Source organism: Maylandia zebra, linkage group LG23 (assembly GCF_041146795.1).
Source record: "Maylandia zebra isolate NMK-2024a linkage group LG23, Mzebra_GT3a, whole genome shotgun sequence".
NCBI lineage: Eukaryota > Metazoa > Chordata > Actinopteri > Cichliformes > Cichlidae > Maylandia > Maylandia zebra.
Window position 1 is genome coordinate 9,560,815 of NC_135188.1, and position 52,046 is coordinate 9,612,860.

A 52,046-nucleotide genomic window follows, 5' to 3' on the forward strand; every position below is an offset into this window, starting at 1 on the left:
GTGAAATATTTATTAATATGAATTAGCAGGCCTCATTGTCAATAGATATACCATGCTAGCAAAGCTAAACATTCAATAATGACTTAGCATTCCACCCTCTCAGCCAACTCCCCCCCCCCCCCCCCCAAAAAAAACCCCCCCAAAACACAAAAATGCTAAAAATACGACTTTCAACCTGAAGTTAACAAAGAGGCGACACTTTGGTGATAAATTCCAACTTCAGTATAGTCAGTGTTTTCGCTAATTAGCAAATGCTAATCTGCTAGCACGACAAGCTAAAATAGCTAATAGTTATTGGATATGATCGCTTTTTAACCTTTAATCTCTAACTATAGTCTTTTCACTTGCAATAACACACTGGATACTACATGTCATTATGTGTTTGAACGAGTTAAAGTATAAAAAGTGTCTGCAAGAGCCAGATATCCAGCAAACTCATGTCCAAACAGAATGGGTCTTTATTCAGGAAGTGAAAGAAAGGAAAAGAGATTGTAATCAACACCCCATTTAAATACAAAAACAAAAATAAAAATAAACATGATATTCATTTTGCATATCAAAGAACCATTCAGTAATAATTACAATCCAAACATCTCATAAACGACTTTTGTGAAGCTATACACACAAACTCTGATTTAGAAATTAGTCACTTTAACAATAAAATTACAAATATTTAGCTTTAAAAATAATTAAACTCAAAATAATATTTTAGCAATTAGCATCTTTAAATTATATATAGTGTTTTTCACATAAAAATACAAAATAATACCAATGACATTTAAATATGAAAAATTATTCCAAGAACCTGCTACTATCAAATAAAAGAAAATGTGGGAAAAAACAAGATGAAAAGAAATAGAAATATGCATGAAAAAGTCTCTCCTTTTGTTAGCAAAACACTATCCAAAATAACTACAATCATTTACATCAGTACAAAGATATCTGGATTTAAAAATACTTGCAATGAAAAAACGGGGTATCTTTTTCTGACAGTAAAAAATGACACTGTGGATCAGAAATTTGCAAAATATGCAATGAAAAAAATAAATCTGCATTAAAAAGGTTTACACTGTAGTTCTTACTTTTATACAAACATTAGAAACAGTATTGCACATCACAACACAGATTCGAGGTTAGTCAGCCTTTCAAAATGTGTTATATTCAAGTTTCAGAGCATCTACGAGGACAGGCAGCTGGGGCCTCGATGCAACAGGGGAGAATCTCAAGTGTCTTCCCAGAATATAATAAAACCTTCATGTTTCCTTCCATTAAATCAAACGTGTCATGTGTATCAAAATAAGAATCAGCTGTATATCAAAAACTTTGATGTTACTAATGATGTGATTCTTTGTCAACCAAAACTTTTGGACATAATTAGGGGTAAATAAAATCGAAATATCAGTCCTATTTAAATAGAAAAATACAATCAAAATCAACTCATTTTTTCGTCTACAAAAATAGTGAAATAAATATGATTTTTACAAAAGCAAGGACACATACAGAACCAAGTAACAGTGTTTAACATAGAAAATAGAAGCTCACAAAAACAGCACGAGTCAAGTGTTACAGGTGACGATATTCAAACATTATCAGACGCCATGAGAACCAAAGCCACGAGGAGGAAGAGGGGCCAGAGCGGGAGCCCAGTCTTTAGCTTTCACCTCCCATCAGGTTGCAGGCCGCGACGCCTTTCCGACTCCCGCTCCTCGTAACACCCGGACCATTTTAGAATATATTAGAAAACATTTGCTTTTTGCTCTACTCACACAAAACATAGCTAACTTAAGACCACTGCTCCACGCTACACTTTAAATAAGTCATTATGGGGAAAAAATATGATAAATTCTACCTATAAATAGGTGAAAACTTTCATAATTCGCTTCTAAACACAAGGGGTGAAGGAGACGGAAAACGAGCAGGGATACAGAAAAGTAGTGCATAATGTATATTATATATTAAAAAAAAAAAAAAAAAACAACATATTGAAGGGCCAGTGATGAGTAAATTGTTCACACAAACAATTTCAATTACACAACTCAACTAGTCTCAGTTCCATTAAGGTTTTGTAACAGTACACAGTTGACGCCTGAACACTGATACCGAGGAGCACACACACAGGGGCATGAGACACTAAAACCACGACAACACGAGAGCGACACACTTGTACAGTACCAAACAGACGGCTGGGCGACCGTCCTCACAAAAAAGATTGTCCCTAAAGAGTTTTTCAAGGGTCGAGGAGGAAATTAAACAAACAATAAAAAGAAAAAGATCATCTTTAGCGAAGACCACGCGTCACTGTCTTCATCGTGGACAAGTGTGGTGAGGAGATGTGGAGATGCTTCATCTTCCGGTAACTGCGTCAGTGTTTCCTTGGATTTATGGAGCTGCAGCCACACAGCATGGAAGCCTGACTGTTACATTACAAAATAAGCAGTTTAGTGTGTTTGAACAATGCTCAATAACACGGAGCACGCCAAACTGACAAAGTCTTTCATTTGCGTCTGGTCTGCTGGTGAAGCTACACCAGATTAGCCTTTGGAACCACACAAAGATATGGATAGGAAGAGTGAAGGTGGAGTCATTCTTCTCTACGAAATCTGTTGATAGCTAAACTAGAGCCTCAGTCTACACTAACAACAGTCACACAGCACATGGACGACACACAAACACAAACCACTGAACACCACTCTGCTTCTCAATGGCATTTTTTTGTTGTTTTTTTTTTGCTATACAAGCCACCACGTGACAACGTGATGGCATCCACTAAGTCTACAGTAGAACCAATATCACTTTTTGTATTGTTAGTATGTAAACAGATCAAACAACAGAGAAACATCAAAGCATGCAAGTTTAAATATGTTTTTTTAACTCATTTATCTTAGTCTGATTTTTTTTCCCCTCTTAGGCATTTGTACTTGATGATCATGCTACTCATTATAGAATTGTTACGTCTTGTCTGCATTTATTATTTCAGTGGTTTGTTTTTTCCTGACATATATCCAGCATGCTATTTGTGTAGCTAAGCCTATTGTCATTATATGCACTCTTAAATCTTTCTATGGCAATGGGGGCCAGAAGTGTTCGAGTGCATACTGCATTTCGTTTTACATGATTCAGGTTTATAAATGGCATTAAATATAATACCTACACATCTATTCATATATATGTATATATAGCAGCAAAGCTTCTGAAATAGCTCGGTCAGTATAAATGTTGAATACAGTTGCAGAAAAGCAGATTTTGTATTTTGAGGTATCACTCTACGGGTCAGTATGAGCGCAAAAATAACCCTAGTGTCTTCTTTTTTTTACATTTCAATAAACTCTCTAACAAGAAGAAAGAGCCCATGGCAAAGTTAAAAACAAACAAACAACGGTTTGCTTTGTGGCAGAAAATGTGTCAATTTTAAGCTTCCTATATTTTTTTCTACCTTTGGTTAATGACCCGGGGCAGGCGTCAACATTATAGAATCGAGGTTTTCCCAGAAATAAGTGTGCACTGAACGCACCGTGGGGTGGCTAGCAGCAGACAGACAGACAAGCTGCCCCCATGCAAAAACATTCCCGTATCTACGTTAAATCTCACATACAAAAATAATGATAATAAAAAAAGCTACAAAAATCAATCTCTTTTTTTGTTTTTTAAATCTCCTCTTAGAAAAGATGAAAGTACCACAAAAGAGTTGTAGAGTTGTCAGAGCCTGAGATGTGCGGGGGGTTTTGGTGAAAAACTGAGGCTTGTGGTGTTTGGCTGCTACAAAAGATATATAGATATATAGTATATACTGTATAGTGTTATGTACTTGATTATACTGATAGCTTAGGAAGCAGGAGAGGCTGAGCGATGCTCTTTTTCCTGTTAGCCAGTGTTTAATTTCCCTTTCCCCTAACTGTGTTACCATGAAATTGGGGGTCGCAATCTCTAATTCCAGCGGAAGTGAATCTGGCGAGGGCGGTCGGCGCCTTCTTTAACCAGAGGCTTGTGAAACTCCCGTCCGGCACGGGAGTGGATGTTAGCCCAGCAGAACTCGCAGTAGTACTGAAGACAGGTGACGTTAGCACAGAAAAAAGGAGCAAATTTCCCTCCACAACGAGCACCCTGGCACTCATCACAGAGCTGATCATCCAGGACGTAGGGCTTCACCTCCACCTGCACATTAACGAGACATAATGTCAGCTGTAACGAAGGAAACAAGCTTAACGAAGCACAGGCAGAGAGAAAACCTTATTTAACCAGCCCTAACAAGCGTTTGCTTATCATAACAACAAGCCCCTTCTTCTCTGTAGGGATGCTGATAACACACAAAAAGATGCAAATACACACACACTTGCACGCGCGAATGGCATAAATTACACATCACCATGACAACTATGTCATATACCATGAATCCTACTGATTCCTAAAGTCTGAAAAGTTTAATTTACGGTAATAAAATATCTCGAAGCCTTTTATTTGTGATCGTTAGTAAAATTTTGAGATTCTGCTTATAAATAAAATATTTAGTGAAATATGTATCATACTGTAGATTCCTACCATCTTTTGTTCCTTTATGGAATTAGTATGTTATCTTATGTTCTTGCATACAATGTCACAACCCACAAATGTGCAACATTAAAGCTAGAGAAGTTTGGCTGATTATGTCTACATTGTAACAAGTGGGAAAACCTGTTTATTTCTCCTAAACGGTGCTACATTTCTAAGTAACATACATTTGAGGGTGGGGCAGCAGCGTTGAGAATGTGGGTTGTGCCCATGAAAAACTTGCTAAATCTTCTCTGCCAATGCCAAACACCTTAATCTACTGAAGTTCGATTGGTTTCATTTATTTGAGTGAATGATTGCTGATTGTAGAATGGGTTGGTGTTTCCACATGCTACAGGGGCCTCTGTTTGTTAAATTAGCACATTTTTAAATTGCCAACATGTTTTATTTCTTTAGTTTTTAATCATCCAATCCAATAAATGAGAAGAAACAAGAGCCAGTAGCAGAAAAAACTGTTTGCCATTGACAGATGCAAAATACCAGCAACACTGAACAGTGAAACAAAGTGCTTCACTGACCACTACACTGAGCACAGAGGTTTCTATAAACCAAATGACCACATTCCTTTGATAGTGTGCTGCTTTTCTTGAGGTTTCAAAAAGTGTTACATTTAATTACAAAAAAAATTCTGAAACCCTGATATACACTAAAAAGTCGAAGACGGGGGAAATATTAATGAAAGGAGGGTGGTCATACCCTCTTATCAATGTCAGCATGCTGCAGCTGGACGAATCTCGCGCTGATGGCAGCGATGTAACTCTGTTGGTTTGAGAAAGCCACTCGTCCTGCCCCCTTTGGGTATTTGAGCTCTGGATCTGTATCAATTCCTGCGTAGCACACTCCACCATAGAGGCGATCCATAATCATGGCCAACTCGACTAGTAAAAAAATGAACAGAGGACAAAAAGATGAATTTAAATATGTGAAAAAACAGATACAAGATGTGGATTTGAGAACAGAAGAGAAGCTATCAGAAGCTTATTTTTAGTCCAAGTTATCATTGCACGCATAGCTTGAATTCATCTCTATTAAGATGCAATACTAGTCGTAGAGAAACAAGTTGGCTATATTTACTTGCTCTCAGAGGACGAGGGACGCCGCCCACAAAGATGGTCTTGCGGGGATCAAGAGGCTGAGATCCATCCATCACAAAATCGCTGTCGCTCAGGTTCCAAGGACGAATTTGCACCTGGTGTCAAAGTCTAACAAGATTAGATCACCTTTCCCCCCTATAGGAAAATTGTGCCCATATAGCTTCTTTTCACAGCGAGCTGGTACTGCTGTGCCACAGAGTATATTTAAAGATGGATATTGCTATATTTTCTGCTGCTTTAACCACATGTGCCTGCAATCAAATCAGTCCCTCGCTCTGGCTGTTAGACACAATGAAGTCATTTTAAGGTACTTCCATGTTGGCATCACTATTCAGACACAAAAGCTACACCCATCTTTTAAATTATTATTATTTAAGTGTTTAAAGATTTAAAAGCAATTTTTGAAAAACTCACAGGTTTGTCCTTGATGGTGGGGCTGGAGACACACAGGTAAAGCTTCCCATCCTCCTCCATACAGGCTTCAATCAGAGCCTGCACCGAGCTCTCTTCCTGGAACAGCAGGAATGCATAGCCTAGGAAACGTATATAAAAAGCTTCAGTGTACATGCATATAAGAACAAGAGAGGGTATAACAAAGGTGCTCACCTTGGTTTGTCACTATTCAAATGACATTCACTTATTTGCATCATATCATAATACCGTGCAGGCTCAATGTAAATACTGGTAACCAGCCATAAATAGGTGAGCTTGATGCTTTTGCTAATACCTTTAGGCGGAAAGTAGGATTTACTCTCTGCTTTGTGTGGCCAGTCCACCACAAGGTGACCAAAGCGGCGGAAGCTTGAGGTTATTTCATCTAAGGGAATTTGACATGTGACACGTAAGTAGGGAGATAAATCATAGAATTTTTTTTTTTAAAGGACTGGCAGTACAACACAATCATGAAATCATTTCTTTACTCACCTTCGTCTATGTCAGGAGGCAAACCTCCCACAAACACCTTACGAGAGAAGCGCTCGATGCGTTCCCCGTTTTGGTGAGGGTAACAGTTGGGAGAGCCAAGGACTCCTGGGACACCCTGGTTGCCATGGCCATCATCAAGGAGATTGTCATCAATAGGGAAGAGAGAGGAGCGGCCTGGTGGACAAAAAAAGGCAGGCAAGGCTACAGCAAATGTCAAGCATGCTATTAAACATTCACAAGCAGAAACCCTCACGAACATGTTTCCAATCCCAGTCACATTTCCTCTCCTTGAGGCAATGTTACATCTCTGCTATGACAGGGACGTACTGAGATGAGAGGCTTTCTATAAAATAATGTTTCTGCTTTTATTGCACTTTATTGCTGAGTGGATGTGAGGCCAAGCACCAGCTTAAAGTGAGGATTATGTACAATTTGTTTTTTTACAGATCCGAGACTGGGACACGCAATCATGTGTGCTCCACCCAGAGCAGCGTGGCAGATAAAGCGTGTGTGGAAAGGCAGGCCGAGTGGAGCGAAGCTGTTAACATAATGGCTAAGCACTATGGAGTCCCAAAGTGTTCAAATATATACCAGACGACACAAGTTATTTTAAAAGAATAAATAATGAATTAAGTTATTCATTATATAGCAAATATAAATGAAATGAGGGGATTTCTTTAGCACATTCTTTGCATTATATTAGATAAAATGTGAATTATTGGACCAAAGTCTTTAGCCAGCAAAGGAAAGAAATCAAATTAATCTGATTCAACTAGCAGCTGCTTCTGTCAGAGCATAAGGACAGACGCAGCTTACAAGCCAAAAAAGTGAAGCCATCACAGAAGTGGCTTAAAAGAGGATTCTTTTTATGAGCCACCAGGGGGCGACTCGTGGTTGCAAAATCAAAAAACAACAAACAAAAAAAACAACAACCCTCACTTCCCTTTATTTGTGGTCTCAGTAGAACACTTTCCTGCAGGATTTATGGGCTCAGCTGCTAGTTTAAGGTCATACTGAAGAAAATATCAAGACCTTATTGTAAATTACATATTGATTATTCAGGATAATAATTTATCATTGACAAGTCGTTACCCTGTTAGCTTGCCATTTCACAGTCGAGCACATCTGGTTCAGAAACACCAAGATGTAGATGGTTAAAATACTGAGCTCGGAGGTCCATAACAGAACTTCTCAAACAAACAGGTGGTGTCGGGGTTTTGGAATAAAATCACTGTTATTATGAACATGAATGATATAATAATATTTTAGAAGATTAGTATATTTTAATAATTTATTATTTTTAGAAACCAATGGGATGTTTCTACAGGGTTTTGGACTTCTGCAGAAAATAAGCTCTGTGGGAAATAAAGGTTCTCTTTAAAGGTTTGCGCGGCTCCTCGTTATAGGTGCCGAGTGATTTCAAGATAATCTTCACATATTCAATCCATTTTCACAGTTTTTTTTAAGTGTGGATACATTTGGCAGAAGTAAAAACACATATTTTGAGGTATAAATAAGCTGCACCCTAGCAGCATGACTTCAGCCTGACTATCACTAACCTCCTTTGTTTGCTACCAAAACTTGAGATACAGTTTCAAAATTCACAAGTGGGGAACAAAACGTGAAAATATCTAAAGTTTGTGTAAAACACAGACCTTATTTTAAGCACACAGTCAAAAATCTATACAAAGTGCTACATGCTAACCTATTTTATTTATACTTTGGGTTTCCATAGAGCAGAGGCTATAAACACCACCAAACATGAAACCCTAAACTTAATGTATGTCTGGATACTGAAACAACACATTTTTCTTTGTATATTTTTTTAATAGTCAATCAGAAATTTGATGAGCAAAATTCTGTGTTCCCAAATTTAAAAGCAGAAAACAGTGAAGTCTAAGTCCAGACTTAAGGCCTCAGTTTGGTATCTATTTAAGCAATAACACATGCCACAAGGAAAAAGCCACAAGTAAAGAGACACGCTAGAGAAAGCTGAATTTACCTCGACGCCTCCCATAGCTCCTGGCTGCATGTAGAAAAGTACAAGAGTGCAAGTTTCAGCTATGAAACATTTCTCAGAGGGCATTTGTAACTGTAGACTTTAATCTGCTGATCCAACCCAACCAGCTTTTATTCAAGTCACCGACTAATGAGCTAAACTGAGATACTTTTAAAAAAGGACTTAAATCCTCCTGAAACCCAAAACAAAAATTATTATTTTTTCCAAACTTCCAAAATGCTGTGGCAAGGAAGCCTGAGGGGCTGCATCTGTCATATACTTGATGAAAGCAATACACAGAAAGCCCAGAAGCCTATAAATGACATTTACACAAATGTTGTTATTTTGCACAAAAAGGTTTTAAATGCGATCAAAAACCAGAAAAAGGAAAACTGTTTAAAGGCCAAAGCCCTAAATATGCTCTGGCAGGGACAAGAAATCTAATTACACACAGCAGCATAGATGGCGTTGAAAAGGGGACAAAAATTATTTTCTGATTATTGAGTCTCAGGAGGAAATGGCAACCAGAACTTATTAAAAACACTCATAATTACTCCCAAATGTTGTCTGACCCCGATTTATGTCTCGCTAATACTGTTACAAAACACGGTTTTATTTTTTTGACAACTGGATGTGTCTCCAAATGTGAAGCTAAAAAAACAAAAACACAGGGACTATTCAGGGCAACAATTATTCTAATTAACACAAGAAAATTTAATTGGAGGCAACCTGGAACAACCTTTGTCATTCAAGTACTACACAAAACGAGCACAGTAAATTTTCAGTTATACCACATAGCCACTTTAATGCCAACAAAACAGTTGAACAGCTGGTTAAAAAAACTGAACCCATTTAACGGGTACTGTCAGATACTCTGCAGCAGATGCAGCAGAGGTGACACTGCGTGGCCTTATTGCACCACAGTGAGTGCGTCTAATGAGGCTAAAGAGTAATGGTGGGAGCATCATGAGAGCTGCAGACACAGGAGGATGGTGCTAGGAGATAATTACCATTGAGCATGAGTAGGCCGTCAGCCCCGGGGTTAGGGCATCCCACACGGCCTGATGTGAGAAACAGACACACACACGCAGAAAACACACACACAAATAGGAATGAGACATAGAGCAGATGGAGAAGACAGGGCAAAGCCAATGCATGTACATGGGAATAACCACACAAAAATGCACGCACACACATAAACAGAAAAAACAACTGTCTTTTCACATGTCTAAGTTGAGCACAAACAGGAGCAAATGTTTTTTTCCCCCATAAATGACCACATACTGTTTCAGCTTTCCGACCAAACTACAGTGGAATTACTTGTTTTATTTAAGGCGATAACAACGTCCATTTAAAAAAAAAACAAACAAACATTTTAATGCAAAGACCTAGCAAGTTCTGAGCTGAACAAGACAATTTCTCCCCTTTTTTTTTTTTACATTCTGCTTTGGAAACGATTGAGGAAAAAAAACACTTGTTATAGTAACCCAATTTCCCATCATATTTAGTTTTACAGTGGTTTCTCAATCGTACTAATGAATCAAAAATCACAAATACCAAATTCTAGATCACAGCATTCATTGTGAAATGTCAGATAAATTAAGTCACTAATAAGATACAAATATATTAAAAATGTGTTGCCTTATGAGAAGCTACATTTGGAGCCGTTATCCAGAATGCTGTGTTGTGTTAACCATGTCAGTGCTATAAATGGCAGAGCGGACCCCTGCAACCCCCCCTTCCATCTCACCTCTCTTAGCTGTCATATGCAGCGTGTGAAAGTGTGATCACATCTAAAATTAGAGTAGACCCCCCCAACCCCCCACGCTTTGCTGTGCACACTGGCCCGTGTCCTCTCCATCTGCTCCGGCAGGAAAAACAAGAAACTCGCCCAAGAAAGGAGGGCGCAGGTTGAGTAATAATCTTAGCCAACTGCAAATGAGAAAATCCACACAGGAAATTTTATACGTGTTTGCAAACCTCAACTGTTTGTCTTTTAACCAGTGATGAGTTTTTCTTCTTTGTAATATTTTAAAGTGAGAGTGTTTTTGGCTTGTCAGGCTGTAAAAGAGCTACGAGCAGCCGTCAGTAGGAGCTGTTATTTGACACTGCTCCTCTGATGTCCAGCAGTTGAGCACAGGAGGCCAGGACAGTGTCGATCTACGATAAATTCTCTGCTTGGTCCTGCCAAGAAGTGAGGAATAATTCAGCAGTTACACAGATCCGTTAATATATTTTTAAGGTGTAAAATACACATGTTTGACAGTTACAGATGTTTTCTGATATTAGTAAAGAAAAATGCCATGGTTTCTCTTTTTCCTGACCTCCAGCTCTGAGTCAGATCAGTGTGCTGTTCAGGTTAAGTAGGAACAGGATCAGAGCTGGAAGGTCATGTAAATGTGCAGCTGGTGGCACAAGTATTAAGCTCTCAGCACGGAGAAAATAAGCTGGTGTGTGGAAAAACAGCACAGCTCTGGGAGCAATGGGCCTGTCACTTCCCTGCACGATGTCGGGTTGCCTCCGCGAACACGATCGCCTCCCTCTGACCCCACGAACTGAGACTGAAAGGGAAAGGCCAGCTTACCTTTCATCGGATCCTGCTCAGCTCGCATGATGTCAATCAGAGAGCTCTCCAGGGAGTGCATGTTCAGACTGTCGTACATCCTGGTGCGATCCTGAAAAAATACAGGTGACATTTCTTTTTTTAATCATCCAGAGTTTGACAAAACAAACAAACGTCACGGTGCACGAATAAATCCTCACGTTTCTCACACACCTTCGGGATTTGGCTTATGAATAATAAAACCTTTGAAGCACAGGGTATTTGGCTTAACATGCGCCTCACGCTCGGATTAACATTTTTTCCGTATTTATTCACTTCAGGAGTCTAAAGGTAAGTTTACAGGCAGCCTACACAACGGATTCCCCAAGCTCTCTGGACTGCTTCCAAGATGCAGACAAAGAGAGAAAATGGAAACTAAAACCAGGAGCGGCATTTCACAATAGAGCTGAGATGGAGGTTGGGAGTTTGTCAGCAGAACAGTGAAGTTGATCATCTTATTATTCTAGCCAGAGTGCCAAGTCCACCTTATAACACACAGCACAATGACAGGCTAATGTCCCAACTCTATGATAGTTAATAGCAGCATGTCGCTTCTGTGTAAGCAACAGTAATTCAGAAAATGATCACACGGTAACTGCGCAAAATACAAAATGCTATCAAAAAATTTACAATTAAAATGCAATAGCATGCAACTTCTTGCATTTGTGTTGGTCAAGCTTCAACTTGAACTTCATTTCAGGTAAGGGGACAAAATCACAGGAAGTCAAATTTCACAAGGACGGCTGATGATAAGTGACAACTGTGCTGGTGTAACCAGAAACGGTTTCCCTGCATTGTACTAGAGTGCACTGTCATGTGAAAACGTTCAGGTAGATGTAAAAACGCAGATTAGTTTGAGATCGAGGTTCACTTTAGCGCTCTGTTTCAAGTCTGGGGAGTGCTTGAGCGCTGCAGAGCTTCACAGTGAGACAATCCTGAAGGGGGCCAACTTTAAAGTGAGTGTTTTTTGCTTTTTAATAGTTTTGGAACTTTTTGACCAAACCCTTTCACTGCTGCATTATGAGAATGATTAACAGGTTCACACTGGTCTTTATGTGTCATAAACCTGCCAACTTTAGAGACGAAGGACAGCGACTTTTGCCTGCTTCCTTGCCAAAGGGGATGGGTGGCCAAATTTCAGGCTGGATGTGGGGATTTTCAGGGGATTTGTGTCTCCAGCTGGAATTGAACCAGGACCTTTTGCTTGCCAGCGGACCACTAGTTAATTTAAATTGGCTTAATTTTTTTAATATCCCTTTCCTTCACAGATTTTTTCATGTAAATATTCCAGGCTTGAAGAAATCTTGGTGATATTTCTATCATCACATCAATAGTGCACGTGTTTTTTCTTTGAAGTGCTAAACAGCAACCTGTTTACTGTTGATCATTTAGTTTGAGTAATTTTCATGACAGGCCAAGGATTCTGGAGGGTTCTGTGTTAACAAGAAGACTGATGTAATGGGTGACAATGAGCAATGGGAAACCTGACGTTGCTGGATGATCTTTTTTCTTTAGCGTCATAGTATTTTAGGGTGATCACATCAGTTAATTGCAGGAAACTTGCAGCCTTTCTTAGAGAAACAACAAGTGACTAGCCCCACTAAAGGCTAACTGAAGGCAGAGGTGCTGTTCCTTTTGTCCCCAGTTTACCTCTGTGTTATGTTAAAAACATGACACAGCAGAGATACAGTCTGTCACTGACTGCCAAACATTAAACAGAGAGGAAGGAAGGAAAAGACTTGGAATCTGAAAAATTCCAGTAGTGACACTGTTTATGGAAATTAACAATCCATGCAGTCGCGTCTGTTTCCTGGAATAGGAAGCGCTGCACTTCTTGGCACTGATAATACTAATAATTTGAGCTCATAGCAACAGTCGTACCATTTGGTGACACCATTAATAAGGTGATATCATTAGATCGGTCTGAATGAGTCACGGCCATACCCGCATTAATCTTAGAATTGATTCAGGCAAAGTCGCTCATAATCTGAAAGGTTTTGTGGATTTGATTTTATATTAATTGTGTGTTGAGGTCCTTAAAGGCACATTTAAACTTTTAATCAATTGATGCACTTTGAGTGTCCAAGCTGTGCAGTTTTTAACATTAAAATGTCTCTTACATGAAGCCTATAACTGAATGATTTTATAGAAGAATTCAACAGCAACACCGAGCTCTTTCAATGCAAGTCGCACTGGAAATGATAAACTATGACAAAGAATGATATTAAACATGGAGTTTCAGGGAACAATACTGCCTCATAAATGTTCCTAAGAACTCAGTAATATCAATTCAAAACAAGTAAAACACTGTTCAAAGTGCCTGTATCCCAGGGGGAGATTTTCTGAAGGCTTTCCTGACTATGACTCCATTTCTTTGCAGGCACGAGAATCGAAACATCAAATCACAATGCAAATTATGTTCTTTGAAAATAGCAACCAGTCTCACGGCACACGCAGACGTCTCTTTACACTTGGCAAAGATCTAGGCTTCGCAATCTTCCACATCAGGTTACTTTGCTTTTTTCTGCATTCTGTGTAAGTTTGATTGCTAACTTGAAACTCCAGGCAAGGTTTAATTCAGTGTGTGCACGGGAGGTGTGTTACTATGACGATCACAAGTGTCTGGGTCCCATTTTAAGAAAAATATAAAGTGACATATGGGGCATCACTTGAATTGTGCTGCAAGCCTTGGTTCTGAAGCATGTGCTATAAGCTATGTGTTGTACAAAAGTGATACATTCTGAGTGCAACGTGTAAAAGTTAAATGGATGACTCTGTGTGTGGTTCAATGCATTAATTAAAGATAATTATACACAAATAAACCGAGCACAAGGCACTACATAAATGTCTTCAGGGGTTATAAATCAGTTCATGTTTTTAGTTCTGGTAAAAACATTTTTCCTACACAGGAGGTAACTGTAATAAAATAATCTTCCTAAATCAGTTTTGTGAATTGGGATTTCATTTACTAACACACACAACAGACGTTCTTGTTTAAGAAATAGTGAGAAAAAGGAAAATTTTGTTAAATTAGGTAAGTCACTGTACTTAGTCATCCCACAGAGGCCCATTCTGAGCCTGGAAAAACACTGTATCAGCGACACGAAAGAGACAAAGATTAATCCAATTTTGTGAACAAATGGGAATTTTGTTTTTGGCAGGAAAATTAGAACGATGTGATTAAAATATGACTAAACGATGACCATCTGGACCCTGAAGCATTAAAAGGGGAAAGTAGATGCACTGATGATCATAGAGTCCCTCAGTTCATTTAAGTACACAAAAAATATATCATTAATGTTAGAAACGTGACAATATTCAGAAATTAGACACATAGGCAGCATATTGTAGTGTCAATTTTCTGATGAAGATATGGGAATGGATGTGGTAATATGTTGTTTAGACATGTATAGAGAACATTTGGAATGTGCATTTACTCTTTTGATGTCATTTGCTCCACACGACCTCGTTCTTGTTTACTGTCAGTTCTGCCAAGCCAGGCTACAGATGCCTACCCAAAAGAAAATCCCACATTTTTGGTCATTGGGAGAAACACATCTACTTTTAAATATCATTTGCTCTTCGAGAGGCCTTTTGTATTACACAACAAGTCTATTTAAGAAGGTATTTAAAGAAAAGAAGGAGTGAGTTTGTTACCTAGAAAACTTAACTTTCATTAGTTTCATTGCAAGTACCAGTGAAATTGTAACTTTTCATTAGCCATATAAAGACCATAGTATAGACACTTGTCTTTCTGAATAATAGCAAAAACCTGAATATTTTATGCAAGTAAACAACTGTATTTCTGATACTTTCATTAGGTAGACCACAACTTGGAATATGACCTTTTAAAGTTTGGCAAAGGAGCAGTTTTAGTGGCAAAAGGCGTTAACTTCCTGAAAATAAAGCAGCCCAGCCGAGATCCTCAGATCTAAAAACTCTTGCTTATGTTTCTCCTGTTGATAGAAAGAATTATTATCCCCTTTTAGTTTATACCTCATCAAGTAAAGTTAAGTAAAACTATCCCTTCAGAGACCTTCATCATTTAATTTGTCTAACATCTAATTCGTGTGATTGATTTAACCTCTGTCGCCAGCTCTTTCCCACCTTTAAACCCACTGATTCTCACACTGTCAAACAAAAACCCTTCTGTTACCCCCCACACACACCAAACCAATGATCCTACAAAACCTACAAAACATACCTGCAGGGGCAACAAGGTGTTGCTGTTGCTGTCTGTGCGAAACATGTTCTCCTCTATCCAGGACTTAGGCCCCAGTGATCCGCCAGAGCGTGGGAACTTGGGAGGAGCGATGACATTGCTTGAGAAGGGCTTCTTCAGGGGTGAGACGTGACTGACTGAGCCAGGTACACCCATGCCGCTCCCTCTGCGGTGGTCCCGGCCCCAGGACATCCCCCCGGAGCCCCAGCCATTGCCTTGGTGACTACCCCAGGGAGATGGTTTCACCATGGGCTGTGCAAACATAAAGATAATATGGAGTTAAAGAGAACTGAGAGCTTTATCATGTCTGTAATACACAAATATTTTTTGTATTTACAACATCCATTTCATCCTATCTTGCCTTTCTTTCCTTTCACAGCCACAGCTTGATCTGCTCCTGTAACGGGTGGCTGGATAAGAAGATTTAGGGCTTTAAGACTAATACTAAGTATCCCGTGCGCTGCAACACCACCTCTGTAACTTACACACAGTCTCTCTCCACCTGGACCTTGGGTCCCCTCTTAAGCATCATGCATTGGATTGCATTGTGCTTAATCTCACATGTGAATCAAACACAGAGGAGAAACAACTTTCTGTTTCTTCTGCACTCAATGCTTAATGTAAACTGAAAACCTTTGGACTCACTGGCATCGTCCATGTTCTAATAGTGCTGTATTTGAGGAACAGAGTTAATAATCTAAAAAAAAAAAAAAAAAAAAAGGATAACAGAAGTGCTTTTAAGCAGAATCATAAGAGAGAGACTCAGCACTCTGAGAAAGGGAAGTGGAAAAATCTATGAGCAAAGTTGAAAGAACGCTCTTTTTAAAGCTACTGTTGGGAAATCCATGTCCTGGTTGCCACTGAAATTAAAGTTAGTTTAGATGAAGCTTCCAAAAAACAAACAAACAAACAAAAAAGATCCAATAAGCACCCAGAGACATTTCAAGATGGCTGCCGAGTACCAAAACTTGCTTCTAGAAGGACATTTACATGAAAAGAGGCTGTTTTAGAGTCCTGTTAGAAATGAATGTACCAAACCTCACATACAAAAAACACGATTCACAAAATATGCATTTAGTAACTAACAAAATAGAAAAGATGCAGCATTTTCTTATGTTTTTCACTTTAAAATTGAACTTGCACGTAATGGTGGGGATCACCTTTATGCGGTTGTCTGTGTTGGTTTCATGAAAATATATTTACATAGGACTCAGAGCAAAGGGCTAAAGGTTAGTGAAACAGGAACACCACACATGCACTACAGGCACACCCAGTCACATACATACTTCCATGCACACACCCAATGTGCAAATTGCATTACGGAGAAACCTGAAGCTGAAGGCTACAAACCCCCAACTGCTGCATGACTGGACTGCTCATGTGAGCTTCTGCTGTTGCTGCATTTCCTCAGGGCATTGCAACCGACAACCATCACACCACCAAGATACTGGACGCTTTTCATTTCACCCAAATATAAGCACCCATTTACGACAACAAACCCTGCAAACCTTTGTATTCCCACTGAGTGCACCACAAGGCAGGGATGGCCCTGTGCCATGTGACCACATCCCACAGCCAGCTTCCAGGAGAGAACAACAGCTAGATTCAGTGATGCTCCCTTGTAACCCTGTTCACCCCTCCCTCTCTTTGCCTAAAGAGTAGACTTGAGCCCTTGCATAATGCATTATGCATTTGTCATTATGCATCAAGATAAAAATAGTTTATTATTCAAGGTAAAGATTATACATGAATTCACATACACACATTAATCTATAAAGGCTTTATAACTACATTGTGACAAAATATCCCCAACCTAAGGACGTGCCAGAGTCAGCTTTCACAAAACTATAGACCTAATGGATTGGCTACAGATTTGGAGAGTCTTAATATCTACATTCGCTTATGATAGTTACATTAATGGGAATAGGAGACCCGGCCATGCTCCCCAGCAGCTCACCTGATGTTGGTTGTAGTTGTTCCTCTGCTGCAGGAAGGCGCCCTGCTGGGGATGCATCTGGGGACTAACGGGGGACCTGCGACTTTGCGGCTGCTGAGGGACGTTTATCTGGGGTGAGAAAGGACCGCTGAAGCCCTGCACGTTAATCCCGGCGCACGGATTAGCTGACACCGGAGAAAAACTCTGGAAGAAGGCCGGGTTGATGGAGGAGGGGATACCTGGGTAGAAGCTGTTGTCAGAGTCCGCGTTGGGCATATGGTTAATGGCGTTCGCGTGGATGGGGTTGATGGAGTTGGGTGCGGGCGGGGGAGAGGAGCTGGTCTGAACGGACCAAGGGGTGCCGAACCCAGGGAGGGAAGGTGAAGACGAACCCGCACTGGCGCTCTGCAACTCCTGGGTGGGGAGGTTCGGGAACGCGGCGCCGAGACCTCCGGACAACATGTTGCCGGTGCTGCTGCTGCTGCCATTGCCGTTATTTATATGGTGGGCGATAGGGGAGTCCATTTGGATCTTGTTTAGGTTTACGGAAGTGGGCAATGGCGACGCGGCATCAGCTTCAGCCTCTTCCACTGGAGAGCCGCGGGGGTCAGCGGCGCTGAGTTTGGTCTTGGAGAAGGGCTGCCTCTGCGGCAGGTGACTGAAACGTCCCTGGGGTGGGGTCGGCTCTGTGGGGCTGAACTCAGTGTGCTGACCTAACTGCTGATGTATTTTTCTGCTGTGCTGAAGGTCACAGATAGACTGCGTCGGGCAGAAATGATCAGGGAAAGCTATCTTCTGCTCTACGTGGTTATAATCCGGCGTGAACGAGCTCAGCTGGCCGTCGTTGTGCCTGTCGGTTTGGTTCGGCTGCTTTCCGGGTTTGCTGACCGGGCTGCTGCTGCGGTCCGTTTCCGTGGTTGACGGGGGTAACTGTGTGGTTGTCACCCCCACAGGGTCATCCTGCATGTTTTACTGATGCGCAGCAACTGACAGAAACAGCAGGGACGAGGCGACGCTGCTGAAAGGCGAAAAGAGGGAGGAAAACCGGTAGGACGAGGCGTAGTATCCGTCCGCCGATGTAAAATACTAAATTCGACGTTTAAATAAGGCAAGAAATGCCGACGAGAATATATTTAACCAGCGTTCCTAAATGAGGTCTATTCAAAGAGTGTGTGTGAAAAGGCTGCAGACTACAGCGCTGAGAGGAGGGGGTCTGGCCTGTGCAAATAGTCAGCTCGCTCGATGCCTAATCTCTGTTTCACTCGGTGATATTATCATCTGACTAAAGACCGAGCTTTTTAGGCCTTGTACACTAGCCTAGCCTGTACGGTCCATTCCTGTCCGACCGTTCTGCCCCCTCCTCTGGTTACCGGCTGTGCTGCTGCGGCAGAGGATTAAAGATCCCCGACTCAATCGACGTCACGACCGCATCACGCCTGTGCGCCCGCCTCGAGCCCGAGCTGCAAAGAGGACCGCATTGTTTACGTCACTTTTTCATTATTCATAAAGTGCAGTAGGCCTAAAACCCTCAGCAAAAAAAGGCCACTGTAGGCTGACTGTGGCCCTAATTATGACCAATAATTTTATGACTAATACTGCCGCGTGACTAATTTGTATGGCCATGTAGCGAAGTGACCCTATAGCAACCATTGCAAACTACTAGTCAGTTATCATATTCATATTCATCGTCAACTATTCAAGAGCCAATAACCCTTTCGTATTTATATTTCACAATACATGGTGTTAATTTGAAATATTTTATTTCAACTAAAGTGACATTCAGAAGCCTAATTCAAACGCCCAGCCAGGATACATTACGCACTCTTATTGAACTGGATGTTAACGCCACTTTGGCCTCTCTATTCTGCATGTCTCCCCAATAGTGCTTTGAAAAAAGCTCAAGCATTTCCAGGGTACACGTTGTACAGTTTTCATCCGCCCGTGCCTATCAGTATTCAGTCCACAACCATCGTGCGTGCGTCTGCGCCAGCGTCACTTTACGCATGTACGCCGACAAGCTAAATATAGTTTTCTATGTCAGCGCGTGTCAGGGGAGATGAATCTTCTTCGCCTGCACTGAACTCAAAGCTGACAAGTAACCCCAACATATGATTTGCCACCAGCAGCAGCTCTATGTGGCTACTAGGTAATCTTTTTCTTTTTGGAGCGAGTGAGAGAGCGCATCCCGGGTATGCCACCAACTGACTGTGTTTTAGGACACAAGGCAGAAACAACAGAATGTTTTAGATGGTCTCTTCCCTCAGCAGCTGAGTGGTAGATGCCTTTAATTCATTTTAAAATACAAAACAAGCATCCGTTGGGAATTGGAGGTATACAAATGGGAAAAAAATCCGTTCTTATTTCGACAGAAAGCCCACTTTCAGTGTGTTACTCCACTGCATTTTCTATGTTAGCACAAATATGGATGAAGAATTTCACTTTTTTAAAAGAGTGAAACTGAATAAATCATCGCGGCATCACTGTTTGAAGGCGATTTTTAACGAGGTAGACAAATACCAGAGTAGCAAAGCAATGTGCATGATGGACCTACCATCTGGTCCCTGCTAATGATGATAGCTCACATGACACATAGCGTATTGCTTGAAAACGGTGCTGCCAATTCCATAATTTTATCAAGAACTTGATAAATATTTTTGAATAAAGCGTTATATATATTTAACTATTACAGTCACTGGTATGTGTGTATACTGGAGAGTGAATCTCTGTCTTTACAGTCAATCTGAACTTAAAGTAAGACTGAAAGTGATCACTGAAAGCACTTGACCCCTATCACTGATGTCTTATTTTTCCTCCCCCTACTCACTGCACCTATGTCTTTTGGGCATAAAGCAGCAGAGAGAAGAAGCCCCCCCGGAAATTCCCTATGATAAGGTCCCAGATGGGACAATCCCACCAGTGAGGGGGCAGGTGTGGTGGCCACAGTTGGAGCTGAGCACCAGTGATTAGCCAAGCCCAGTAGTGCAGCAGGGAGTTAAATGGGGCAGGCTGCCAGCTGCTTGCGCCTGATGATGATGATGATCATGATGATGATGATGATGAGTTGGGGGGGGGGGGGGGGGGGGGGTGACACGGTGGGGGTTACCCTGGTAGATGGGGTGGAGGCAGGGTTGGTGTTAGAGAGAGGAGGGAAGGGGGTGGGGGTCTTTTCTGTGACTCTCACCTGGCCCAACACACACAAAATTTGACACATCTGTCCAAATACTGTACACAGTTCTCCATATTTGCATTCACTTTCAGATCGAACTGTCTGAGTATGTTGAAACATCGAGCCAACAAGTACAAGTATAATGATACAAGCAAGCATATGTCATTGGATCATGAGGGTGCATCATGTGGCTAAAATAAAGTAGCTACGCTCATTCAAAGCAGGTTTTGAGAAAGCACCTGGCCCACTAAGCAATCTCAAATTTCACCATGTTTATAAAGCTTGATCTATTTAGGTCTCTGTCAGAGAGGATGGCAGTCACACTGCAGCTGCAGTCGTCATAGCAACAGGTAATCTGCATTTCCTTTTGTGTGCTTGATTAGCCTGTTTGACTCAGGGCTCTCACTCTCTCTCAGTCTGTATGTTTTGAAGGGTTGGGCCGATGCCACTGATCAGCTCATTCTATCTCACGGATGCATTCATCAGCGCTGATGACATTGTATTCTGAGAGTCACGAGTGTGTGTGATTCAGGTTTTATAATCCCATCCCAGCATACAGGATGTATGCCTTTTGCATGCCACGCAACTATTCTTTCAGGGCTGCAACTGTTTCCTTAGACAGAAGCACCAACAACCCTTTGTTTTTCAGTGAGTACCTGGAGATTCAAAATGTGTTCATGTCTGATCTGTAAATACATAAATGCTAATATTAAATTCAGATCAATCTGAATGACAAAAAAGATGATTTTTTTTTGGGGGGGGGGGGGGGGGGGGTTGCAGTTTTTAAGATATATAATATTTGTTTAATTACTAAAATATAAAAAGATTGGCATAATATAGTTTCTCTTACTTACAGCATTTAACTTAATGCAAAAAAGTAAACAACTGTTTACCTTTCTAGAGTCAGTCCCTCTTTAATCTTGCTAAATGAAAGACCTTGCCACGGGCAGTTTTCATTGGAACAACTTTCTAAAACTTAGCATTATACTCAGTAGCTTGGTTTAGGGCAATATGTGCACTGACTGTAGAAAGGGATGAGGTTTTAAAGTGTAAGGCGTAGTGGCCCTGAGGTGCAGGACACACCATAAACACCACCAACAAAAATCCACAAACAAAAAAAGCATTTCAAAAAAACACTGGTCAACCTTCCACTTCCTTCAAGTGTGCTTTCAGAGGCCAAAATGATAGTTTAATGTTATCTGTTGAGAAGAACTGCATTACATGCATATCCATATCATGAACTTAGAGCTGTATTAAATAATAAATCAGCTTCCCAAGCTTTTTCATAATAGAGTAAACCACCATAATTGTGAGCCTCTGAATTAACATGCTTGATGTCTTGCTGAACATTTCCATAACAACTTTAATTTGAACTGCAATCTTTTCTTTCTGATTTTGAACAAAACAACTGTCAGTTGGTAATTTCCATAAAAATGACAGATCAGAGTCCCCACCCTGTCCTCTTTTTTGTTTCCTCTTTTATTTGCTAACCCAGCCTCTATTCTGTTCATTTATTTTGATACCCAGCTGAGTTTGGGAGAGACTAACAGAGACCAATTACTTAATTACTTTATGATAAAAAAATAAAAAAATAAAAACTGTTTTAATAACAATAAAGAATTATTCATTATGAAAGGAGGAAGAACCTCAACTGTGTGTGAGCCCCTGAGTTTGTGCCAAGAATATCCATTGGATAATCTGCCTCAGATTATAGAAAATCCTATATGATAGTCCCATAACATGTTCCTATATAACTGAATCAGTCTCTTCTTTCATCCTTTAAAACCTTTTGCACATTTTAATGATCTTCTAAAATGGAAAAATAAAAGGCTGAAAAATGAAGCTAACTTGGAAGCAAATTCCAGTTCCTCATATAGCTGCTACACTTCTCCACAGACTACTATTTTAAAATTCCCAACTTTAATTCAGAAAATGATATGTTTACAGCCTGTTACAAAATGCATCTTTGGTTTCTGGAGCTAATCTAAGGCTTAAAGGGGTAAGATCACTTGTATTGATTGGCGTACTAGCACAGGCGGTTGTCATAAATATCCATCCATCACTTCTTACGGAATAGCACTGTGTTCCCAAGTAAAATAAACCCTCTCTCTGGGGGAAAGTCTTAATACACCTTGGAAGAGACTTCTTTCATCTGCTTCTATTTGCAATATCATTCATTAGGTCCCAACTCACAGCTCATGGTCATAAGTGAGGCCAGGAACGTGGATCGACCAGTAAATTGCCACAACAGAGCAGTAAAGCATTCACTTTGCAACAGATGCTGCGTCAATCCGAACTACCACTTCAGCGAGTTCTAGTCACCAAACTGGACCTTTTCACCTGTTGTTGTGTTACACACTTCAGGACCTTTGCAAGCAATGTGTCAGCTGATATCTCTAAATATGAGTAAGTATTATAAGCACATGTACAGCTGGATATCACTGTGTGTAAACAGGGAAAAAATAAAATTATGGCAAACTGATGCTTTATTTTGACATTTGTCTTGTTTACCAGAGAAACTGAGCACACTGTCTTGTTGTACCTATGCTTCCAATTTAGCATCCTATCCTAAATTTATAATACCAGCACATAGGAGGGCTTTCGTTCCAATTTGCACCCGGCATGGCCTCCAGGATGGAGGTTTCTTTGTTGCGCTAAATTGTCCCTTTGTTGTGACTCTCTGTGCACCGAATAGCTCTTTGTGTTTGCTGACTGATAAAGCTTCTGCAAACAGTTATCTTAGTCACACACACGTGCGTGGACACAGACAAACACAAACACCCAGTTAGAAGTGTTGGTAACGATGTTACATCCATGTTAGATCACAAACTCACAAACAAACTGACATACAGCGTGATAACAGATGCCTTGATAAGCTTATCTTGTATCCAAGCAGGGGTTTCTCAAGACTGGTCATACCTCCTTGTAGCCACTGTTTCTTCAGAATCAATCAAAAACGGTCCTCCATCTATGATTGGTACTATTCTCTGAGATGAATGAGGGCAGTATTATGAACGGCATATATTTGCATTTTATGACCCACTGCAGAAGGCTTGCCACACTGATTAGGTGGCTCGTTTCTCCAAGGCCGGAGAAAGACCATGGACATCTGTCATGCTTTAAACGTATTAGAAGTGTGACTGGGTGTTATCACTAGATTAGGCTGTATATGACCTTGCAGCAATATAGCAAACTTCAAAACCTCAAATTATGAAAGCTTTTATCATATTTGATCAACCCCATTCTGTTTTCTTTGTCTAAGACTCTCCTGGCTCTTGTCACTAATCTTATTCCCAATATTCTCATGTGTGCTCTCCAGTGATCATGTCCACATCACATCTGTCTGTTCTCTTTGCTTCAGCTTATATGTGTGTGTGTGTGTGTGTGTGTGTGTGTGTGTGTGTGTGTGTGTGTGTGTGTGTGTGTGTGTGTGTGTGTGAGAGAGAGAGAAAGAGATGCAGTTATCTTAATGTCAGGGTAGATTTCCTTGGCTTGTTGCACAGAAGCCAGAGCTTTGTTGTAACAGCAAACATTAGCATGACTAGATAACATCCTCCAGCCTTCTGTTTTCCATCCACCGTTTATTTGCACACAAATACATGAATAGGATGGACACAGACGCTAATGTCAAGCCTCAACAGGGGTCTCAGACATATGGGGATGCCTTTAATGATGTTTGAAAGAGAAACAACGAGGGCACCCGCCTAACCACACACACACACACACACACACACACACACACACACACACACACACACACACACACACACACACACACACACGCACAGTTTGTGTTTTCTGAAAGCACCTGTTTGTCATTGTAATGCATTATTGCAGGTAATGCAGTTAGGTGTGTGTCAGTCTGCGTGTACATCTGCATGTGTGTTCCATAGATTGTAAACCAGCGTCTCAGATGTCACCAGAACAGAGCTACAGCTGGGGGTCAAAGGTCATCAGTGCCAGGTGCCTCAGGGCTACAGATGTCTTGGGGAGAGAAAGCAGGTGTAGTATTTGTCACTGAAATAACAAGATCATCATTTTTATTTTGTGAAACCTCATCTGAAAGAAAATAAAAGACAACACTGCGCATGTTAGGTTTAGTGCTCCTGTTTTTAACATCTGATGTTCTCATGTCCCGATAAATAACATTCATTATCATTTTAAAAATAAATTTGTTCTTTTACTAAGAAAAATGATCTAAATGAATTTTTCTGTGTGTCACACTTTGGAGACAAGTGTGAAGGAAATGAAAGGTTTGTTACCAATAACAGTAATAGGAAACAAGGAAAAAGAAGAAAATAAATCAAACCTTATGTAAAATAAACAATAATTTTGTTTAGAAATGCAAAATAAAACAATAAAAAACAACAAATACGAAACAAATTAATTATTAATAAATAAGTGAGCAAAATAATAAAAACTGGAAAAAAAAATTCCACTCTCACATTAAAAATTCTGGGACAAAAATTCCAGATTAAAAACGGAATATGTGGAAGTAGTTAGTTATGTATCGTTAAACTGGTTCTCCTGCTGGATGAATGTGGAAAATTTTAATTCGACCTTGGAAAATGAACACAATGACCACGTTCTCTTTACTGCACAGCTAAAATGGCAATAATCGTCACTTCTTTAGATTTGTTTTACTACTGTACAGAACCTTTTCTACTGGAAGCTTACCCTGTATTGTATATAGACTAACCCTGCAATAATGTTGTTTTTGTTATATCATTATGATAAATTTCAGATTTATCAGAAATTTCCATGACTACATTTTATTTGTCGAACTCACAATAAACCCACTCATACCTTATACCCACCTTAATATATTTATATAAATATTAATTAAAGTGCACACAGAAGAATTCTCATGTGGGTTGATGTTATTCCATCATAGGGGAACTGCTGTGCTTCATCAACAAACTATTTTCATTAACAACACATTTAACATTTTCACAGATTTTATTAAGTGTAAAAAATATATCAAAATGGTTAAACATTTAAATAGTTTTGTTTGGGCTAAACAGTGAAATGAGATGTTAAATTCATTATCACAGAAATCTGGATAATTCTGATCACTGATAAGTGATTGAATAACTTTGCCCAGTAGTTGTGAGGAAGGAGAAACTTTGCACATTACTGCCACTTAGTGGTATAAGTAGCATCTGCGCTCTCTCTCTCTCTCTCTCTCTCTCTCTCTCTCTCTCTCTCTCTCTCTCTCTCTCTATCTATCTATCAGTGTTGGTCAAGTTACTTCGAAAAAGTAATTAATTATAGTTACTAGTTACTTCTTCAAAAAAGTAACTGAGTTAGTAACTGATTTACAATATAATCTCAAAGTAATTAATTACTTGCAAAGTAACTATTGGTTACTTAAAAAAACAAAACAAAAACGTTTAACCCTCTGGGGTTCAGGATATACTTGGCCATTTGAACTACTTTTGATTTTCCCTCTACATTTTACCTTTAAAAACTATTTACTTTGCCTTGTTTGGTATCATCCTTTTCAGCACGTGTCTGAATTTACAGTTATGTTTTCATTTTGACATGCTGTATTAACACAATTGATCTAAAATCAGACAAAAACCATAAAATCTGAGTATAAAAAGTTATATTTTTTTTTTACTATTTCAACCACAAACATGTTTAATGAATCATATTTCATAACATTAAATGCAAATATAAATTGTCAATTTTAAAATCATATGCACAAGTTTTGCAAACAACAAAGTTATTTGCATCCATTTACCTTTTACCTTGATTTTTTAAATAACCATTTCAAACTATTTACAGAACAATCAGCTGTTCTGCGTTCAATAAGATGCCACACAAATTATTTGTGCCACTCCAAAAAAATAATTTCTGTCCACTATAAAGGACAACATCACAGCCTGATACCTGCAGGTCTGACAGCAGCAGGTGTACCACTCCTGTTTCTACCTGGAGACAGCAGTCTCCTCATTGTTCTGACACACAACACAAAACTATCCACAACACTACACACTAACTACACAAGACAACACATTAACTACATGCTCCAAACATGCTAAACGTTAGGGTTTAGGTTAGGTTTGATCGTGACCGTCCGCGGGAGCGCGCGCAGCTGCTTAAAGCTTTAGCGTCCAGATTACCTAAGTAGTCAGCTACTTCCGTACAACTGATATAAAATGCTGTAAGCTGAACACAACCATCTGTTTGTTAAAAAATAGTAACGGACCGCATTTTCTTCTCAGTAACTGTAACGGCATTGTAACGATAGGAATAGTAATTAGTTAGATTGCTCGTTTATGAAAAAAGTAACGCTGTCCTATCTATCTATCTATCTATCTATCTATCTATCTATCTATCTATCTATCTATCTATCTATCTATCTATCTATCTATCTATCTATCTATCTATCTATCTATCTATCTATCTATCTATCTATCTATCTATCTATCTATCTTCAGAGGAAAACTGGTATAACTTGTTGTGGTAAAAAACACTTGTTCTTGCCTTCCTTTAATAGGCTTTGCCTGTGCACAAATGACCATTTACCATACCACATATCATCACTAACCTCATATCACATTACAGGCACATCAAAGCTGGCTACAACGAAACACAATGCAAATATTTTAGCATCTAATAAATGGATGTTGTAATTACAGTTTTTCTCAGTCGCTTTGGTGCGTTCCTCAGAACACCATTAACATTTGCACAGCAGTTAGTGCATTTCCCAAAACAATTAGTGCAAACTGCAAAACCTAGTGGATAGCCTGCAAAAGCACGTCACATGCACAGAATTGATTATCCATACCTCAAAAGCAAGTATCCATGTCAATGAAACTGTCAGTGCCATCAAAATGAAAAGTCTTGACACCATCTTTATGAACAAGATAGTCAAATGGCATTGTCATGTTTCCACTATGACAGTTTATAATTTCAGTGTTTCCCATTGCAAAAACAATTGGTGACACCTGAAAATGCTGACGACAGCACTATGGCCTACCTGTACAGCCATCTGAAATGTGCAGTAAAGTCACTGTAGATGTTATGGGAGTCTTGGGAGTAACTAAGACACTGAATACGTACGTTTCACATTTCCATTGTGTAGAAGTGTTTGTAATCCTACAGAATTGTGCAAAAGAAAAATATGCTACAGTCACTTGTTCACTGTAGAATACATGTAAACATAAAATCACCCATTTGGTAGAGCCTCCTCATGAGTGACAGCTGTAATTCACCTGAGATCAGTTGTTCAATTTCGGAGACATTTCCAAGAACAATGATACAGAAAGGTATAGGATTTGCTTGACAGATGGCCAATATTTGGCATGTGATAACTAGTTCAACAATTTTGTGTGTGATGACTTAAGCAATGGATGTATGACTATTAGTTTTATTGGGAATGACTATTCAGCATCCATAGGTATGATTACTTTTGACTGACATGACATAAGCAAATGGAAATGTCAGAAAGCAGCAGGGAAATGTATGGAAGCAACTGATTCATGTCCAAAATCATTTGCAGTTTGTTCAGAGAGAGGAGAAATTGCTACTATGATGTGCACAAATGACTGAGTATTGTGGAGGTTGAACTAATAGTTATGAGAATTTCAATTCTGATCTGAGAAACGCACCAAAGCGACTGAGAAAAACTGTAATGTAAGACTGTTTGTTGGATTGTGTGTACGTGTGCTGGAAAATGTGTGTTTATTTTTAATGTGTTGTTTTATTCAATTCAAATGTAGCACTTTGTAACTGTGTGGTTAAAAACATGCAATACAAATAAATGTATTATTATTATTATTATTGTTATTATTATTATTGTTATTATTATTATTCAGGCAGAGGATGAATTGAGGGACTGCACCATCATGCGATAAATAAGTATCATTTTATAACATGAAGTTACAGAGTCTAAGAAAAAAACTGTTGTACTAGAATTGAGTTTGATAAGCCTCCTTTTAAAAAAAGAGAGGAAAGGATAAAGGTTTAAGTTTTTTAAATTTTCAGAATATTTGAGCCAAAGCTCATCAATACAATCTATACAAGCACTTATGGTTTGTTTTATATTCTTGAGACAAGACATGTGCAAACACAAAATTCTCTTCACAAATACCCTCAAATTTAATATTTTGAAGAACTCCAAAACAACCTCTCACTTGAATATGCACAGTCCAGGTGACAGCCATGAAAGGTCAGACAAAAGAAACAGGCTTTATCTGACATAGTAAATACCCTCTTTCCCTGAATAGCCCACCTCTCTCTTTGGCTTTGTTGACTTGTCAGCTTCTCAGCTTGACAGTTTCTCCATTGAAGGTGCAGAGAAGGTTGGGGAAGGTGAATGCGGAAAAGCAGCTGAGCCAGATGGTTTCCCGAGCAGGTTTATGGAGGGGTTTGTATAAGATGCCTTGATAAAGTCAGTCAAAACTAGATTAGTGTCACAGTCATTAAATGCTTGTCAGGTAAGGGTTTCTTTTAGGTGTGCCTGTCACTGTCAGAGACACAAACAGAGCTAATATTATTCATCACCTGTCACCTGCCACAAAAATCATTCTTTCTTTAAACATATAATGTGGATGTATGAAAATCCACATAATGAAACAAAGGTTTGATTTAAAAAATGTCACACCTATTGCTGGGGTCATTAATTATGATAAACACTGAGTGTGTTTATAGACAAGCACCAGCACCAGTACCTTGATAGAATATTTGATGCCTGTATTCATTAATCCTGTCCATAAAAAAGCCTTAATTAAAGTAATTCCTATATAAGTGTTGTTTTGTTTGTTTTTATCTCTCTTAGTGTTTCCATCACAGGGGAACAAGGGAAACAAGAAAGGCAAGTTTGCCATAAAAAGTCTGTTTTTAGATGAAACCCGTAGATTTGTCTGAGCTTCGGGGGAACTTTTACAATTTTTTTTTACACACAACAAAGACTCTTAAATTGGCTGCCTCTAGCAAACAAAAAAATTATGGAACAGCATGTGGGCGGGGCTTCTGTGTTCACAGCAGGAGCTGTGTGACCATATAAGGAATATCCCCCCTCAGCAACTATGCACACAGCCAAGTGTATAAAAAGTCTCTCTAACTGAGAGTCTAGATCAGTTTGAAGACTGACTTTTAATCTGTAACAGATTAACTTGATATTCTACTATTAGCATCATGTGAGAAAGAGAATGTAAAAGTATATCGCACACTAAGCCATGCTGATAGATTCTGTTTAGACTGAAGAGGATTTCTCATGGCAGCTCCTATTGAGTCTCAGTCTAATTCTCCCGTCATTATCTTTAATGTTTATTATGCCAGCTGAGGCCTGACTTTTCTGGGATGTCCAGTACTGGGAAAATTGTGGCACTGTGTTAATATAAACCTGAATCCACTAGACCTGAAAACTGCAAACAGTTACACCTTCATGCAGACACTCAAACTTGCTGATGATTAATTAATAAAGTGCGTCTGATTAGCAGCACCTGCCTGCTACTTACACTCTTCATTCCTGTGACAGTAGTAGGGGGTGTACTGTTTTTTTTCAAAGGACTGTTTAAACTATGAGAAAAGAAGAATATTTAATAATTGAACATAGATACTGAAATTGGAAGCTACAGCAGTGTGGATGCAGATATATAGAATGAGGTGAAGTTTGATGAAGTCGATGTACTTTATATGTTGCTTTACAACATAGTTCCAGGTAAATTTATGTAGAACTGAGGATTGTTTGGCGTTGTATTTCTAAAGGATCAAATAGAAAAAGAAAAATATTATCTACCCTCATATTTAACTGTATATATAAAGGTCATATATGTTTTAGATGACATTATGTGGACATTCAGAGACTATATTATATATTACACATATGTACTGGATATCTTTTGAGACATTATGTCAGTACTGCTCAAACTTGTATCCAATGGGCCCTTAATTGGTGTAGATTTTGCTATTGTTGTTTGTGGAATAAAGTTTCTGAATTACTTTGTGACAAAGTAATTTGTTGAGAAACTATACGGGAAAAACTAATGACTGCTTATTATGATTGTGACACTTCAAAAATAGATACAGTGTGTGTCTCTGGCCAGCAGGGCGCAGTGTTTCCCTTCAGATATCTCAGATCTTGTTCAACAAATTGCCTTAACAGACGTGACAGTACAGAGCACGGACTAAATTCCTCAAATCCCACTTCAGCTCTTAATGTGCCCACATTAAAGTCAATGAGACATCTTTTTATAATGCATTTCGTCTATATGTTTTTCAGACCAGTGATCTGAATATTTCTCCACGGCTGTAAGCGTGTGTGTGTGTGTGTGTGTGTGTGTGTGTGTGTGTGTGTGTGTGTGTGTGTGTGTGTGTGTCTGCTGGGTAAATTCGTTCATCTCTAGTAATTCATATCAGAGCTATAAAGTTGGCTTGCTCCAGCAGGCTGTGATATTGTTGGAGGAATGTTCTCTGAGAGGATTTTATGCTCTTTCCCTGCAACTTCTCCTAAGGGACCGACTGAAAATCTTCCTCAATAGTCAGAATGTTCAGTATTTTTGTAGAAAGTCCCCCTTGACAACCACAGAACAAATCTAATAAAGCCTGAGCACCTCGCTGGGCTTTGTCAGGTCTCTGTGGTGATTGCAACATTCATTCCCTGCATGATAGAAACTTTAAATCTGTGTGACACTCGTGCTTAATCGACTTTTGAATCATCGTTATCATCATTTGTTTAGCATTATGATGCCTTGTAAAGTGCAAGTTAATGACTCAGCACTGAATTATAATACCTTTGTTTTTTTGCTAATTTATCCACTTGAAAATGCAATGCAGGTTTCTAGTTTTAGCTGCACCATAAATGATGATATGTAAATCCAGTGCCTTTGAAACTCTGGCACAAAGAGAAACACTGGATTAGCACAGCAATGCCATAAAAGGATAATCTGTTTGTTTACCAGATTAAGTTGAAATGCAAAACTTGCGAGGAATTTCTCAGTTTCTCATTTTTGCAGATGCGTTTGTATGTAAATCCAGTGCATTGCCTGATTAATATGGGTTTAAAGAGATCATTGAGCTAGTACTGGTAAGTATAAAAGTACTTTTACTTCAGTGTATAACCTTTTGTGTCACATTATGTGATAAACGCATTATTATGCAAATACAATTTACTAGACAATATATTACATATTATGACTTTTATGATTGATAGCTTGATTAGTTAGTGAACGGATGCATGTAAATGTGACATAATTTAGATTTAGAAATTAGTGGTATGATATGAGATGTTACTATAAAAAGATCTAGGAAAAACAAAAAACACCAGCTGAATGAATATGATGCATATTAGACAATGTTATTTTGTACTCTATGAAAATTGAGGTGATTGTTTTCAGTCATAACCACAAGTTCTGGTGCAATGCTGCAGCCAGTGTTGTTTGAGCGGCTACTTTGTGTATCAGTTTACAGTGTAGCCTAAATAAGCTACTGTATATGTAGGCAATTTGAATGCAGGGCTGTAATGGCGACAACGATTAACAATAACAACTACTTTATATAGGAGGCTAATGTAAATACATGTAAAGACTATGGCAGAGGATAGAATAACCTTAAATGGTCTCTGACATCTTAAAGATAATCACTTGAAGTTTCTGTTTAGAGGACAAAAGTGTGAACACCGGTTGTGTAATATGTTACACATGATGTAATGTTTCTAGTTTGTCCTCCTTTCGCTTGTAGACAGAAAACAGATTGGGGAGAGCAGATCCTCCTCCACTTGTCTCTGCCTCCTCATGACTGTGTTTACAATGGGAATACCATGCCTGGAGCAGCTATGCTCTAGAGTTTCACTAAAAAGGCCCAGGATAGACTCCTGTTAGAATCTCCCTCGGTGCGTGAGTGATCGTGAGACTAAAAGTTTGCACTTTGTTTATTTCTCCAGGTCCCTTGAGTATTTCAGGCACCACTACCATCCATCTTTCTCTCTGGATAACAGGATGAAGTTGGACACTGACAACTGCTTCTCTCTTATTGGATAATGAGAAGACGTTAGATGCTGACACGACATTCGCTCTTTACTCTTGTTGCCTTTCATCTGCTTCCAGTTGTGGCTTTTAGTCTTCTTTTTTTTTTTGTTCCCACAAAAGCCAAAAGAGCTTTTGAAAAAGAGAAGATGAGTGAATGAGGGAGTTAAAAGATGGCATATAGACTAATTTTGGAACTGCTCACAAAACCTAAATGTTTGTAGGTTTATCCGTATTTGTCTTTGCAAATTTAATGGAGCTCTTTAACATAAAAATGTAATAAAATCCCTGTTTAGGTCTGTCTTATCTCCACTCATAGGTTCATTTGGTACGAGATGATAAAGGTATCTGTTAAAGGCCAGGTGGGTACACGATGTGGTAAAACTTGCACGGCCCAACTTCCCGTTGCATCCTTCCCTCCCTCATTCTTTCCCTTGAACTGTAACCTTCTGCCTCTCCTCCCACTCTATCTTGCTCTGATGATGCCTTCGGTATCACTCAGTGTGCAAAACTGCATACTTTGACCACTGTATCTATTAGAAAAAAATGAGAAGATGTGTACCATCTTTAGCTAGGTCAGTGTTTGTCCTCCCTGCACCCCTTAACAAGACACAAGAGGGAAAAAATGATGGGGGGAGATGTTTACAGAGTGGTTTATCTGGAGAAGGCTCTCAGCTCCGCTGAGTTAATGATGAACTCCGTTTTAAGTAAGCAGACTGCTAAAAGGCAGACCTTGTCACCTTTTTGTAGCTGTGACAGAAAGCCTCCCAGACAACTTTAAATGGATTTGAGGTGAGTGGTGCAGATTGCACCATCAAGACTCTGCTCAGCATCATATAAATGCATTTCAGTCCAGTAAGATTTTACTTTCTAACCTCCCTGCATTAATGGATTACCTAAGTCGTTGGGGAAGTGTAAGGAGATCAGTCAGATGAGGCAGCAATCAGTGACAGAGTAATCCCCAAAGCAAACACTGAGGATGGGTCCAGTATATAAAGACCCTCAACATGCATCTGTTGTTTAGACTGACCTAAGCCACAAAATACTTCACATTTTCTCTTACATCATAAACCTAAGACATCAGTTTCCATTAGAAAACCTCAGTCTAAGGCAGTGGCTGGAAATGTAAAAGAACACCAGTTGCTGACGTTTTGATGCTACGAGAAAACAATCAGGATGGAAAACAAGTTTGCTTGAGTGTGTGACTTGATATCCAAAAGCAAACATGTCAGCCCCACAAAGTTTCACGCTGATAATAAACCACTAATCCTTGCTGAAGTTCACCGGGTTAAGCTTACATAGATAAAAGCCTGGTTCACACAAATTATAAAGGCCATTATTCTCACTTACCACCATTAAAAAAATACAGTTTTACCAAGAATGTGTCTAACATAAATGTTATTCCAGTTTCTATGGACAATTCCAACAATAAGCTTTAAATGTTTTTCTTTGGCTCACACTTTCACCACTATGGTTTTGAAAATTCTCAACAACTACAGGATTTATTACTTTGAAATTTTGCGCAGGCATTCATGAACTCCCAGAGGGTAAGTCTTTGCTGACCCACTAGTCATACTGCTTCTCTACACAGGAATTGGCAGGGGTTTGCTAGAGTCTGAAATGTAAAATTCCTCATCAAAGGATATACGCAAAGATCACCATCTCACTAATTTTTTTTACACTACATTATAAGTACACCAACTGTGATGTGTCATTTGAGCAGATTTCAAGTACATGCACAGAGACAGCTGCTGACTGCATGAATGAGCGGTCAATCCTATTTTTCTGTTACACTTTTTAAAAAAGTTCTGGTGGAAGGATACATCCACATCTGTTGATTTGTGTCTCAACAAAATGTAGAATGTACAAACGTCTGCACTGAGCCTAATAATCTGGTTCTGTTGGAGGTCTGTTCCTGTTTAAAGGGAGTTCTTTCTTCCCACTGTCACCAAATTGTTGGAGTTTTCTCTCTAATAATCTAGGATCTTTACAGAATAAAGCACATAGTCATACAGAAAAAAACGACTTGAATTTATTGCTGTAAAAGATGCTTTTATAGACTCACTGAAAACAATAGTCTGCCTCACCGGGCTGGGACGAGTGGGGTGATACACAGAGATAAAAAGAAAGCAAACAGTAAACACTAAGTACCATAAATACCTGCAGGAAGCGAGGTAATAAGGAGAAAAATACATAAATCAAAGAAAGAAACAAAGATGATGACATGTAATATTACCATAAGTAAAAGTTGGTGAACATAGCAAATGCTCTACTTCCTTAACTTCACCATGTTAGCCTGCTTGGCTGTACAATCTCATCTTAGAAGAAATCAGATCAAGTTAAAATGCACTGAGTCGAGATTTTGCAAGTTAACAGTTTCAATTTTACTAAATAATCCTAGTTCACAAAAATAGGTTGTCTGTTGAGATGTCTTCTAAGGAAGGTGGTTAATTCCACCAATGTTTGAGTGAACCCGCCCAGTGAGCATATGTGCATCTACTGTATGAGACGTGCACGTGTGAAACAGGGCGTCGCTACAAAAGAGCACGAGTGGCTCCGCTGACTTCCTGAAAAGGGTGAAAGGTCAAAAATGTGTCTTGTGTGCAAATGTTTAGTAAATCTAATAAAATTTGACTGATTCAGTCTCTGTAGTTGAATAGTGCAGAGGGATTAAGATTACAGGAGCGTTTTCCACCCCCTCCCTCCATCTGTACTAAACTGTCCCTGGTGTGGATATGTTTTCAAGATTCTGGCATGTAGCCGGGTCACTGCATGTGTGTGTGTGTGTGTGTGTGTGTGTGTGTGTGTGTGTGTGTGTGTGTGTGTGTGTGTGATTCTGGGTTATTGTGAATATACGTGTCCCCAGAGTGGATTCGTTTTCACTGCTTTGTGGTGGGGTTAATAACAGTTTGAATTTGGCATCTATTTTCATCTCAAGGATGTGGAAGTCACAGCAACACTGATCATAAACCCAGGCATCACACACCTGTGTGGGTTACATCTGTGGTGTCAGTTTCTGCATCACAGAAAAATGCACTTTTATGATCTTATCTTCTCTCACTCTGTATATATTGTTTTTTAAAGAAATGATTTCCACTTGTGTGTATTGTTTAAATGTAATAGTTTAAATGCTTTTTTTGTTTCAATCGCTTATTGTGTGCCACTGTTGTCAGCATCTGTGTTTTTAAATCTGCTATGTAAAATAATCGTCATGACAACTAAACTGAAACTTTTCTGTGCTGTGCAGTCACTTGTGTTCATGTCCTTACAAACGTTTGTGTCCTGTGTGACCTTATTCTGGTAAACGCTAGATGACGCTGTTGTACCAAAACTGTCGTTCTTTTTGCTGCCAGGAGTTTGCGACACAGCAAATTTGTACCAGTATGTATGCTCATTAAATCCAGGATTGTTTTTCTAATTTTGTCAAATCATAGAAAACATTATGAAAATGATATCTTTATGTTTGTCGGTGTCTCTTTTTTCATTCACAATTTACTTGCTCTCTGTAAAGATTAAGCCTCTTAGTGCAGCTACATGCACTGGTTAAATCTTCACAAAACTTGTTTTCTATGAAAACATAAACCTTTGTTTTCGACAACTAGTAGGAAGCATTGATGGGAGGTCTGGTCCAACCTGTAGATGAAGGTGCTACTGTTGAACCAGCAGGAAGCAGCGCGAAACCTGCAGCCGCTCATGTGTGAAGATGTGCAGATACACCACTTTAGAGACGGTCCTGTGTAGGAAGCTCAGGAAACGACAGCTTCCTTTAGATCTATTGTCTTGTCATCAGACACGGACACCCATCAAGTCATAAATTTCGGACAATTCATTTCCGAGACAGTCAAGAGCTCTTATCTTGGATAAATATTTGCTTCCCAGGGCTTCAACCCAGGAAGAGACAACAACTCCAGTAATACCTCCCTGGGAATTTCCACAGTTAAACCCTGTGTTGGTGCAGGTTCACTGTCACATTCCACATAGAAAATGTTATGTCTTTATTTTGTTTTGTTTCTTGTGACGCCGTTAAAGCTGTGTGTTCTGATCATGTTTTTCACGCCCTCCCAGGTATCATATTCCCATGATGAAACTTGCCTGTAGCCCCGAGGGCTGCGTGACTTCAACAGGGCGCTACTGCCTAAACTAATAATTTAAAGAGAGCATCACAGTAAACAGCTTGCAAATAAAAGTATGTGGGGGGAACCCCGGTCTCTAAAAACCACGAGTAGTTAGAGTTACGCTCAGGTGGCATCTTGCTGTTTTCAGCAACACACTGCTTCTGTTCATCTAAGATTTTTGGCTTGTGGATTTGTTTCCCTCTCCTTATATGCTTTCAGTATGAGGGCCGGTCACACCTGGGAGTAATACTCAGTCTGGTCCTTGCTGGGATATTTTTTGTGGCTTGCTGCTGAAAGAGTGGGCTGGTTCTCTGTCTTGGAGCGCAGGGAAGAAGAAGAAGTTCGCACTAGTTTTGCCTCCAATCCAGTGGAGGTTTCAATAGCAGCGGCGCGGCAGGGGAGGGACGCACTGCCAGCACTCGGGATACCCACTCATACACACTCGCGCACACTCTCACACACACTCCTGCCCACCAGAGACCAGTTCAATCCACAAGAAAACTGCAAGCACGCACCAGAGTCGTCTAATCCGATTGATAGACACCAACAATAGAAGTGAAAACTAAAGGAGGGGATACTGGACACTGCAGAGGACAGCGCGTGTTTTTATTTTTTTTTATTTTTACATCAATCGATTTAGTTTTAAAGCACTTTTGTAAGAGTTTTTTTCTTTTAAAGAAAAACAGACACCATTCTGCAGATAACGTCGTCGATTCATATTGCTAGAGGTAAGACTGTCTCTTGTAAAGATTATGCATTTATTTTTCGCTTGATTTCTCTGCAGTGTAGCGGTTTGTCCGATTCTTCGAGCAATTATATGAGAAAAAACTTCTTTATTTTCTTAAACTTTTCTGTAGCTTTATTTATTTATTTATTTATTTATTTTGTAATATGCATGCAAGCTCCGCATGAATTCAGAGTCGGACTCTCTGAGTAAAGTAGCTGGTGCCTTTGAAACGGTTTGCGGTTTACAACTCCAGGAAGTTAAAAGTTTCAAACGCATTTCATTCAAGCCACAACTCGCATGCTTTTTTAATTCTAGTTTATTTTGTTTTGGGCTTTATATCACACGGGGCAGATGAGCTGATGAACTTTACGAAAATCCTCTTGTTTTGTGCCTCGCGACAGTTCCCATGCTCCCAGGGGTGACACAGCACCCAACACAGGCGATTTTTCTATACATGCTGTATTTCTAGCTACCTGTGCACCAATTGTGGTGTTTTCACTCTGTTCGCTTTTAGTTGTAAAATGTAAAAGTTTTATATAAGGACTACAGTTTTGATAAATGTTAGTTTCACCGTGTCACTACTGGGTTCCTTTTACGCACCTGTAAGAGCCCAGACAGGCTTTAGTGAAGCGCGTAATGAAGAACTGCTTTTTAATATAAGTGAAAAATTGGATTTATTTGACTTGTCACCGTCTGCATTGTTTCAATTAGAATTATTCCAGGCAGATTAATGATAATTTAGCTGGTGTTGGGAGTTGTTTTCCTCATTCGGTCCATGTGAGAGGCTCTCAGTCGGTGTTTAATGAGAGACATACCCGGAGTGGGGATTTGAATAACTGTATTTAGCAGCAGGGTGAAGCCACACTGCCTCCCTTCTACTTTCTCAGGAGAATGAATCATGAACAAAAAAGTCTTAAAATGGGAAGGTCTGCGTCGCATACCGTAACTAAACCATGATTTGCATATGAAAACTCTCTGGCTGAAAGAATTCCGCCAGTGTTGCTATAGCCGTTTTGCGTCCAGAGAAGTGACAGGCTTCAGTGGTGTATATACAGTCGCCTCTCCGCTGCCTTTTGTCACATATCCAGAGTCAGTGGTGGAAGATTAAGGGCGCAAAGTTTTTATTTCCTTGTTAAATTATTCATCATATCCACACACCATGCGCTTCTCCTCGTCTCCCCCCGCCCGGGCACGCTCATTGCAAAGCTCCTCATTATGCTCCCTCAGATGGACACAAGAAGAGGCAGAGCCTGCTCGCACTAGCTGCTGAACAGGCTTTCTGTGCTCCCCTTCTCTGCCTCCTCAACCAAGCACAACATACCGGATCATGATTGACTCATTTCCCACGACGGGGCCAGGCCCGTGCATGCGTACACCGGATGATGGGCAGTGGGTGGATGACTTTCCCATGGGGGGGCATTTTCTCTTGTAATCTTTAATCACCCTTGCAGCCACAATGCCAGCACATCAGTCAGAGACACCGCCACTCCCCCACCCTCAATTCTATTTGAGTTGTTTTTACACAGAAAGCGCCCCCGCGACCCCCTCATAGAGAATTTCCAGGATGCAGAGCTAAAGGCAGGGATCAGAGATGAAATATAAAGGAGCGAAGAGGAAAGGGGAGGGTAAGAAGGAAAGGAAACTGGGCTCTGGTTTCCATGATGCTATTGTGCCAGCCTTAGTGGTTCTGATGATGTGGATAGCTCAGAAACTCAAACTGCGAGCGATGTTGTGGATGGCGAGGAGTCAGGTCCTGAGTGATGATTTAGACTTACACACAGAGTGGAGCAGAGGAATGCAATGGTTTGGACCCGCATATGTGTGCACGTATGGACACACACACACACCAGATTAAAATCTCCACTGTTGGATCAGAGCGTTTACCACAGTCTCTACCAATTTATTAATAAGCTGTTTAGCTGTCCAAGAGCACCAGACCTGATTTGGTTTGGCCTGCCTATAGAACAGGTCCAGGTCCTGTGTGGTTCCCTCTTTGGCTCCTGCATATACTTTACTTACTCTAATCTCCACATTGGCCCTGAAGTGACAGCCATGATGGAGCTCGCTACCGAGGACCCGCCATAAATCTAGACTTCCTTTAAGAAAACACACAGAGGCTTCAGGTCCTGCGAGCTCATGCCAGGCGTCTTGTTGGGTGGAATCCGAAATGTCTCTTTATTTGTGTTGAAATTAAACTGTCTTTTATTCCCTCCCGTTCTGTTAATGAGCTCCATGTGGCAGCAGGCAGGAGGCTTATCCATCTTGACAAGGGGCTGGAGGGAAGGAGAGAAACAAAGTGAAGTGAGAGAGTGTAGGTGGTGGTGGGGGGTGTTTTGCGCACACACACGTGAGCATATACGTGCACGCACGCAGGACAAGGCTGGGGGTTGCATGGATATAGCCTGCCTTGTGATCAGAAAAAGCCCCATACGTGAAAATCACGTGCTTATAATCACCATGTTCTTGCTGAAAATACGCTCCTCTCACACATGCACACAGAGTCGATCAGGTGGATGAAAGTTGTGGCCAAATGGTTGCATGTAATTGATATTTTTCTCACTTTAATCTTCAGTGGATCGTAAACGATTTTGATTCTGCTACGGATTGATGTCGCTGAAATGATTGCATCCATCTGGGAGATTTAAATACAAAGTGTGAACATTTTTGTTTTGGCTGTGCACATGATTTGCTTGTAATGACCCCAAATTAGAGCTGGGTCAAAGTTGTTAAAGTAGAAACTCAATTGATAGGATGCAATTCTACAGATTACACAGGAAGGGAAAGGAGGTGGGGGTCCTTTCTTGTTTTATTTGTTTAAGACTGATACTCTAGATGTGTCAAAGACAGCCATGGGAAAGAAAATTGGGACTATTTTCACCCATTGTAAACTCCTGCATTTGTCCTTTAATCCAGTTACACAGTTCTCTAAATTCCACAGCTTGCCAATTAGAAAATACACAATGTTTTCTACAGAAAATACTTGGCAAATACCAATGAAAGTGAAACAAAAACCTATAAATATATAAATAAAGAGATGAAAGGCAAAAGCAAAACAAAGTTGACACGACTGTGGGTTACTTTGCCTTAAAATTATCCATTCCCTAAATTGGGATCATACATTCTTCCCCATTCTAATTAAACATTAGACTTTATTTGTTCCAGATGCAGCTTTTTTTAATGTGTTATTTTCGTAAGGGAACTCTGTGGCATGAGAATGGTGCAGGCCTGCATGTAAAAGCACATCCAGCGCCGGCTGTGTGACCATGTTGACTCTGCGCTGGTCCATGCAACCACAGTGACCCAACACAACTGCTCTGATATTTAGATGTCATCTCCCTGCAATATACAGTATGTGGTGTCACATGTGAAGAGCACGAGGAAGGCACGCATCAAATGTTTAAGGCAGCGGTGATTAAAAACCTCAGTGTGTGACTGCGGCGGACAAAGCCGGGTGAGGGGATGAGGCCCTCGTTGTGTCTGTGGAGTGTTTTGGGATCTTTGAAAGAAAGGCAGCTCTGAGAAATGCTGTGCATGCTACTGAGAGACTCTGCGCGTACTACCTCAGCGCTGTCTTAAGTATTATTAGACATGTCTTTGTTCCAACTGACATGTTTCTGAAGTGGAATGAGACAGGCCGAGGCGATAAGGATCTCAAGTCTCTGTGTGAGTCAAACCTCAAAGTACCACTTAGGCGGCTTTCCTTTTGCTCTCTGAAGTCTGGCGGTGTGACGGGAGGCTGAGCTCAGACAACAGCAGAGACACTGACAGGAGCTGTCATGGGCTTTTTTCCCTGCTTGTGTTTTTAAAGGACTATAATGTAGAAATGAAGCCCTGTGTGTAGTGTGGATATTCGTCCATGCCCGAGTCCTCTGGTTTTACTTATCTGCCTCTGCTGAGGGAGGCGGTGAAGGAGGAGAAAGCATAAAGACGAACCGAGAGGAGGGGATGTGTGTGTACAAGTGTGAAAGAGATTATTTGATGAAAAAAAAAAACTGTGATCAAGGGAAGGAGACAGACAAAGGAGGGCGAGCAGAGAAAGGGAGAGGGGTCATTAAAAGGACACCATCTCACTTGCAGTAAATGGCAGTAAAGTATCTGGCTAATCTGCCATCATTACACTGATTAAATCACCGGGGATTTGGCATTCCCATCAGCTGCAATCAATGGGCAGAAATCAATAGACAGGGGATACGTGAGAGCCTCTCAGCCACATTGGCTGCAGCTCCAACTGTGGATTGCATCTCCAAACATTTTTATATTAGTGTCAATAAAACTTAAACTACATGGATTTGGGGATTTTTATATTAAGCGTTTTATGAAACGGCGTGGGTCCCCGGAGTGCCAAGCAATATCTTTTCCTTCACACATTCCTGTTTAAATCTAATCCCCCTTCCTCTCTGTGGCCTTGGGTACTCATTCAGGGGCTCTTCGTCTCTGATTCGTTCCCAGATGGTGATCAGGATTTTAAGTTAAATGTTAATTAAGGCTGAAACTAGGAGGAAAACATGGATAAGAAGCACATTTTAGCATAAAATATATTACATTGCGGACAAAAGCAGAAGCTCACTAAAACACTGTATGCATGTCACAGCTCACACTCATTAACATCAGCAGTTTTGAACCAATGTCAAAATAAAAGGAGAGATAAAACAAGGTTATTTAGAAATTCCATTAGAAAAACAGAAATCTTAGACATACTTTAGCTAATATGAGCCTTTAATATTTCCTGACAGTGTGCATTAACGCACGAGGTACTCAGTGTGGTATACAGTTTCTTGCTGAGAAGAGAGATTGATATTAATTTTATGCGCGTAAGCTAAACATCAAGTTTCGGCCTTTTCTGTAGTCAAGTAGCATAGCTTAGCATAATGAGACTGGAAACAATGAAAGCAGCCAGCTCAGCTCAATGAGGAACACAGTGGCTCAGTAGTTAGCACCGTTGCCTCACAGCAGGTGGTTTCGAGTTTGTATGTTCTCCTCTGTAGCTTGTGCATGGTACTTTAATGCCGCCAGTGTTAGCGGTGGCCCAGGGTACTTTCAGATCGAATAAATGTGAAATAAAAATGCTTAAACTTTTTCTTTTATCAAAGTTTTTTTTAATTTTTCTGTAAACTAATAATTAGAAATTTTAGGAAGAACGGTTGATTAGTTTAGCTTAGTAAAGAAAGAAAAGAATAAAAATAACCCGGCTAAAAAAATCGTTTGTGCAGGTTTTTTGTCTTTACTGTGACACATATGGAATTTCTTGTGCCAATCCAAGTCTGTATGCTAATATTAACTCAATAATCGAGGGACATAGCCACTATGACATCACACATTGGTTATGGACTCTGTATTTTGAAGTGTCAGCTGTAGCATTTTGATCTCGCCACTGTATCGGTGTGTTTTTTTGTGCCAGAAGTTTCCTTATATGGAGAAAAGGGTGGAATGCTAACATTAGCAAGCTTGGTTACCGAGCAAGCAATTTTACTCGCCTTTTTTACTCACCAAAGCTGAAGCATGAACTTTTAATCATCTGACTCACACAGCAAGCCATAATATTAGATAAAATGCTCCAAAAGGCACCACCACCACATACACAGTGAAGCGATCCGGTCTATTGATATCAAATGGCAGAGACAGGACTAACAGACAATGATTGGCTCCAGCTGTCTGTTTCGGGACACCTGTGAGTCAATGCAACTGACAAGGTTGTCCGTGTTGTGGTTATATATGTATAGGTGTGTCTATATGTAGGCATATAGACTGAAACATGGATGATGAAAGTAAACGTTATGTGAAGATGAAGGAAATTTAAACTAATGGGCAAATTCACCTGTAGCATATCAGCTTTTTGCTAACATTGAATTTGTCTTGTGGTATAAGGTCATTCACAGACTCACCTTGAGTTGAAAAGGTTTCTTATTTGTAAGGAGTCAGGCAAAGCAATGATTAACTTATTATACTCAAGAAAAGGCTAATAAAGTGCTACTTAAAGACATCTTTGTGTCATGTGGTTTTCACATCCTCATTTAAGAACCATAGAAGAAGAAGAGTGAATTCTTTGCTCAGACGATCAGGAGCATCTGCGAAAAATCACAAAACACTGAATGAAACTGAAGTCAATTTTCTGTGTCTTTCAGGATGAGGCAGTGTAAAGGTTGGAGCGTGGTGGTGCTGCTAGTACTGTTGGGGCTGGGATCTGTGGCCCAGAAACTGCCTACGAGAGATGAAGGTCTTTTTCAGATGCAGATCAGAGACAAGTCGCTATTCCACGACTCCTCAGTCATACCGGACGGAGCTGAGATCAGTGGCTATCTTTTCAGAGACACACCCAAAAGGTAAGAGCTCTGTGAGACAAACAATATCAGGGTGGTGGTTAAAAAAATGAGCCAGTTAAACCGTGTGCTGGTGACTGCTTCAATCATTGAAGGAAACATTAAACCTGGTGATGTCTACTTACTGTAAATAGATAGGAAACATCAGATGTTACCCTGTAATAGGATCTATTATGTTGATGCAAAAACTAAATAATAGATGAGAAAGTCTTTCTCCACTCAAGGAAAAACACTATATGCCACCACGTGCTTCACCTATTATAGTCTGCTCACGCCTTTACTCCACATATTATTTAGGATAATGTCAAACTATGATGAACACTGGTGCTTATATCTGGCCTATTATTTTCACAGGTACTACTTTGTGGTGGAAGAAGACAACACACCCCTGTCTGTGACCGTGACACCTTGTGATGCTCCTCTGGAGTGGAAACTCACTCTGCAGGAGCTGCCAGAAGACGCCAGCGGAGGAGGATCAGGTATAACTGACATAAGGCAGCAGTGGAAGAGGTTAATTACACGTTATCTGGAAATATGACTATCCCCACACACAATTAACCTACGCAGTGATGTTAGGCTTTGTGTTTTCGTGGGTTTTAATTAAGTCACAGATGTAGTGTCTAGTCTGACCACTTATGAGGTCTGACTCGGCCCAGTTTGATGTCTATAATTTCAGTGGTTTTCTAGTCACCCTAAAGAATCAAAGACATTACATCCCTTTACTTAGGTCGCCTCGGTCTTAATCCCGCTACACTCAGTCTGTTTGTCTTCTTTTTTCCCTTCATTTTTTCTGTTTTTCTGCTTCACATTAAAACCTTTTCCCATCTGGAAGGTGTCCTTTCAGCAGAGGAGATCTTGCCAGATGACTAAAGCAGTGGTTTAGAGCACTGATGTGTGATGTGAGCATATATTTGAATCTCCAGACATGAGCACCTGCATGTGTGTCTTTGTTCCTGTCAGATCAAATGGGTAGTTACACTGTTGTGGACACTGACCGCGCTTCAAGTGAAGAGAATTCATCCTGAGCTGGAAGAATAATGACAAATTTGGACTCATGCAGTGGCAGTGACTTCACGAAAACTGGTGCAGAAACAGAGCAGCTAGTGAAATCTTTCCTGTCTTTGCAGCCTTTTCCTGCTAGAAATCTCTATTGGGAGTTGATCTTTGAGCTTAATTTTTAGTACACCGCTGAGCACACTCTCTCTGGTTGACAAACATAATATTATGGTTTCTTGCTCAAGCTGGAGTAAGAGCTTAGACTGTCCCTCTCACATAGAAGCTACAAGGCGCCTCTTTGTAGCAAAACTTCCCTAGAAAGGCTGAGTGAATGCTGGCCTGAGATCTTTGGGGATGTTTGGAGTGAAAACATGGCTTCCATGGGTGTGGGATAATGATCCATGAGGCTTAGTCATGATCTTGCAGCGTTAAACAGTTTTCAGTTTGGGTGGAAATTTTCTTTCATCAAAGCCAAAGAAGAAAAGAAAATATTGCAAGGGTTGTCTAATTTGGTGACTAAAGCAAACAGCTCATGTTGTGTGTGTTTGGTTTTTATCTTCCAGGAGAGCCTGAACCTCTGGACCAACAGAAACAGCAGGTGACAGTAGATGAAGGGACGGAGCTCTTCACCTACAAGGGCAATGATGTGGAGTCCTATGTGGCCACAAGCACGCCTTCTGGTCTCTACCAGCTTGAACTGCTGTCCACTGAGAAAGACAGCAACTTCAAGGTGTACGCAACCACGACTCCGGAGTCTGACCAGCCCTACCCAGAGCTGCCCTACGACCCCCGCGTGGATGTCACTGCACTTGGCCGTACCACCGTCACACTGGCCTGGAAACCGACACCTACCGGCTTGCTGATGGGCCAGCCTGTGCAGTACTGCGTAGTGATCAACAAGGAGCACAATTTCAAAAGCATGTGTGCTGCCGAGGCTAAAATCAGCACTGACGATGCATTCATGCTGGCTCCGAAGCCCGGCAGAGACTTTAGCCCGTTCGACTTTGTGCACTTTGGCTTTGACAATGGTTTCGGCAAAGACCGGGGCCTCACAAGTAACAAGATCTCACGGGCATACGCAGCCAAGCCCAGGGTATCAGACATCCAGAAGGTGTGCATTGGCAATAAAAACATATTCACGGTGTCAGACCTAAAACCAGACACACAGTACTACTTTGATGTATTTGCAGTAAATGCTGCTACCAACACCAGCACAGCATATGTGGGAACCTTTGCCCGCACTAAAGAGGAGGCTCGTCAGAAGACAGTTGAGCTGAAGGACGGCAAAGTATCAGAGGTTTTCATCAAAAGGAAGGGCAGCAAGTTCCTGCGCTTCGCTCCCGTGTCTTCCCACCAGAGGGTCACTCTTTTTGTACACACATGTCTGGATGCTGTGCAGGTGCAGGTGAGGCGAGATGGCAAGCTGCTGCTCTCCCAGAATGTGGAGGGGATACGGCAGTTCCAGCTACGGGGAAAGCCAAAAGCCAAATACCTGATCCGTTTCCGTGGCAGCAGAAAAGGAGCCTCCACTTTGAAGGTGCTTGCCAGCACCCGACCCAGCAGCAAACAGCCTTTCCCTTCACTTCCGGAGGATACACGCATCAAGGCCTTTGACAAGCTGCGCACCTGCTCCTCCGTCACTGTGGCCTGGCTGGGCACGCAGGACCGCAACAAATACTGCATTTACCGCAAGGAAGTGGCTGACAATTACGGCGAGGAGCAGCGGCGCCGGGAACAAAATCAATGTGCTGGACCAGAGACCCGCAGGAAGTCAGAAAAGGTCCTGTGCAAGTACTTCCACAGCCCGAACCTGCAGAAAGCTGTGACCACAGAAACCATCACAGGTCTGGAGCCAGGAAAGACCTACCTGCTGGACGTTTACGTGGTGGGACACAGTGGCCACTCAGTAAAATACCAGAACAAACTGGTGAAAACAAGGAAATACTGCTAAAAGACTCTGCAAAGAATAAATCTATTATAAATATATATATTAAATAAGTTTATTTAACTCTAAGTGATATTCTACTAAGGAGTGTATACAGACTGACTACTCACACAGCTGATGGGCCCGTGGCAGGGACTGAACTGTTTGTAGAGAGAGATTTCAACCTGTATATTTATGTTTACATTTCATTGTGGCACGTCTGGGTGGCCCATAGCGTGAGGTGCTTTGTTACCAGGCTTGTCATCTTGACATCATGCTGCCACTGGGAGGGCAGAACTTCAAAGAAGATCCCCCTTTTTCATTTTCTCTGTTCCTTTGTTGCTGCATGACTTTCGCTTTTGTCTGTCATATTTGTTGCATCCTTCGGTTTCAGTGTGTCAAGGAGATACAGTAGCTGCCCGCTTTGTATAGATCTGTCACCGCATATTCATGACGCATTTTAGGAGGAATTTAAATTATTTTATACTTTTCATCTCTCTTTTTAATTGTCTGTTTTATTGATGACAATAGTAACTGTTACAAGAAAATTCCAGTTTTATGAGGAAGTTGTCGTAGCTCAGACATTCCCGTGTGTATCTCAGCCAGTGTTTGCTCTAGAGCCCATCTTGTAAATGTGTTCTGTGCTGGAGATCTGTGTTATTATCACTGTATCGCTGTGTATGTGTGTGCGTGTGTATGTGTGTGTGTGTGTGTGTGTCACATGTACAGAGCTGTCCTGCCAATATTCATGTACATAAAGACTAAATATAGAACATGTAATCCCCGTGTCACCCTGGGTGTCATGTTCTTTTGCCAAGCAGTTAACATCCCTATCATGGCTCTCAGAGAAAGAGCTGAACAGCATATTGTGATTATAGACTCAGACATCTAAATCAGGGCTGCATAAGCACAACCTAATACTAAGAGGGATTTTGACATCAAAACATGACCCTCTAAAAGATTTGCAACAGCAAAAGAACAACAACAGATAAGATATATGCTGTAAATAAGCTTAAAAAGAATAAAAAAAAAACACCCCTTGATATCATCACAAGTGGCTAAATGAGGAAATGAGCGTATATCCTAATAGATTTAGTTTCAAGTGTATTTCTTGATTTTTTCTGGAGAACAAGTTATTGTCTTGATGATCTGCAAAGAGCCTGATCTGATTTTTTTTACCGGTGGGAGTATGAACCATCTGTATCACGTGGTCCCCGTGTAATCTGTAATTTTATAAAAAGAGTATAAATTAAAAATCGTCATACAGTGTTGTTGTTCTGTACACTAGTGCCACTGTAAATTTAAGAAAATGGAGAGCATGTAGCTTGCTTTGCTGATGGAAGATGAACCAACCATGAAAGGGAAGTGATAAATTTATGTATAAAATGATGTAAAAAAAAAAAAAAAAAGCTGTAATAGGTTGAGCATCGGATGGGTGATTTAAAAATCCAAATTTGTACTGCAGTAGTTCTGCTCACATTACCATACATATGACATATAATAGATATGATATATCTGGTGTTTCATCTTATGTTCTTTTTTAATGAGAACAGAATATCTATGGTGTAACCGAAAGCTGCCTTAATGGCCAAATTCCACCCTTCCATAGAAATACTTGGCCTTACAGCAAAAGGTTTTCCCTTTAGCATCAAGTAATCTCCCAAAGATCTACTTCAAATAATGTCAATGCAAGGTTTATGCATATCATGACAAATTTAACCTTCTAATGTCCAATGACACCCGTTTTTGCATTTCAAACACAAATAGCCTGCAGTCTAACTCTTGGTCTGCTACTAAACATTTTTCCTAAGACATCAACATGAACACAAGAATGTTTTCGGTGAATCATAAATAAAAAACAGCCTCTGCTAATTTTGAGTCGGATTTTGCCACCTGACTTTCTGTCGCTCTGTTTTTCATTTATAGTCAAATCAATCTGAAAATAAACATGATTTAAACCAAATATGCCAGAAAGAAACAAACAGGATAGCCTTTTTGTGTCAGTTTAATCGGACAGTTTCTTACTACAACAAGTTTATGGAACTGAAATGAATGATTCAGATTGACTGTAGCTCTGCTACTGCAGCACTGATTTTGTCAAGATTAAAAATATCAAAGAATATAAACCCAAAAGTGGTGACGTCAACAAACTAACAAACTAATTACAATAGTAATTAGCTACAATAATACACTCAACAAAAATATAAACGCAACACCTTTGTTACTGCTCCCATTCCCCATGGGATGGACGTAGAGACCTAGAATTCATTCCAGATACACAATATAACCATCCCTCCCAAACAGTGGTCACAAATCAGTCCAAATGTGTGGTAGTGGGCACATCTGCTATATTGAGATAATCCATCCCACCTCACAGGTGTGCCACATCAGGATGCTGATCTGACATCATGAGTAGTGCACAGGTGTACCTCAGACTGCCCACAACAAAAGGCCACCCTGGAATGTGCAGTTTTGTCTCACAGCAAAATGCCACAGATGCCACAAGCAATGAGGGAGCGTGCAATTGGCATGCTGACAGCAGGAATGTCAACCAGATCTGTCGCCCGTGCATTGAATGTTCATTTCTCAACCATAAGCCGTCTCCACAGGCGTTTCAGAGAATATGGCAGCACATCCAACCGGCCTCACAACCGCAGACCTCGTGTAACCACACCAGCCCAGGACCTCCACATCCAAGATCGTCTGAGACCAGCCACCCAGACAGCTGCTGGAACAATTGGTTTGCACAACCAAACAATTTCTGCACAAACTGTCAGAAACCGTCTCAGGGACGCTCAACTGCATGCCCGTCGTCCTCATCGGGGTCTTGACCTGACTCCAGCTCGTCGCCGTAACAGACTTGTGTGGGCAAATGCTCACATTCGATGGCGTCTGGCACGTTGGAGAGGTGTGCGCTTCACGGATGAATCATGGTTCACATTGTTCAGGGCAGATGGCAGCTGAGAATGTCCCAGTTCTTGCATGGCCAGCATACTCACCGGACATGTCACCCATTGAGCATGTTCGGGATGTGCTTGACCGGCGTATACGACAGCGTGTACCAGTTCCCACGAATATCCAACAACCTCGCACAGCCATTGAAGTGGAGTGGACCAACATTCCACAGGCCACAATTGACAATCTGATAGACTCCATGCGACGATGTGTTGCACTGCATGAGGCAAATAGTGGTCACACCAGATACTGACCGGTTCTGGGTCCCCAGACCCCCAATAGCGCAAAAAACTGCACATTCCAGGGTGGCCTTTTGTTGTGGGCAGTCTGAGGTACACCTGTGCACTACTCATGATGTCAGATCAGCATCCTGATGTGGCACACCTGTGAGGTGGGATGGATTATCTCAATATAGCAGATGTGCCCACTACCACACATTTGGACTGATTTGTGACCACTGTTTGGGAGGGATGGTTATATTGTGTATCTGGAATGAATTTTAGGTCTCTACGTCCATCCCATGGGGAATGGGAGCAGTAACAAAGGTGTTGCGTTTATATTTTTGTTGAGTGTAGCTATCAAAAATTAGCCACTTATCGCTAATAGTCAAACCAAGTAACTCTGTGAACGTAATCTTGATTATATTTAAGTGGGGAAAAATGCCTTGCTCTAAAGCAAAATAAACATAAATACAATCATCAGAATCCTACTCTGGACTTCGCACTTTCCAAATGGTTTTAACTACACTATAAACATAGTGACACTGAACAGGCCACCCTCTATGAAGCAATGTCGCTGTTCATTTCCACTTATTTTTTTAAGTGCTTACACTCAAAATCCAGGCTTCAAATTCGAGGGACTTGGTGCAATAGTATTTAGTCAATAGACACATTTAATCACAAACAAGCAAAGAGAAAAGCCAGACGCACATGCATGACCATATCTACATGTACTGAGTAGTCTTAGATGAGTGGAAATGGCACCTCTGTTGAGGCCAAGAAAAGCAGCTGTTGTTTGAGAATTGCCATGTTTCCATCCCGACCCTGATTGTGGGTAGCTGCACTCCAATTCATCAACACAGTTCACTGTCAATCAAGTGCTCCTGGTGGAGTGAGGCTCCACCTGGCTTCCATTAACCTGCCATTACCCCGAAATAATGTAAAGGAGCTTCCAGAGAGCTATGGGACTGTCATAGATATCCCTGTAAACTGCCACTAATAAAGCTGGCCAGCTCTGCTCAAATGTTATCCTACATGTGTGAATAATATCTGCTGTGTGCTAAAAAAAAAAAAAAAAGTCCTCGTCTTTGGTCCACCCAAGAGGTTTAAGATGGAAAGAAATATACAGACACTTCTATTTTTCTAACATCTTTCAGGAGATCTCCTCACAAACACTCATGCAAACATGAACATACAGAGAAACCTCTATCCTAGAGCTAACCATCTGCAGGGCTTCCCGTGTTTATCTTTTGCGTGGAATCGAGTGCAGCGCTTTGATGTATGAGTTTTGTATATATGTGTGTACATGAGTAGGACGAGGAGTGGAGACAGACATGTAGGGCCTGGATAAGTGGTGTAGTAATGACAGCAGTGCACGGAAGAGCTGGCTCTGATTCTGGGGCTTATGTGAAGTGATCAGTGTATGGAATAAAACAAATAATCTGTACATAACACCTCAATTAAACTGTGGCTGGAAATGTCATAAAATGTTAGTTGCGCCCATAGAGCCAGATGTTTGAGCTCAAAGGCTTTTGATGTCTCTTATCAAACATTTTAAACAAAGAGCTTAATTTAAAAAATAATCCAGCCGTCCATTTTCCATCCATTTTCTTCCACTTACCCAATTCAGGATCACGGGGGGGCTGAAGCCTATCCCAGCTGTCATGGGATAAAAGGCGGGGTACACCCTGGACAGGCCACCAGTCCATCATAGCACTGGAATATTATATTGCTGGTAATTTTCTGGTGGCTTAGGCGCTTTATGTGGCACAAAAAAGAAATCCTGTATGGAGGAAAAATGAACCCTCCTACTGTGTTCAAGTCAAAACTGACCTATTTTAATTTGAAATATTTCATAAATATTATCCTTTGAAAACAGTGATGACATAAAATAGATGGCTGTCGCCAGAGCCATCATCCATCATCCATCCATCACCATATTGTTTTAGCCACCATATTTGGACGAGAGGGTGGAATTCAAAGGCATCAGCCAATAACCTGCATCAATAAGCTGTAGCACCAACAGCATGAATTCAGTGGAGAGGTCCAGCTGAATAACTGATTTGTGGAACGGAGGCCTAGCAGACAGAAATCAGCTACAGTGGCCTGCGCATAATCCATTTGGATACATTCAGTATCCAGATAGATGAGAAATAACAAAAGTCATCCACCATACTGCTGCTTTGAAGGGGGAAGCTATCCATATAGAAGAGTCTATGGAGTCTACGGAGAAGAACTTGTTTTTGGAGCCAGCCTAAAGTGACAGTTAAAGAAACTGCAATTTTTGGTTCCTTCACCCCAACGGTTGTCCCTTACTTTTCACTAAGACAT

General features: G+C 40.5%; 2 protein-coding genes across 5 annotated transcripts; one reads left to right on the forward strand and one right to left on the reverse strand.

Annotated features, from left to right (window-relative positions):
- Positions 1-440: 440 nt before the first annotated feature.
- On the reverse strand, positions 441-18,714 carry cpeb2 (cytoplasmic polyadenylation element binding protein 2). 4 transcript variants are annotated; one of them, XM_004557088.4, is made up of 11 exons: positions 17,344-18,714; positions 15,369-15,638; positions 11,147-11,237; positions 9,573-9,623; positions 8,566-8,589; positions 6,564-6,737; positions 6,367-6,456; positions 6,054-6,172; positions 5,620-5,734; positions 5,242-5,423; positions 441-4,152 (listed from the first exon to the last, which is right to left on the reverse strand). In XM_004557088.4, exons 1-11 carry the CDS (start codon positions 18,286-18,288, stop codon positions 3,925-3,927), a joined length of 2,289 nt encoding a protein of 762 aa, XP_004557145.1. In that variant the 5' UTR covers positions 18,289-18,714; the 3' UTR covers positions 441-3,924. The 4 variants fall into 4 exon arrangements, with proteins under 4 accessions (XP_004557145.1, XP_004557147.1, XP_004557146.1 ...); XM_004557090.4 differs by lacking the exon at positions 9,573-9,623; XM_004557089.4 differs by lacking the exon at positions 8,566-8,589.
- An 18,036-nt stretch (positions 18,715-36,750) lies between these two features.
- ndnf (neuron-derived neurotrophic factor) lies at positions 36,751-47,322 on the forward strand. The gene is made up of 4 exons (XM_004557087.3): positions 36,751-37,306; positions 43,428-43,625; positions 43,977-44,101; positions 45,182-47,322. The coding sequence occupies exons 2-4, from the start codon at positions 43,429-43,431 to the stop codon at positions 46,567-46,569; spliced, it is 1,710 nt and encodes a 569-aa protein (XP_004557144.1). The 5' UTR covers positions 36,751-37,306; position 43,428; the 3' UTR covers positions 46,570-47,322.
- The last annotated feature ends 4,724 nt before the right edge of the window (positions 47,323-52,046 follow it).

Bases quoted from the DNA above. Each gene is read 5' to 3' on its own strand.
- cpeb2 (XM_004557088.4), bottom strand. From the start codon at position 18,288: ATGCAGGATGACCCTGTGGGGGTGACAACCACACAGTTACCCCCGTCA. The intron at 11,238-15,368 runs GTATGTTTTGTA...GTATTTTTTCAG, and splicing joins ACACCTTGTTGCCCCTGCAG to GATCGCACCAGGATGTACGA. The intron at 9,624-11,146 runs GTAAGCTGGCCT...TTCTCACATCAG, and splicing joins TGAGCAGGATCCGATGAAAG to GCCGTGTGGGATGCCCTAAC.
- ndnf (XM_004557087.3), top strand. From the start codon at position 43,429: ATGAGGCAGTGTAAAGGTTGGAGCGTGGTGGTGCTGCTAGTACTGTTG. The intron at 43,626-43,976 runs GTAAGAGCTCTG...TTATTTTCACAG, and splicing joins TTCAGAGACACACCCAAAAG to GTACTACTTTGTGGTGGAAG. The intron at 44,102-45,181 runs GTATAACTGACA...TTTATCTTCCAG, and splicing joins CGCCAGCGGAGGAGGATCAG to GAGAGCCTGAACCTCTGGAC.